The sequence below is a fragment of the Sorghum bicolor genome, chromosome 3 (genome assembly GCF_000003195.3).
Source record: "Sorghum bicolor cultivar BTx623 chromosome 3, Sorghum_bicolor_NCBIv3, whole genome shotgun sequence".
NCBI classification, from domain to species: domain Eukaryota; kingdom Viridiplantae; phylum Streptophyta; class Magnoliopsida; order Poales; family Poaceae; genus Sorghum; species Sorghum bicolor.
This window is the reverse complement of record NC_012872.2, coordinates 14717546-14789379: the sequence shown is the minus strand read 5'-3', so window position 1 is coordinate 14789379 and position 71834 is coordinate 14717546. Positions and strand designations below refer to the sequence as shown.

General features: G+C 42.3%; 4 protein-coding genes and 1 long non-coding RNA gene across 6 annotated transcripts; 4 read left to right on the top strand and 1 right to left on the bottom strand.

Annotated features, from left to right (window-relative positions):
* LOC8078179 (universal stress protein PHOS34) lies at positions 23625–25025 on the bottom strand. The gene is made up of 3 exons (XM_002455472.2): positions 24655–25025; positions 24296–24521; positions 23625–23950 (listed from the first exon to the last, which is right to left on the bottom strand). Exons 1-3 carry the CDS (start codon positions 24842–24844, stop codon positions 23869–23871), a joined length of 498 nt encoding a protein of 165 aa, XP_002455517.1. The 5' UTR covers positions 24845–25025; the 3' UTR covers positions 23625–23868.
* Positions 31804–34965, top strand: LOC8078178. 2 transcript variants are annotated; one of them, XM_021455045.1, is made up of 7 exons: positions 31806–32092; positions 32261–32332; positions 32748–32815; positions 33929–34070; positions 34184–34267; positions 34381–34488; positions 34642–34965. In XM_021455045.1, the coding sequence occupies exons 1-7, from the start codon at positions 31961–31963 to the stop codon at positions 34726–34728; spliced, it is 693 nt and encodes a 230-aa protein (XP_021310720.1). In that variant the 5' UTR covers positions 31806–31960; the 3' UTR covers positions 34729–34965. The 2 variants fall into 2 exon arrangements, with proteins under 2 accessions (XP_021310721.1, XP_021310720.1); XM_021455046.1 differs by lacking the exon at positions 33929–34070 and having other exon boundaries at positions 31804–32092.
* On the top strand, positions 38883–40148 carry LOC110434017 (outer envelope pore protein 16-2, chloroplastic-like). The gene is made up of 5 exons (XM_021457498.1): positions 38883–39176; positions 39264–39364; positions 39444–39477; positions 39578–39645; positions 39774–40148. The coding sequence occupies exons 1-5, from the start codon at positions 39002–39004 to the stop codon at positions 39918–39920; spliced, it is 525 nt and encodes a 174-aa protein (XP_021313173.1). The 5' UTR covers positions 38883–39001; the 3' UTR covers positions 39921–40148.
* On the top strand, positions 43199–45117 carry LOC8078177. The gene is made up of 3 exons (XR_002450863.1): positions 43199–43484; positions 44553–44801; positions 44882–45117. It is a non-coding gene; the product is annotated as an uncharacterized LOC8078177 (long non-coding RNA).
* On the top strand, positions 62146–62457 carry LOC110433636. Its single transcript, XM_021456137.1, has one exon. It carries the CDS (start codon positions 62146–62148, stop codon positions 62455–62457), a length of 312 nt encoding a protein of 103 aa, XP_021311812.1.

The window sequence follows — 71834 nt, the reverse complement described above, 5'->3', positions numbered from 1 at the left end:
TATCGCTCATATCGAGAAACATTCTTTGTAGCCTAAAGGTTAGTAGTAATAGACCGGGTTAGTCAGATGCACTCTTTCTCCTAGTGGTAAAAAAATAAATACGATACTCTAGATAACCTCCCGGGTGAAGTGCTCACCGATATCTGTGCGCTTGCGGATCAATTCCTTATTGCGTTCCCAAATATCAACAATAAGCTCTAGCACTTGACCCTGTTGGACCACTTGTCGCCCTTCGCGTCTTACTCTACAAGAGTTTCTCTTTGTGATCCCCGCAGGATGGGCATCATACCCCTCACAAGTCCTCCTCCAAAGCACCACATAATCTTCTCATGTGCTTTAGCTGAGTCACAAACCACCAAGCCTTCTAGGAGGTGGCAACCTCCAAGAGTAACAAGCACCACCGGCTTACAACACGAACACCTAGTGCCACTCAATGTAATCTTTTAATGCAATCACACTAGAATCGCTCTCTCACTCGATCGGATGAACACTAACAAGCATGAGTGAGTTAGAGGGCTCCCATCCACCACCACATAATCCACCAAGGCCTTAGTGTGCTTAGTAGCTAGCCCAAGGCTGGCCACTCATATTTATAGCCCTAAGAGCTAAACTAGCCATTGTCCTTTCACTGAGCAAAAGACAGGGGCATCGGACGCACCGACGCCAAGGCGTTAGACACTCCCCTCAGCGTCTGACGCTCATAGAGCAACCATGTGTTACTAGCCGTTTGAACTTAACTATTACCTCCAACGGCTAACTCACACGCGTGCCTGATAGGGTCACACCAAATGCTCCAATGAAAACCATTGGACGCTGAGCCTCGTTGTTAGACGCTACTCAGGGAGCTCCTGAACACAATTTCATGCCATCAGACGTGGCCTGCATCCGATTCTCACAAAGCCAAACTTCTCACTCATGAAGTTGTTAATGTCACTTTGCACCGGACGCTTAACAGTCCTCAACTAGTGTCCGATGCAAAACCCTCGGACACACCGACGCATGGCATAGAACTGCGCCACTTAGCCAGCATGTACCAGTGAAAGCCCTAGTTTGGTTTTGGATAATTGATAAAACATATGTGTACTAACCTATGTCATGAGTGAAATACAAAGATAGGTTGGTACACACCAAGTGATTGAGTTAGATGATGGTCATGGTGATGGAGGTGACCAAAGATGATACACAAGTGCTCCAACTTGGAAAAGAAGAAAGAGAAAATTAAAATAGGCTCAAGGCAAAGGTATTTTTAATAGGGCCATTTTGTTTTGTCACTCAAGACACCTAGAGGGTGTGAGCGGATTTAGGATAGATAATTATACTATAATGAGGAGAAATCTTTAATTTGCATTTATAACATGGTGAGTTTCTTGAGAAAGCCATGCAAAAATATTTATGAAAAGCTAACTTAAGTGTCTAATTTATTTTGAAATATTTTGGTAAAGTTAGCTATTTGAAAAGGCTTGCAGAGGTGCTGAAAATTCACAGAAGGTGAGCTACTGTCCAGATGTAAAGGAACTGCAAGCGGCTGTAACAAGCTGAAAAGATTTGGCAAGTAGCAGAAACAAGTTAGAAGCAGTCACTATTGACGGTCCTTAATGCTCATATTTAACCATCAATTAATCATAGAAAAGGATCCAAATGCAACCAACACCTAGACTTAGGGTTTTATCTGACAGAATTCCACAAGTTTTGGTGTTTGTCTATTTCTGCAGGGGGTTATCAGGAAATATGGAAGAAAGGCCCACACGTCGGGTTTACATAGAGATATTAACGTGCCGCGTAATTTTCTATCATCTAGAAGACTCCAGAAGCCACGGGACCGAAGCGGAAGCCGAGAGGCCTCAGGGACAGGGCGCCCGCCCTAGTCCTGAGGGCGCCCGCCCACCTCTTTCCACCAATCAGGGTGAAGTTCGAGGATCATGCTCCACCGACCTAATACTTCAAGGAAAACCACACGATCAATGTCGGTTTGATCCAACGGCCCAGATTCACTTGAAGGGACTATAAAACTAGACCCTCCTGGCCCCTGGAGATCATACCTCTTCTACAGAATCAAAGCTAGGGTTTCAATTCTTCATCCAAGTAGAGAGGATCCCTCTAGTTCTTCTAGTTCTACCTCTAGTTCATCTAGATCTAGTTCTAGTTCATCTAGTTCTAGTTCTAGTTCCTCTAGTTCTAGTTCTAGTTAGTTCTAGTTGTAATCTAGAAAATAGGGAGAGAGAAGAGGAGAGCGGAGGAGGAGCCGGATCTGTCAGATCTTCCTCAATATTGTACTTTTGCAGCAACTGGTTCGTCCTTCATCGTTCTCCAGGTTCTTCAACTCATAATTCCTGAGTTCTTTAATTACTTTTATTTACATTCAAGTTATTTATTGGATTCCCGCTTGCATCAAGTGCTCTAGTCTTTATAACGCTAGAGTAGTAATTAATAGATTAGACGTGGTGTTTAGTCTTGCAATTACCTGGAATTGCACCCAATCCTGCGGATTGTTGTGGTAGCCTTAGGGTAGTGACAGCCCTAACAGTCGACGTATTCCACCACGTTCGGATCGGTGTTTGTAGGACCGTAGTCAGACCTTCCTAGCCCCCTTCTCATCTCTTTCTGTGGTTAGTGCTCTGATGTCCCGATATAGATAATCTTGAAGTAATTCTTGATTCTTAGATCAACTAGAGAACTCTCAGGAAACTTCCTCTCTTCCCACCAAAAAATAATTATATAGTTATCCTTGGGCGATCTTGGATCTTAATTAGTACACTCACGTTCTCTGTGGAAAATCGATACTCTCGAATACTCCCGGGTGAAAGCTACATCGGTATCCGTGCGCTTGCGGATTTTTCTGTTTGCGTTTAAAATACCCAACAAGCTTTCTGGCGCCGTTGCCGGGGAACGGTAGCTGTGCTAGTTTCGAACCAAGTCGTCCGTGTATCCTTTTTCTTTTCTTTTTTTTTACCACACTCACCTTATCATTTTCACCATACCACATGGATTTCACTCTAAGCATTAATGAGCAGGGAATTTATTTCATAGCCACTTCATTTACTCCATGCTCATATGCAACATCTTCCCAATCCATTGGTTTTTCCAACATCACCACATTCGAGATCTCCAACCCCCTCATCCTTTCTATTTATAAAAACTTTAAAAGGGCGGTTGTCAATGCATATGTCTATAATAAATATTGTAGATCTCGTTGAGTTGATCTTGATATAGGTCAGCGTTGGAGGGGAAACTACTTCGCCGACATAAATTGATGGTTTCCCAAGGACAAGCTTAGTGTCCTAAAACAAGCACTGATCAGATCGTAACATGAGCTTTTAATTATTTGCAACATTACCTTGTGTGTTGAGCATATAAGAATAATTGTAAAAATATTCCTTCGGGTATTCTTGTCACTAACCTTTCTAGGATTGGAGCAAGAAGATCGGATGAATGACAAGCACAAGGTATGTCCAACCAACTATCATACAACATTGAATTAAATTCATCCAAACTTGAATTTTGCAAAATTCAAGCTTGGGGGAGTACTTACATAAAAACATCCTTTGCCATGTTGTTATGTTGGTTGTCCCAACCTTTGAGACATGCTCAATTTGTTAAATACTAATCACACTACTTCATCACCACTTGAGTAGATCTCTATAAATGCTCTCATGCTACCTTTATTTGCTATAGTATATGTCTAGGTTTGGAGTAGTTTCATTTATCTCTTAATTAAGCATGGTGCTTAGTTTAGGGCTGATGATCTTACTTCCAAGGGAGTTTAAATTAAAGCATGATGCTTAGGTTAAAATGCCCTCCTAAATCAAATTAGACATGGTGTCTAGGTTGATCTTGGAGCCGATAGTATGCTATAGTAGATATTGGATATTTTGTTGGACTAACCCCTGCAGGAAAACTTTCAATATCAACCTGGGAAGTCCTGAGATAAACTCATATTGGAGACAAAGAGAGAGGCACATGAAGTTTAACAATTTACACAAGGAAGGCATAGCTCACAAGAGATGATCCCTGAAGGGTGCCACAAACACGATGCACAACCGCTAAGAGAGGAAAGCTTCCACAAGGTGATACTGTACCATCACTCTTCAAGTAAGGTAACATCTTAAGGTACTTGACTATCACTTCTATAAGCTTCTCCTTGGTTCTGGCGTTCACATGAATAAAAGAGACAAACATGTATGATCTACAACTCTAGATTAACCAACCCAATCGATTCAACATGCTTAGTCCTTCCACCTTTGTGATTCCACACTCCTAATCATATGAACTAAAATGTTGCACACTCAATCTTTGGAAGATATAAACAAAACATATATATAGATAGATTATCTTTCCATAAGGTTGAGCAATCTAATCTGACAAATGTTAAATGCTACACTCATGATCTTATTATCCATCAACTTTGTCTTGCTCACTATGCTTATGGTTAGAGAAGAACAAATACACTTTTGGTTCTGTTAGGTGTTTTCCACCAACAGGGCCCATGCACTTGATCTCTGCCTTGTCTCTACGAGCAGGTACACTTCGAGCAAAATATGAAGGTGTTTTACAACTCCCAGACTCCACCAAGTGAAGAACCTAGATCTACGAGCACATACATAATGGAGATACTGGACACTCAGTCAAAAGAGGCAATCCAGGACGCCCCGTCATCCCGATCTCCATCGACATGGTGGACTTCCCAGAAGCACTCTGCGACTTTGGCTCCAGGGTACTCTATGAAAAATTCTTTACACATCCTTTCCTAGAAACAACCATGTGTTTGCAGCTTGCAGATCGTACGCTAAGTTTCCCAAAGAGAATATTGAACAACCTCTTCGTCCGAGTTGGTACCTTGTACGCCCCAGCAGACTTCGTGGTGATAGAGACTAGTACTGATGAGAGGGCACCCATCCTAGGGAGGCCATTCCTGAACACCTCGGGAGCTGTCATCCACACTAGTGCTGCCAAGATCAGTGTCTACATCAAGGGAAGGAAGGAGATGTTTACCTTCAAGAATCAGACTACACAAATCTCAGAGCAATCCCGACATGAAACAAGGAAGAGGACCAACAGGAGGAACAGGAACAAGCAAATGTGGACCAAGTCAGCAAAGATGGTCACTGCAGTTCAAGGAGGTCAAGATCGTCAACTCAAGTCACCTTTCTTGATCAAGAAGGACGACCCTGGTGTCCCAAGCATCGAGTGCACAATCAACGGATATTCTTTTCAGAAGGCACTCTACGACACCGGATCTAACGTCAACATAATGGCCGCAGTCACTTATCAGCTCATGCATGGAACCATGTCCCTACAACCAACATACATTCAGCTCCAGATGGCAGATCAGACATTCTGAAAGATTGAAGGTTATTGTCATGGGAGAAGACAAGTACAATCCACCCGTCATCCTTGGAAGACCGTTCCTCAGCACCGTTAAAGCAATCATCTACATTGGAACCGGAGAAGTCCACATGCACTTCCCCTCTGAGAAGGTACGCTGCTATTTTACTGACCCTAACTATATAGTTGAAGACTCTAAGCAGGTCAGGACAAGAAGAAGACGACGCAACCGCAACCAGAGGAGGCAAATCATCAAGGACGGATGAGCAGACTCCGAAGAAGAAGTAGTAAGGTCTGAAGACATACAGCTTGATCAGAATTGTCCTGAGGAGACCTTAGCACCGAGTCAGGTGTGGAGAGAGAAGATAGTTATACATGAAGACCAAGCGCTGCCGGAACCACCGACTACGCTATCCAGCGAATCCCAGGACAACTGAGAAAACGGAGAGTCCCGTTCGGAGGACTTAAAAACACCGAACGCCTTGCCAAGAGGTAAACTTGGTAGTTATCTTTTTCCTTTCAATTATTTTAAAATAGTTTGCTTAGTTAATCAGGTTCATATCATCTTGAAAAGAAAATAAAAATAAGCCCCATGTGAGTATACTTATGGCATAAAACCCATAAGTACATTCACTGTGGTGGCATAAAAATAAAATAAATATATTCCTGTCCTATAAAAATGAAATATAAAAATAAATTTATGATCCTACTAAAGAGAATAACATTTATTGAGGAGGCTCAACATGATAAAGGCTAGGTATTTATGCTAACACTTAACCAGTTCCACAAAGCTTTGTTGTCTATTTGAGCTCCACATAATTCAAGGATCAAAGAAGACTAGCTGACGGAGGACATCCTAATCACTGTCAGGGTGCTGCTGACATTCAAATACACCTCCGCCACCTGCTAGTTACATCAGAAGAAATTACGTAAAAATCCAGCTTGGGGGAGAGCACCCCCATTTATCCAGCTAAGTGTTTCTACTCACGTTTATACTTTACTCAAATAATAAAAAGATGCATAATCATAAAAACCCAAATAAAGATTTTGTGCTTATATATATATATATATATATATATATATATATATATATATATATATATATATATATATCTTTGCTTAGTTTGCTAAATAAATGAATAAATAAATAAAGTTTGCTATGAACCCTCATGATAAGCTCTCACATAGAAATGATGAGTAGTTGCTCTACCATGATTAGTTCTAAAAATTGAAATCTCTCTTAAGTTTAGGCATGACTGTTATTAATTAAGATTTGCTCTAAACCTGAACTTGTGGGGAGAGTACTTGATTTAAAGTCTAAGTCGTTAACGGATACGATATGGGAAGGTTGAGCTTCTGTTTATCTGTTCCTAGAGATGCTAGAATTCTGGAGAATTTAATCTTTGAAAATCTTTAAAATGTTGCATGATGAGTTCCTGTATGATGAGAGTTTAAATTCCTACCACAGCCATATATACATGCTTGTTAGACTATAAACCACACATTTACTTTTTACTGCTTATGAGCATTGAGTGTGGTCAAGCTGTGTAGACCCTTAGGAGCTTGTCATGTGATTAAATCAAGATTCACTTGCACGTTCACTCATACATGCTGCTTCTACTCTGGAAGTACGCATCCACATATATCCAACCATTTCCATCTCCAGAACCACCCAAAAATATTCTACTCCTGATCCGGGAGAGAATAGCCAAAAATATTCCTGTTTTTCCCCTGTGAAATAAATGCTCAAGTTATCTTGTTACTACCACTTGCTATATTATCTCATGAGATGAGTGCTCTAAAAAAAGAGAGAAAAAAAAAGAAGAAAAAAAATACGAGGAAATAAAAAGGGGCAAGTGCCCGGAACCTCGAAAGAAAAGAAAAAGTGAGACGAGAGGTAAAAATGGACAAGTGTCCGACAGTAGAATTAGGGGTACAAGATACCCACCTGAGAGAAGAAAAAGAAAAAAATATATATAGAGCATTTCATTCTCCTCAAAAAGTTTCAAAAGAGCAAGAAAGGTATGTATCCCCTCAAAAGAGCACAAGTAGAATTAGACTGTCACCATTGTTATCACCATCATTACCATACACCATTCATTCGCCACACATGCACATCTTGATTTGACTTATTGACTTGTTTTTCTGGATCCATGGTTTGACTATGCAATAAATGTCTTGTAAGTATGTATTAGCTGTCTCCCACCTATGAGCTCCAGATATCAAAAGCCTTATTAGAGTAGGGTGAGAGAGAAGGCAATGTCACTATGCCTTATACCACAAATACCACATACTTTGAGAGAAGGCATACACCATTACTGCCTTGGTAAGGATCCAGAAATACCACAAAAGAGAGACTAGAGAGAGTCATACAAGGAATCTCTGAGTTTTATTTGAAAATCTACAAAAACTCCAGAGCTATAGTTAATCGAAGAACAAGAGACATGGTGCTTGACTAGACTGTTCTATCTTTTAATTACTCAAGACAGAAGTAACGGTTACAAGTCCCATGGTGAAAGGTAAATGAGTAAGTTTTAAGTCTTAACAGTTTACCCTAACCTAGAGATGAGATCTTGTTTGAACACATATGTATCTTTAAGGCATGAAACCACTGCAGAAACTCTTGAGTTCATCTTTGCTCAGGGACGAGCAAAGGTTAAGCTTGGGGGAGCTTGTTGACGGTCCTTAATGCTCATATTTAACCATCAATTAATCATAGAAAAGGATCCAAATGCAACCAACACCTAGACTTAGGGTTTTATCTGACAGAATTCCACAAGTTTTGGTGTTTGTCTATTTCTGCAGGGGGTTATCAGGAAATATGGAAGAAAGGCCCACACGTCGGGTTTACATAGAGATATTAACGTGCCGCGCAATTTTCTATCATCTAGAAGACTCCAGAAGCCACGGGACCGAAGCGGAAGCCGAGAGGCCTCAGGGACAGGGCGCCCGCCCTAGTCCTGAGGGCGCCCGCCCACCTCTTTTCACCAATCAGGGTGAAGTTCGAGGATCATGCTCCACCGACCTAATACTTCAAGGAAAACCACACGATCAATGTCGGTTTGATCCAACGGCCCAGATTCACTTGAAGGGACTATAAAACCAGACCCTCCTGGCCCCTGGAGATCATACCTCTTCTACAGAATCAAAGCTAGGGTTTCAATTCTTCATCCAAGTAGAGAGGATCCCTCTAGTTCTTCTAGTTCTACCCCTAGTTCATCTAGATCTAGTTCTAGTTCATCTAGTTCTAGTTCTAGTTCCTCTAGTTCTAGTTCTAGTTCTAGTTAGTTCTAGTTGTAATCTAGAAAATAGGGAGAGAGAAGAGGAGAGCGGAGGAGGAGCCGGATCTGTCGGATCTTCCTCAACATTGTACTTTTGCAGCAACTGGTTCGTCCTTCATCGTTCTCTAGGTTCTTCAACTCATAATTTTTGAGTTCTTTAATTACTTTTATTTACATTCAAGTTATTTATTGGATTCCCGCTTGCATCAAGTGCTCTAGTCTTTATAACGCTAGAGTAGTAATTAATAGATTAGACGTGGTGTTTAGTCTTGCAATTACCTGGAATTGCACCCAATCCTGCGGATTGTTGTGGTAGCCTTAGGGTAGTGACAGCCCTAACGGTCGACGTATTCCACCACGTTCGGATCGGTGTTTGTAGGACCGTAGTCAGACCTTCCTAGCCCCCTTCTCATCTCTTTCTGTGGTTAGTGCTCTGATGTCCCGATATAGATAATCTTGAAGTAATTCTTGATTCTTAGATCAACTAGAGAACTCTCAGGAAACTTCCTCTCTTCCCACCAAAAAATAATTATATAGTTATCCTTGGGCGATCTTGGATCTTAATTAGTACACTCACATTCTCTGTGGAAAATCGATACTCTAGAATACTCCCGGGTGAAAGCTACATCGGTATCCGTGCGCTTGCGGATTTTTCTGTTTGCGTTTAAAATACCCAACAGTCACAACCAGTAAAAACTAGTATACAGTTCAACAACAAGCAACTGAATGTATTTTGCAAGAAGCTGGAAGCAGTTGTGACCAGTTGGAACCAGTTAAAACCAGTGCACAACTCAACAGCAAACAAATGAATGTGATTGCGGGAAACTGGAAGCAGTCGCAACCGGTTAAAAACTAGTGTGTAGTCCAACAACAAGCAGGTGAAAGAAAGTTGGAAGCAGTTGCAGCTAGTTATAATTAGTTGGATGTGGAACTGCTGCTTGTGGTATCGGTCTAGCTCGTCGACCAAAAAATAAGGAACTAGAAATTTGTGTTGTTTGGATGAGAAGAGGTGTTGTTGGTATGCATTGCTGAATTAATTAGCTTGTGGGGCCCATATCATAAATTGGCAAGATGCATGCAACCACTCTTGTCTTGTATGAGAAGGTGCTGCATGCACACTTGACCAAAAGAAAAATAGAGAGAGAGGCAAAGTCATGTCATGCATGCATTAAAGCCTCTTGGGGACCACTTGCTATTGACCAATTTAAGAGCATGTAGAGGAGTTTTTAGCTGGCCGTGTGAATGCTCATTGCTTGGTCTTCTACTGCTTGCAGTCTATGTCTGAGTGGAAGGTAGGAAGTTTCATGCATGTGCTGCTGGTACTGTGTCTCAGTTGAAAGGAAGGGCGTGGGAGAGCAGTGCCTCAGTTGTAAGGAAGGGCGTGGGAGAGCAGTGCCTCAGTCTAGTCTGGTCCTATGCCTGTGCTGCTGCCCGTTGTGCCAAACGGTACTGTTATTGCCCGTTGGAGAGTTGGTTGGTCAAGTAATTTTAGGCCAACCGCTTCCCTTCCTTACTTTCTCTGGCTCTGCAACACAGAATAGAATGCTCCACTTCTTTTCAAAGAACAAAGAACTCGAGCTCTTCTATCCCATCTCTCCAAGTGCTAATCCCATGAGAGATTTTTGAGAGGTCTTTGTGATTGATCTAGTGAGCTCGTGAGCATCTCCTCCCTCTCCTCTCCCTCTCATAGCTTGTGGCTCATCTGAGAGAGGATTGAGGGAAACTCTAGGTGTATTTGAAATTGCATACTCTTGTGCCACTAGGTGATTGTTGAAATTATGGATTTTTTTATTACTCTTGGTGATTTCCATCTCCTACACGGTTGTGGATTTGTTGATTGGTGAGGGGATTTGGTGATTGTGTCCACCCCCAATCAAGGTGATATTTGTGTGGGGTTCTTGGGCTTATTCTCCGGCGGAGTGTCAAAAGCCACTCTAGTGGATTGCTCGTGTCATTGAGCTACCTCACTTGTGGGTAGGTTCTTGTGGTGCCCATTTGTTGGGCTAGGTTTGTGAAATACCTATTAGCCATTGAACCACCAAGTGTTGGTCGACACAATGAGGACTAGCGTGCCGGTAAGCACGTGAACCTCAGGAGAAAAATCTTGTGTCAATTGTGATTGGTATTCTCCTGGTGATTATATTGGCAATCATATTATAATTGGTTCATCCTCTACACATCGGTATAATTATCTCTCATCTCTTTACTTTCTTGCAAACTAGTAGTTCCTAGTTTTAGCTAGTTGTAACTAGTTGTTGAGAGTAGTGACATAGCCATTGCTTGTGCCTAGTGATCATAGAAACTACAATTATTGGATAGGTGGCTTGCAACTCTTGTAGAGCTAGACCAAAATTGTTTTACGCCTTTTGTTATATTAATCCACTGCTCTAGTGCTTTGTATATTTTTTAATAGGCTATTCACCCGCCTCTAGCCATATTAGGACCTTTCAAGTGGTATCAGAGCTGTGGTCACCGTTTAATCAAGGCTTAACAACCTTCGGTGTCAAAAGATGGCTCAAATTATGTTCAACCATGTGGGGGGCAAACCAGTGTTCTTTGATGGTACATGTTATGATTATTAGAAGAGAAAAATGAAGATGTATTTGGATTCAATCAATGATCAAGTGTGGGATGTGACTGAGAGTGATTTTGTCATTCTTGATCCCACTAATTTCACCAACCAAGACAAAGCAAACAAGCAATGCAATACTATGGCTCTTAACACTATATATAGTGCAATTAATTCAAAGATGTTTGAGCAAATCAAGGATTGTGATAGAGCAAGTGAAGTGTGGAAGAGATTGGAGAAAACATATGAGGGCACACCGGCGGTCAAGAGTGAAAAATTGTATATTCTCAAAGATAAATTGACAAGCTTCAAGATGAAGGATAATGAGAGCATCCCAGAGATGTTCCATAGATTGCAAGTAATTATGAATGATTTGAAGGCCTTGGGGTGAGAAGATAAGTGATGATGATGTTTCCCATCAGTTCTTGATGTGCTTACCTCTAAGATTTGAGACACTAAGATTAATCATTATAAGAGGAGGTTTGAAAGAACTTACCCCTAACCAAGTACTAGGTGATGTCATGACACAAGAGACATACTATGTGGAAAGGGAAGGGGTTGACCAAGATGAGAAAAAGGATGAAGACAAGAAAAATAAAAGTGTGGCATTCAAGGCTAGTTCATCCAAGAACAAGGGCAAAGCAAAGAAAGAAGAATCAAGTGAAGTTGAGGAAGTTAGTGACATTGATGATGAAGCACTAGCTCTCTTTGTGCGCAAGTTTGACAAATTTATGAAGAAGAAGGGCTATGGTGCAAGAAAAAGAAGAGATCAAAATAAGAGCAAAGAATATGTGAGAAGATGCTACAAATGCAAGAGCAAGGATCACATTGTAGCGAATTGTCCCTACAATAGTGACAATGATGAGCATGAAAAGAAGAAGGAAAAGAAAGTAAAGAGGGAGAAGAAGGAGAAGAAGGAGAAGAAAAGGACATTCTAAAAGAAAAAGAAGGGTGGTGGCTATGTGGTGACTTGGGATAGTGATGCTTCTTCGGATAACAATGATTCTAGTGATGATGACAAGAAATCTAAGAAGAAGGCACTTGCCAGCATCGTCATCAACAACAAGCCTTCTCTCTTCGACACTCCTTCGACATGCCTCATGGCTAAACCCACTAAGGTACAATATGATGAAAGTGATGATGATTGTGAAACTGATTATTGTAGGAGTGATGATGATGATGAAGAGTCAAAGGAAGAACTCATGGACATGTTGGAGAATTCCCACACATGTCTTGAGATGAAGAGAAAGGAGTGTAAAGAATTGTGAAAAGAGCTCAAAGCTCTCAAGCAATCCTTTGATGAGCTCCAAGTGTCTCATGAGAGTCTAATGGAAGCCCATGAGGAGCTTGGCAATGCTCACTCTAAGCTTGAAAAGGCTCACTCCTCTCTCCTCAAGCAAGCTAAGAAAGAAGTTATTGTGACTTGGGACAAGGGCTCTACATGTGATTTAATTAATGAATCTTCCATCGAGCCTATTATTATTGCTTCCACTAACTCTTCTTGCAACACTTCCACTTCTACCTCATCTACTAGTGATGGTTTCACTTGTGATGCCATATTAATAAATGAGAATGAGACCCTCAAGAAGAAGGTCAATGAGCTCACTCGCGCCTTAGGCAATGCCTATGGTGGTGAGGCCTGCTTGCTAAAATGCTTGGGTACCCAAAGATTTTCTCTCAATAAAGAGGGATTAGGCTATACCTCCAAGAAAGGCAAGGTGACCTTTGCCACTCCCAAAGCTAGCTTTGTGAAGGGTAATGGTCAATTTTGCAATAGATGCAAGCAAATTGGGCACATAGAGCAATATTGCAAGAACAAGAACAAACCAAACAATGTATCCTCAATTAAATTTGACTCTTGTTATATGCTTACCAAAAGTGTTAATGGGGTGCAACCTAAGTTCATTGGTGCACCAATTGTGGGCTCAAAGAAGAAAGTTATTTGGGTACCAAAGAACTTAGTCACTAACCTTCATTTGTAGGTGAATTATAAAGTCGGAGGAAGGCATTGGGTTCTTGATAGTGGGTGCACTCAACACATGACCGGAGATTCAAGAATGTTCAATTCAATCAACATAAATGACAAACCAGTAGCAACCCATGCAACACACAACTCACTATTTTGTTGATATGGCAAAAGAATTAATGAAGAGAGAGAGGGTAAAATGAAGAATTGGTTTCTTCTGCACGAAACCGAGTCGACGCTCGCACCAATGCAACAAGAAACTATGAAAATGCCATTGGGGAGACTTGAGTAGTTTCCATCTAGATCCAGTACGTCGCCGCACAAGCAAGCAAATGTCACGCGCTCGCCCTCCGGCTCATCCCGCGCTCGCTCCCGCCTCGGCCTCGCCATTTTCCCCTGTGTTGCTACCGCCGTGTGGCCTTGCTGCCTGCGCGGCGCACCGGGCCAACGGCGAGGGGGCCGGGGCAGCCAGCGGCCGGAGCAACGACTCTGCGTGCCTGCGTGGATGTGCGTGGCCTCTGCTGCCCTTCCTGCTCGAGGTGGTGGCGCTCCTGCTGCTACTCCGCCGCCTCCCCGCTTGATTCGAGCAAGCGCATACTCACTCCAGCAAGCGCATACTCACCTTTGCTAGCTTTCTTTGTGCTTCTGCTTGATGCATGCATCCGTGTCAATTGATTCTCCTCCTCATTGCTTGATGTTCGTTTCCAGAAATAGTTTGGGAGTCTGCAAGTTTTAGTTGCTGCTAAATGCTAAAATTAGTGTTGCTACATATTATCTTTATTTCAGATTGATTTTATTAATTAATTAATATATGGTTCTCGAAATATATATTAGTTGTTATTTGATAGCATATGGTTCTGGAACATGTGTTGGACTGCAGCTATTTTGCTGTTTTTTTTTTTTTGTCATCGTGTGTTTTGAAAACATCGTGTGTTCGGAAAATATGTTGGCTACAGAAATATTTGCCACAGTTGATCTACCTCCTTTTTTTTCTGCATTTATGTTATCCTTTGTATAAACACTAGTATAGAAACTATGGGTTGAAAAGAATGATTTCTATTAACATTAATTACTCTTTTTCTCTTTTGGAAACTACTCCTAGAAATTGTCCATTGGGACTGCCCTAATGGTTGTTCCAGATAGGTAAAATCTTGTTTAGTTCCGAAAATTTTTTGGTTTTCGGGACTATAGCACTTTCGTTTTTATTTGACAAATGTTGTTCAATCATGAAATAACTAGACTTAAAAGATTAATCTCGCGATTTATAGGTAAACTGTGTAATTAGTTTTTATTTTCGTCTATATTTAGTGTTCCATGCATATGCCGCAAGATTTGATGTGACGGAGAATTTTGAAAAGTTTTTTATTTTTGGGTGAACTAAACAAGGCCTAGGTCGAATCATGTAGCTGCTAGACTTTAATGGTTGTTCTGGATAGGTGAAATCCATCTAGGTTGTGAAGTCGGTTCCTGGATGTTAATTTGATTTTGGCATGGTCCTTTCTAGTGCCTGAAGTTGGTTCCTGGATGCTAATTTGCTTTTGAATGGTCCGTTCTAGTGCCGTGCTACCTGCTAGTAGTGGCTTAATCTCGCGGTACTACATGCTGCTAATCACTTCTAGGATGAAAGATATCGACTATCTCCGACAATCATCACCCAAAATACAAGACTCATTTGTCCTTTGGGTAGCGCTACAGGTAAAAGGTTCCGTACCTAAAAGACAACACTCTCTGCAAATAGGTCTCGAGGAGAGAGGATATCCAAATTTGGGTTATGCCTCTCCTAATACCCAAAATGGATCTTCTGTATGGGTACTCTGTTGGAGGCTATAGGTATTGTGTTGGAGACCCATTTTAGATTTGGGTTCCCAAATGAGTCTCCTGTTGGAGACAGCCTAAGCTATTTGTGAAGTCTCTTAGAGTGGTAATGAGAAGTCTTCTAATTTTCTAAACATATTGTAATCACATAGTTTTTTTTTTACATCCTAGACCACTTAAGTTCTCTCTTGACTCTTTGTCTTCAAGGGTTGTCATTACTCTGCCAGAATTTGATTCTACTTGTGATTTGAAAACCTATTTAGTGCCCGTTTGCTGCTGTGGTGTGTATGAATTCTTGCAGCTTGTCTTTTTTCTTGTCTTTATCTTGATAATGTTTTTGTTCATGTTGGTCCAGTTGATCAGTCTAGTATTTTACTATAGTGTTACTTGGACTGGAAAGTGGACACTACTTCAAAGTTGTATTTGATTTTGAAGGACTGGAGACGGCGACCAGATAGAGAGAATAGGAGCCGTAAATTTTTTCTCAAAATATTTTCGGCCACTGTCCTAGATCACTGCCAAACACAAGTAAGAGACCCGAAACTAAATTACTCAAGCCAACAGGTGACAAGAGCACTTAGATAAATTTTTTGCAATGATAGGAAGCTAACTCAACAGACACATCTTAAATCAGAGCCCAAACGACTAAACTACGCAAGAAACAAAAAATCATAGCTAAGAAAAGGGGACTGAAAAATACCAGAAAATCAAACTTGAAGAACTCAGAGAAAACAGGACTGCAGGCAGATAATGTTGCACGCACTGCAATCGACAACTGAGCAAAAATCAAACTTGAAGAACTAGTACCATAGCAGAAACTACCTGCTTGCTGTACAGGAGCGGCTGAGGGTTTTTGGGCTCAAGGACGAGTGCCGCACGACACTGACCTGCTGTCCGACATAACGTACGAGCACCTGTTATCCAAAGTTCAACCAAGAACACCGGGAAGAAAGGAAGGCGATGCACAGCAACGAAGACAGAAAACACAACACAGACGACGGGACTCCAAGGGTGAGCACGCACGGCGTAGAGCGCTCGGCGCTGGTAGCGCTGCTCCTGTACCCCATCCACGAAAGACGAACAGGATAAACACAAGAAATTTACTATTATAGGATCCCAAACGTGTAAATTTTGCTATAATAGTATTCTAAACATCTGCTTCGCTATAGCGACTCTCAAAACATTAACACTTAGCTATTATAACATCATGACCTCGAAATAGACAAATTAAATTCAAATATCTTCAAATTCAAATATTTTTATATAATCACAGAACTATCATTCTGCTATACCGCTTCACCACGGAGTTGCTAGTCACGACCTATCGGTTCCCCAACGCGAGAGACCAACGCCCTCCTTCGCATGCGCCGGCCGGCCGTGGCCAGCCACCAGCACGCCACCGGCCGCGCCCGCCCCTCAGCAGCAGCACCAGCCAGGCTATAGCCGGCCAGGCAGCCCAATTTTTTACAATTTGGCTCTTTTTTTTTAAGAAAGTTCTCTTTTGGACCCCTGGTTGACAAAAACTCAGCTTTGGACCCAGGGGGTCGACGCCGTGAAGCATGGCGTTGAGGTTACACGTCTCGACGGGCACTGTCACTGGCCAGATCGACGTGTGACATGGCATGACATGGCAGGGGATGGCAGGGGCTCGACGCCACAGATCACGGCGTCGACCTTGACGCCACAGATCACGGCGTCGACCTCGACGCCACAGATCATGGCGTCGAGGTCTGAGCCTATACGCCCCGAGCTTCCTCGCGCCCCCGGCCCATCCCCGCCGTCCTCGCGTCCTCTCCTAGGCCTCCGCTGCCGCACCATCCCCGCCGTCCTCGCGCCCCGTCACCGCCGTCGTCGCGTCCCATCCCCGCCGTTCTCGCGCCCCCGACCGTCCCGGCCTTCATCGCGCCCCTGGGACTCCCATCCGCCGCCGGCGTCCTCGTCGTTGGGGGCGGGCTCCGACCTCGCCGCCGCCTTCTACACCTCCATCTGCAGCGGCGCACCTCGCCGGAGGTCGTGGCGGCCGGCGGTCGCGGGCCTGAGGCCCCCTCTGCCCTGCATCCGTCTGCAGCAGCGGCCGAGAACAATGTGAGTTTTTTTTAGAAATTAGTTATTATAGTATACATAATAATTGAGTTAGTAATTTATTTAGAATACTTAGTAAAATGAAATACCTAGTTTAGTTAGAAGCCTATTTTTTTTAGTTAGCAATTAGTAATTTATTTAGTTAGCTAGTTTAGGTACTTTAGTTAGAAGCCAAATTATTGAACCTAATTTAGCAGAATTCACATAGGTTTCTCTGTTACCTAATTTTTTCGAAGTTTAACTATTTAATCTAATTAGGTAATTTAGTTACTAAATTGAGTTATATATTTAGGTGTGGGACCAGTTTCATGACAACCTCTACGAAAATGAGCAACCACATACCAACTATAATTTCTGTGCATACCTAACTTGGTACCTAGGTGTTACACGAACAAGGTTGAAAATTCAGTGGACCCAAGCAGATTATGCGTACCTTGAATCATCTGAGGATGAGGACACTTAATATGACCTTGCAGCACGACAAGGGATACTTATCGAGGCAGCACCTGTCTTGGACCGAGTGGTACATGTCCTTTCCACTTAACTATTGTATGGTTGTTGTATTGAAGAAATTGCACCTATATAAACTAATACATGTCTTATCTTATAGGGCAACGCACTCAAGCAATCTGTACTTAACATCGAACGGTTTCCAAAAAACACTAAACAACTTTCTTGGAGTAAGTACTTGACATCGAACGGTTTCCAAGAACAAGTATTACGGCCCTTATCTATTATATATCTAACAATATGAATTTTAATCTTTGCATAATAGAGGCTAGCACGTAGGCTGCGGCGTGCTGCAGCTCATTGCGGTTGCGGTACTAGTGCAGCGATGAATGTGCATGTGCCACAGGAACAACAATGCAACACACCAGTTGGGCATGGTACATCTTCTTTGGGAGGTATATTTACATTAAATTTGTTGTTTACTTGAACTGAGCAATTTTCATGGTATGATATAATGACTTATGTGCACACATCATTTGAACAATGTTGATAGGATCTGGAGGACAGAGCTCGTCTCGGCCAACCATGGACACTTTTCAAAGCGATGATGATGAGGACGAAGAGGGGGTGGTCGAGGAGCGTGACTATGACGAGCTAGGTCATCTCAGCTTCCTGATGCTCCTTCTACTCAACCTACGCAGGTTGCAAGAAGGCGACGTCGCTCGCCTTCTAGGTACACTCCAGGCACCGATGCTCTTGGCCACAAGGGTAAGGGTAAGACTAGGAGGCAGTGATGATGACTTCTAGGCTAACACCATGATAGCAGCTTAGAATTGATGGCATAACTTTTCTTATTTTGCATGTATCGACACTGTGAACTTTGTGGACTATTTGAACTATATGGGATTGTATGGTCTTTGTGGACTATTTGAACTATCATTTCTGATGACATATGTGCTTGTGTTGTGCTATTTGGATGAATCAATGTTTGTATTATATTATGATGTCTATTTATAACTGTGGATGGTCCTAAAACAGGGAAAACTCTTGCAAATTTTTTCCATGAATTATTCAGTGTGCTACACTAACACATACATCAATGTAGTACACATATTCTGTGGTCCATTCCTATTGCTTTTCAGAAACAGTGAACCAATATAGGCTTTTCATTGAATCATCACATCTGAAACAGTGAACGAATCTAGCCTTTTCAGATGATAATCCAAATAGACTTTTCAGTTTTCAACTAGGCTTTTCAGTAATCGAATCTAGGCTTTTCAGGTGCATTTATTCTGTATTACAACGGCTACCAAGTTTTGGGGTTCCTATATATACGCAGTGGTGAGAGCGTTGCTACTCACTTCAGATTGTTCAGTTGAAGTAAAAATGTCTGGAGGGTCGTCTAGAGGGAAGGGAAAGGGAAAGGGGGCGATGAAGGGTAATCCCTTTCTTTGGGAGGGTCCTCTTGGTCCTAAAGACTTTGAGGAAGCAATTTATGATAGGTTCCCCCTTGAGAGCAAACATGATTTTACTAAAGAGGCACCACTGAGGGCATATGATGACCGAAAAGAAGAGTGGCCAAAATGCATGCATGGTGAGGATTGTTTGGTGCAGATGTACACAGAGGGGATAGATGGTGGGCGTCGTTTCTTCAAATGTCCACGAGCATGGGTAAGTCATATTACTAATTCAACCTTCAATATGTTACTCTCTTGTGCTAAAGCTACATACTTATTGCAGTCATCCTTGTCAAAAGAGAACTGTGGTTTCACCAGGTGGGTCGATCCTAGACCTATTCATCCCCATACAGAGTACATCTACTACCTACAGGACCATATCTTTGATTTAGAAACGGAAGTTAGCAGTGGTTACAAGGACGACGAAGAGGGCGACAACAGCAATGCTACTGGCTCACAAAACGCAATATGCAATGATCCATACTGCACCTGCCCTAATCACAAGAACAAGGGCCCTCCTTCACCACCACTCCCACCACCACCACCAACAATGGGAGGATACTATGGAGAAGGGGCAACACAGTTTGCTATGTGGCCACACTACTAGGTCGAACTGAACTCATTCACAGGCCACATCCATATGTTTGTTGTTTGGTTAAATTACCTAAGGCATGTTAGGGTTAGTCGAAAGAACAATGTACCTTTGTATGGTATATGTTCTCACATGCCATTTCATGTGCTTGTTAATTGCTTGAATTACCTAAGGCATGTTAGGTTTAGTCTCGAACCTCTGCACCGTAGTTTGGTGCATGTTTTGACATACCATTAAATGTGATGTGTGCTATTAGTTATGTAATATACTAGTTCGTTAACTTCTATTTCAACTACTTAACCTCATTTCATTGCCTATGCAATATTCAAATAAAAATATTGACTACTAATAATGAAACCAAATTAAAATTTCTAAAGTGCATTACATGACAACAAATTGCAAAGTCCAACAGTAAATAATATTGTTCATGAACCAAACATAGAACAAGCAGGTAATGTAACTACTGAGTGCAACGAGGCCACTTTCCCTTCCTCTGGGCATCTGGATTCTCATCCATCGCTGCCTTCGCTCGGCGCACATGCTCAAGCTTCTTTTCTCTCTCCTCCCTATCCGCAGCAACACATCTTCTTTCCTCCTCTTCCTTGTGCTCCCTCTATTGAGCCTCCTCTCTGCATCTATTCTCTAATATCTCTGCACGCTCTGCATCCCACTCCTTTAGGCCTTGTAGAAGCCGCTTGTCGGACTTCTTAATCTCAGTGTCGATCCACTGCTCAAAATCACACAATGGTGGAGGGGTCTGCAACAAATATATTTGTTAAAAAAAATTAAATCATGCTTCATAGGACACAAAATACTAAGTGCACAATAGAAAAATTATCTCACAATAAAGTTATTGCGGCGTTGTTGCGGTGTAGGCTCCCAGGCAAATTAAGAACACATCCAATACCTCTGTCGATAGGTTTCCACGTCTTCTGAAATGTCTACCTTACAAGGATCACCACAAAAGCACATAGATACTGGAACACCGCTAGGAAGCGGCTTGGGGGTGTACAGACTTCCGGTCATCCGGCCATAGCTACAGTTCAAATATTTCAATTCTAATAAATCAAAGCAATTAATGATTGAACCTAAAACTAGAGTTTAGCAAATGATAAACAATAATGAATGGAAATTATTGAAACATATCGAAAGGTTACCTTGGTTTGCTACTTTTTCCACGACGTGGCATTCTACAATTGCATAATATAAGTATTAATCATCCATTCAAAAACCTAGTAATGGTTTATCTAAGTGTACAAAATACAAGTAATATAGGTCAAATCAATGTGTCAAAAACTAAGAGGTGAAAGAGTACCTGCCTCTTCAAGATCTATGGATAAAATCAAACTTTTGCAGGTCGAAATATTAAATCCAATGTTGGTGGTCGGATTTTTGAGAGGAAGAACCGAGAGGGGAGAAGAGAATGTGAAATGTGGCCACTGTGAGCGAAGGGCGTCTGGTGGTTTCTAATTCAAGGCTCGACGCCGTGATCTACGGCGTCGACCTCGACGCCGTGATCTATGGCATCGACCTCGACGCCGTGATCTATGGCGTCAACCTCTTTGCCACGTGAGACGCCACGCTGGGTTCGACCAGGGAGCTCGACGCCGTGATCCATGGCGTCGAGACGTGTAACCTCGACGTCGTGAAGCATGGCGTCGACCCCCTGGGTCCACCCGAGATTTTGTCAACCAGGGGTCCAAAAGAGAACTTTCTTCAAAAAAAAAGGGCCAAATTGTGAAAAATACATGCCAGGCAGCAGCGTCGGCCATGCAGCAGCAGCAGCCGCCCTAAGAGCAGTTTTGTGATTAAATAAAAATATTTGAATTTGAAGAGATTTGAGTTCAATTTATCTATTTGAAGGTCATAATATTATAATAGTAAATTGTCAATGTTTCGAGAGTCGTTATAGCAAAGCAGATGTTTGGAATCATGTTATAGCGAAACCCACATGTTTGGGATCCTATAATAGAAAATTTCTCGATAAACGACAGCCGAAACAGAGAACTCCACAAACTCAAGCAGAAAGGGGACGACCACAAAACTAACTAGAACTCAGTGGAAATAAACGGAATCGCTTCTAGACTTCACTCAGACTAAATTGAACCTAGCACGAACTCATCCCTAAGAAATCATCGCTTAGGATTGACCCAAACTCCGGGAAATTTAGATCATAGCCAAGAACCAAAAACTTTCCCCAAAAACGAAAATCACAGCACAAGTAAAGAACGAAAATCACAGACAAAAATGATGAATCCCAAAGGACAAGTGGAGGATTCAGGCCTCCATTCCCATCTCAAAAATCTCAGGTTTTCTACAAAGATTTGTGGACTCTCACATGAAGGAACTAAATGGGGGAAACTGCTGAAGAACAAGATGACGGGAAGAGGAGAGTGGTGGAGAGAGGTGAGGGAGATGGGAGACTCCCCCTCATTATTTATCAGGCATATTACACATTCCCATATTGCCCCTAGATATTTTTTAGAGCGAACCACCTAGCCAAGAGCACTATGGTCCAACTCGAGTTTTCCTGATCCGACGGCCACACCGATAGCCAAGGGCGCCTCCTCACCGGTAGCCTCGCTCCGAAGCGATCTCACCGATGCCGCCACGTGTCGTCCATCCGTATCAGGACCTCCGCCCGAGTTTTGAGGCCCAAACCCGCGAAACCTGTCTCTAATGGTTTTGAGGACAAACCACCAAACCTCCCGCGAGTAGCGTAGCCCGTACCTGTCTGCCGCCATGTACACTTGTGTTTCCCAAGTGTCAGCCACCGCGGCTAGCCACCCGGTCGTCTGGTCCGTCGGTCTAAGCCTCACGTCCGCCCTTCACCGCAACCGGTCCGTTAGCACGGCACGGCCCTACTTGACCTTCACCCGACCGCTGCCACCGTATCCGGACTCCACACCTGCACATCATGAAGCCAAGAGACACCGTTTCAACACATAACCCTGTGCCAGGGGATCCGTAGAACCACCGAACCAACCACACACCAAAGTGTTGGCGTGTAAATAATCGCTCATCACACAACAAGGGTGCTCCACAATAATTATATAAAAATCATGTGTTCGCAGAATTTCATCACCAGTTCTCCTGATGAGGTTGAGATTGTTGCTATGATGAGACATAATACCTTCTGAGAGCACATTACTGCTCTACGAACCTGGGAAATATTCTTCTTATTTCCTCCTGAGTGTTACCTGAGCAACTGCACAACCTTAATTTGTGTTGTGCTTTATTTAGGATGCTTTTTGTATTGAGATGCAACACAACTGTTACTTTTGCCAAATTTCCATCTCCACCGGCAGCTGAAGATGCATATCGGTTTTTGCTCTTCAACTGACCTTTTGCTTTGACCATGTTTGCAGATGGACCCCAAGTTCCTGAGGAACCTGAGGTATTCAAGGAAGGGCAACAAGAAGAGTGGTGAGGCTGAAGCTGAGTAGGAAGGAAAGCATGGTTGTGTTTCCTCTGTTTTAGCTCAGTTCTACCTTTAGGATCTGGAGTTTTGCTAAAGATGGAACTTAAATGGTGTTAATGTATGATGGCAAGGAGCTTTTGCTGCCAAGTGTTATTATGATAATTATGTCTTGAAGTTCATGCTACCTTTTGAATTACGGTTTACCCTCTGTTCTGTGTTCATTTTATTTTTCTTTTGCCCTTGGTAACTAGAATTAGATTTCTGGACTGCCTCTGGGTTGTTAGGCTAGTCAGGTTTCTACAGTTTAACACCCTGCGGTTGCTGCTTAGGTGCTCTGTTAAAAGTTACTAGATGTTGATTGGATAAACTGTCGCCATTATGCGAGGCATCAGTGAATATGTGAACTTTGGCGGTGATGCGCATGAAACACATGTAGCCTTTAGATGCCTGGGACTGTCAAAAGTTGCTTCATGCATTTGTTATGTGGAGCGGGGTTTTACTATAATCGTGGGACTGTCAGAAGTTGCTTCATGCATTTGTTATGTGGAACGGGGTTTTACTATAGTCGTGTTAGCAGAAACAAACAGCTAGGCTAAACCCACATTCAGATTTCAGAGATGCCTAATCGCTCGGCGAGGCAACCAAAGGTTAAGGAAGCTCTCAATCAGCTGAACATGAATGATGCTTTTCTCTGAACAAGAGTTGCAAATGCAAGGATATATACACAACACAGTAATTGGCAAAAAAATCTGTCTGAACATCTTATTCCAGCAGAAAACTAGTGCTTTGGATTAATGTTGTTGAACTACAAAAGACACTGCCATGCAATGAGATGCGAAATATGTACATATATCATATATGATGCCAATCTGACACTCGCCATTGCACATTGGCTAAGCTGCAGCATAAAATTCTACTCCTTGGGCCTCTTGACGATGAGGACCGGGCATTTGCAGTTCTGCGCGCAGTGGTTGCTGACGCTGCCTAAGAACGCCCTGCAGCAATGTTCAATTGAAACGAAGACAAAACGAGTGAGTAGATTGCTGCTGCAGAAGGTAATCGCAGGCCAAGAAACAAAAATATCTGAAGCACTTGTCGACCTCGACAGAGTAGACACCTGATGTTACTCAACTATCAAGGTCTTGTTTAGATGTAGTCGGATTCGCATCAATCTAGAGGTGGATTGGAGTCAAACTTGAACTAAATTTCACCCCAATCGGTGAATCCGACAACATTCAAACAAGGCCCAACTTGTGTACTAATCCTTATCCGATGTGGGGTAGTTTTGAACAAGGAGAAAAAAGCGACTATTAGCATAGCATGTGTCAGTGTGAGCTCACCTCTGGATGAAGCCGTAACCATGGCTGCCCATGACGAGCAGGTCGGCCGCCATCTTGTCGGCGGCGTCGCAGATGACGTCCCGCGGGTCCCCGCTCTCCACCATCGTCTCCACCTTGACGTGCGGGTGGCCAGCGCAGACGCGCTTGGCCTTGTCGACCGCCGCCGCCGAGATGGCGTTGGCGTGCCTCTCGACGCTCGCCAGCACGTCCGAGGTCATCATGTACCCTGCAGGCAGAGGCAGGCAGGCCGCAGATCATCAGCGCCTCTTCCATTTTCTGAGCTTGAACGCGCGGCCCGGCCGGCTCCATGTGATCTGGAGAAATCTACAACTGCAGTCTGCGGTAGTAGTAAGTCACACCTGCGCTGTCCATGGCGGCGTAGACCGGGCGCGGGCGGCGGGCATGGACGAGCACCAGCGTGTCGCCTCCCGCCGGTGAGACGACGTTGGCGAGGCACCAGTTGAGCGCGTGCAGGCTCTCCTCGCCCTCGTCCACGGCCACCATGATGCGGCGCCCGGCGGCGGAGGCGGCGACGGCGGCGGTTTCCATTTCCACGCAGGAGTCCGAGGACGCAGCAAGCACGAGATCGGGCGATGAACGATTGTTGCAGGGGGTGAGAGAAGTGAGAACAATTTTGACTGAGAATTGAGGAGAGCAGAGTCCGCTATAAAAGGTTCGGCGCCTGGCTCAGGCTGTGGCTGCCCCCGTCTCCATGCGACTCTGCCCTGGGTTTGGGCGACCGCGGCCGCCGCTGGGTTTTCTCCTCACTCCTCAGCCGGGGTTTTCTCGTTTCCCGAAATGCCCATGCGATGTTCTTCGGTGGACAAACCGTGGAGCGACCGACCAGGGGTACTGTTGCCATTTTCTGACCTGATTATTACTTTTGTTCAGGCTAACGACACGAGCCCACATGGAATAGTGAGGATGATGATAATACTGCTGTCAGCAGCAGCTGTTTTGGGTATTGAATTTTGACGAAGGCACACGGTTTTGCTGCAGCTCATGCGTTTTGACGCATCAGCCCATGTTGACACCGGTGCCTTCTTGGGCTTTGCCTCGGATCCAGTGAGGCCCGTTGCATGGGGGCATGCTTGGAGCAGCATGCTCTGTGCAGATGTTGGGCCACGCCGGGCCTCATTCTCTTTCCAGTTTCCACTCTTGGGCTCTAACACCTCTCACTCCTAAATTCCTAAATTCCGACATTAGGCTAGTCTCAATGCATGTTTTATGAGAGTATCATGCACATTAAATAGAGTGTCATATAAACAAAATTGCTGACTTGGCAGGATTATCAAATGAAAGGGTTTGATCAGATGAGAGAGAAGTTTCATCTCCATAAAACTCATATGGCTCAGTTACCTAATTTATAGTCTTAGTCTTGGTAACTGTGCCATAAAATTATACATTGGGACTGGTCTTAGAAGTCATCCAAATCACCAAATCTGTATTCCATCGGCATTGATGTAGCAGGTTTTCTCGCCTAATCTCATCGGTTTGCTCCTAATAAACTCTAAATCTTAGTGCTTAGTTTGAATTAGCTGCAGATATCGTTGAAAGCTGGTTTGTGGTTTCTGGGTTGTTGAAAGTAGGGCCTTGTTTAGTTCCGAAATTTTTTTGGTTTTCGAGACTGTAACACTTTCGTTTTTATTTGACAAACATTATCCAATTATAGAGTAACTAGACTTAAAAGATTCATCTCGCGATTTACAGATAAACTGTGTAATTAGTTTTTATTTTCGTCTATATTTAGTGTTTCATGCATGTGCCGTAAGATTCGATGTGACGGGAAATCTTGAAAAGTTTTTGATTTTTGGTTTGTTTAGATCCAAAAACTTTTTGGATTTTGACACTGTAACACTTTCGTTTTTATTTGACAAACATTGTCTAATTATGGAGTAACTAGGCTTAAAAGATTTGTATCGTGATTTACAAGTAAACTGTGCAATTAGTTATCTTTTTTATCTATATTTAATGTTTCATGCAAGTGCCGCAAGATTCGATGTGATGAGGAATCTTGTAAAGTTTTGAGTTTTTGGGTGTATCTAAACAAACAAGGTGTAAAAGGTTATCTGTTAGGTCATCTTTACCTTTAGAAAAGGTACTATTCATAAGCTCTGCTGGCTTATGGAAACATGACCATTGACTAAGCTAGAACTGTTACATGGAAATCCAAGTGAGGCGAGTGCACGCTGTGTTTCCGTGGGCTCAAGGACAACTCTTTCTTTGGAGCAAGTAGTCAACTATTCATTGCGTTGCGTGCCTGTGCCTCTACAGTCTACAGAGAACTCGTCAATTGCTCGACATTCCTCCGGAGTATCTTCTACGGAGTACGGAGTACTATACTAATTACACTATTACAGTGACCACGCTGGCAGTGACTAAATCTTGTAATTATAATTAACAAGGGAAAGTCGTTGTAATTAAGTTAAGCAACTAGAAAAATCGCAACCTTTGATGGTGCTTCAACGGTCGCCGGGACCGGGACACGTGGCACCGCTGTGGAGGGCAGCCGTACGTGAGAGAGTGAGAGTGAGGCTGTGAGCGGACGGGCGGAACGCCACGCACGCGTGTCTCTGGAAAACCCGTGCGTCCACGTCACGCCTCTAACGAACGTTCTATAGCCTGGAGACCCTGGACGGTGGGCCGACGACACGATGACGTGCTTCTACGCGGTGGATTATATTTGGACGGCGGGCTGTGGTGCGCCTCGCTTCGCTCATCATCCAACGTGTCGGCAGTTTAGTGCCATCCACTCCCATAGTAGTAATAATCAATTTATTTATGCCATTCCGAGGATGGGGCTCCCGCAGTTGCTAAGCCACTAAGTTTTATTATTCTTAATATTACTGTATTATTAGGCACAGTATTATATTAATATTGTTTTATGTAGCATGTGATTGATGACACTATTAAAGAAAAATTGAAATCGTGGTACTTCCCGGTTCTTGTGTATTTTACGGTTAAAGATGGGTCACAAGTGAGATTTTAGGAGTATAAATGGTTGAGCGAGATTTTAGGTATATAAATGGTTGAGATCGTGATACCATAGCCAAGATCTTTCGTACGTCACTTTTAAACATTTTAAGGAGACATGATCTGATTGGACTTGAATTAATGGCATGAAATGAAAATTCTCTCTCGCGGTGCTAATATCAGGCTTCCACAATGCTAATATATATCAGGCTTTCACAAGAGCACGATTTATTTAACTGGTACTTAAACCTGCAAGGTCAATTCTTTGTGAAATTATATTATTCAGCTTCATTTACTTAGGCCTTATTTAGATCTAATTTTTTTAAAATTTAAACATTATAGTATTTTCGTTTGTATTGGTAGATGTCCAACGACTCTCTTCAAGCACAAGCTCTAGCCACTCCATTGGCTATCGAGGGGACAACTCTCCAACAACAAAGGTGAAATATTTTTCGGACTATGAGCTACCATAAACACTTTGAAGGATGAAAACCCGGTGAAGAAACTTACACATTGGGGGATTAGACACACAATTGTTGATATCATAAACACCTTAGGTTCCCAGCCAAATAATTTTTGTAAGATTTCGAGACAATTAAACAAGAAGGAACATAGACTAGCCAAATAGGTTGGATAATTTGTTGGTTCTGTTTGGTAGAGCGGTGAAAAAAGCGCTTGTCTAAGAAGCTATACAAATGAAGCAAAAGAGCGATCAAATCAGATCTAGCTTCTGTGTTTTAGTAGAAATGAGTACTGTGGGGATATGGATGGCCACAAAAAAAATAGTAAAAAGAATAGCATTAGGCTTTTAACCTCAGCCTATTTTAGCCAAAAATAGCTTATAAGCTGTAGCCAATAGGGCTATTCCGAATTATTTGTACTTTTAGTTGTCAAAACTAGTCCACATGCTTGGAATTAATTTCTAAGGTGATAGAAACTCTTCTGAATAGTTCTTGAGGAAACTTTTCTACAATCTCTATACTATGTTGTTAAATGAGTGAATGAGATAACCTTACAAAAACCTTAAACAAAATCATTCGGAAATTAAAGGCTCCATAGAAGATAAAAAATTTTCGTAGAGGAGTGATGATAACAAAGGATAATTTAGTCAAACACAATTTGCAATGAAGTGAAAAGTCTTGATGACAATTAAGCATTTCTTCTTTGAATGTCGTTTTGCCTATGCGGTTTGGAGTTGCATACATGTTGCTTGAAGCGTTACTCAAACTTGTAGAAGTTCTCATATGTTTGGGAGTTGACTCTCAGGTTTTTGGGAGGGAAAGCCTTTAGTTTTGTTAGGGGTGACGATTATTTGTTCGTTATTTTGGTTATACAGAAATGATTTGGTGTTCCAAAACAAATATGCTTGTTATCCTTTACAATTTGTATACATTGCCTCCACATATGGTTATCCTCAAAATGGTTACTTTACGGGCTTTTATTGCAGCGGAATGGTAACAATTGACGCAAGCGGGCATAATTTTTTTCCTCCTAGATACATGAGTGGTGATCTAGTCTTATGATTAATAGCCATTAAAGTGTCAGGTTTTTCTTTGTGCTTTTATGCAAAGATCAAAAGTGAATTTTATAATTATTGTATCGACTCAATGTAATGATTGCCAATTAATAATTTTTTTCTTTTATATAAAATCTAATGTACGGGTCACCAACCTTTTATGGTACAGTAGCAACTAATTAAGTTTTTAATATGCATGAAGCAATACTTTTTTTAAAAAAAAATCATGATGATAACATAGAGAATAGCATTAGTCGCCTACGTTAAGGCAAAACGAGGGCACAGTAATAATAGACAACGACAGAATCAGCGGTACACGGCTGATTTCCACACTTGATGCTCATCGGCGCCCGCCGTCAAACTTGCCGTCCTTTTTTGAAAAAAAAAACATTGAAAACAACTTTAGTCGCCAAATGCTAAGCCGAAATGAGGACGGTAATAATAGAGATCAACAGAATCAGCGGTACAGCTGGTTTCATTTGATGATCATCGGTGCCTCGCCGGCCGCAGGTTGCTGGCTACTTAACTAGCTAGGCTCAATCTTTGTTTACAAATTTTTTCCACAGATTGTGCTATTCTTTACTCAAAAAGGTACCATACCTAGCAGGTTCGGCTGCTAATGTAGAGGTCTAAACCAATCACTAGTACTAGACTAGTAGATAGTAGTAGGAGATAATAACCAAGTCAAATGTTAAGAGTTGGATGACACTACTAGTCTACTACTACTACTACTACAAATGTCCGGTTGTGCATGGCCTCCATCTCTCCCTGTCCAGTTGTGCTAGAAATCTACTACATTACATAGCTGGTGGTGGTGCCTGTTGACATGATTCTCCTCCACATCGGTATGACGATAGTGCCACTAAATTAACCTGTGCGTGGCCGACCAGATTAGTTGGTAGCCAGCTCGATCGATCTGCCCTTGGAACATACATGCTCCTTGGTCCTAAATAAACTACAAAAAACACATCCTATCCTCGCCTCTTGCCAGTGGGTCCTACTACCACAAGCACAAGGTTTCAAATGGACTACTGTCGGCTCCTATTACTATGCTCAACAGTCGGCTAGGAACATTATATTTTCGATCGATCAGTTTCATTCTTCACGAGTATAGTACTAGCTTATCTAGCTGCCGGAATATTCAGCTATAGCTACATGGCCCCTTTTAAGACAGTGAAATGGAGCTAAATTAGAGAGAGAGAGAGAGAGAGAGAGAGAGAGAGAGAGAGAGAGAGAGAGAGAGAGAGAGAGAGAGAGAGAGAGCTGAAGGGGTAAGGAAACCTTTGCAACGGTAGGATTGTGAGATTGTCGATCGAATAATGTAACAGACAAGTAGAGATGAGCAAAAACGAGAGTCGCTTCACTGTTTTGGCATCTAGTGTTGGCCATGTAGGATCTTCTCTTCTCTTCTCTAAAAGTGACCGAGCAGCCACTCGATTGGCCACCAAGAACCATCATATCCTGCTTCGGCTCGGCTGTTTGCTGACTGTTCCTAGACAAAAGTTTCACTAGGTTGCACAGCCAAAATCGATCGACTACTCTTTTGCGTGCCTAATCATTTTGGTATTTTTCTCCCCCTCTTCGATATGCCACCTCCGAAATTCGTCGCTTTAGTTTCGCTAACGACCCTAATTAAGTTTATAAACAAACACAATATTATATACACTAGATTCTTTGTAACTTATATTTTGATAATGTGATTAACGTTGAGATCTCCTTTGACGTTTCATCAAAACTACTACATTTATTTGTTCGGTCTTCGTCTGTGCTAGTAGATTTCTAACCTTCCACCTCACCCACTATCGACTATCTTCCATACATCACAACTGACACGATGTAATGGGTTGTCCCTTTATAATATTTTTATGCCATTTCATTGGCGGTGTCTCTTTTTCTTTAACGTTCCGCCAACTAATCTTTGACGCTAACTTTTTTATAAATTATAAATTTCTAACAACAACATAATTTGCTGGACAGGATTCATCTTTTTTCAATTTGAGGATTTATTTTGTTGAAGACAAAAGAGAAGAGGGCCCATCTCGTTACGGTTGAAGAGAAGGTTAAATATGAAATAGAACGAAAAACATAGTAGTTTCACCTAAAAAAAAAGGAAAAACATAGTAGTTTGTGAAAAGTCATGAAAAAGTCTGATGACACTAGACTTAGAAAAAACTGGACTCTGGAGTAAGACCTTTCATGAGACATTGGCGAAAAGATAGAAGATTCTCTTCCGTATAGTTGAGAAAAGGCCGCGAACCCTTGCTAATTATGACTTGCCACTAATAAGGACTCAGCTACAGCTGAGTATCATGTTACAACCGTTAGTGGACTATGTATTTTGTTGAAAATAGGTCAAGGAATGATCCATTTTTTAGAATAAAGAGTCGAACTCCCGAAATGTAAGTTGTGCTTCTTGTATTTCTACCACTATACTACATATATGTTCTCCCGGACTTGGCACATTATTGTCAAAATCTCAAATTTTTATTTTTGATTTTGCGTCGCTGCGATCAGAATTAGAGGGTTGATTCTTGGATCTAGTAAGTAGAATTTACGCTTTGTACAAATTTTCCGACAATTCGACGGTCCTGAGATAGTATACAAACACCTGTGATGTGACTATAACCTTAGATCTTGGATGCCTAATTTCTTATTAAGAAATATACGCTCCAAAGCGTCCGTTTTAAAATCGGAGTAGAGTAGCACACTACCGTTCTTCTCAGGGAACGAAAGTCTGACACATGAGAAAGTAGCACTTGAGTACTACTGCCTATATATACACGTACGTATGGCAGTGTGGCAACAAATTTATTCATTCATACTACAACACACGTATGTCACTCAGAAGCAGGCGCATGCATCGAGCCCCCCAGATCGCTCGCAGCATATCGGTGGTCCGCACCGGAGGAATGCTATGCCTGCCTGCCGCGGAGGGCCGGGACTAACTAGGAGCGGTCGTGGGCGTTCCTGCTGCCGGTGGGCCCCGCCCCGCCCCGCCTTCCCTTGAGATTATTTAAGGCCATTTCCGTTGCGCTCAGGGAGAAGGAGAGGGAGCCAGCTAGGGAGGGAGCAAAAGGCAAAGCAGCCAACAACCTGAGAGGAACACACACACACACAGCTAGAGAGCGCGTCCGGTTGCGATTGCGAATCGAGAGAGAGCGAGGAGGAAGAAGAAGATGGAGCAGGAGGAGGAGGCGTGCTCGTCTTACGGCTCCTCTTCGCTGCGGCAGTGCAGGATTTGCCATGACGAGGAGGACGAGCGGCGCTCCGCCATGGAGTCGCCCTGCGCCTGCTCCGGCTCCCTCAAGGTATGTATGTGCTTTCTGCTATGCGCATCCACCGATCGATGGGCTCTCGTATGCTCTTCTCCACACCTTTTCTGCTCTGCTCTGCTCTGTTCTGTGATGTCTATCGGATTCATTCATTCACTTTCGCCTGATGGTCACAAGTCATGTGTGTTCGTGTCGCGCCTGCAGTATGCTCACAGGGGATGCGTGCAGAGATGGTGCGACGAGAAGGGCAGCACCATCTGCGAGATTTGCCTTCAGGTTTGTCCAATTGATCGCCCAATAATCCTTCCCGATTCATTTGCCTTGTTCACCCACCGTTCCTCACTGTTTTATCCGTGGAGGGAAGCTTCCCCTGTTCTCAACTTTTGTTGGACGAAAAATTCAGTCCGAGTGAAGTTTAAGCAATTTATATGATCGATTTGCCTCCGCCTTTCTCCTGAGCAAAATTTTGCATGGATGGTATGAGCAATGCTTTCGTAGAGACTGTCTTCTGAGGCAATTCTCCCTTGTTGATCACACATCACAGCATGCAAGTGCTTTCTTTTTTACCAAAGTATTGTACCTTTCTCAGAGTCCAAGTAATCAAAGCTATAGGAAGGTCCCTCTGATGGTAGGCACTACCTGTGCAGTTTCGCCTTTTGTTTAACAGCCGTGTGTTTTTTTTAACTGACAGAACTTTGAGCCGGGCTACACCGTTCCTCCCAAGAAAACCCAACCTGCTGATGTCGCGGTCACCATCAGGTCTGCATCTCTCTCTCCTCTCTCGTAACTGGGCAATGGTATTGATACGCGCATTAAGGCTATCGAACAAGGTGAATGTTGTGTTTAATTGTAGGTCAGTTCTAGTTGTTCCATAATAAGAATAAAAAAAAAGAAAAACTGTCATCAGAAGTCAGAACCTCACCAACAAGTGTGTGTCTGCCAATGTCCCTTGCCGAACATCCATTTCGGCCATTTGATTCTTTCTTTCTTTTTGTTTGTTTGGCATCCTCCTCATGTCATCTGAACCGAGCGGTCAAGTATGAGGGGCTGGCTGCCTCGCTAAGTTGCTGACCAACCTAACCTATCTTTATCTTTCATTGATTGATTAAATGGAATCTGCCAGCGAGACAGGCACTTAGATGACCAACCACCCGCTCTTGATAGCTCATCGCATTCGCATTGGATCGTATACTACCACCAGCCAAATTCCAAGATGTCTGTCTGTCTGTCCATGGCAATGGCATGTATCACAGGCGTCCAGCCGTCCAGGCCCCTCGTTCTCATCCACTGACAGACACAGCATGCATTCTCACTCAGCGCTGATCTGATCAGCATCTCCAAACCGAGCAAGCAAGAGAACAAGCATTCTGATCAAACAGTGGCTCTGGTCAGGCACATTCCATTCTGGCAGCTGTCGCAGCATGTTCTTTCAGGATTCCTGATTCATGAGGCGGGGGGCTGTGTTGCTACCACTGCCAGGTGGGTCCGGCCCCAGCTGTTCCCGTTAGTTAGCCTAAAGCCAAGCCAACCACCGGTTGGGTCCCAATCATTGTTTCGCCGTCGTGAGATGGCAGATAAGATGATATGAATATGATGCGGATGATGCCCTTGCACTGTTGCTGCACATCTGCTGGAGTAGACCAATGCAACGCAAACCGTGGCCTGCACTCCACCCTGCTGTCCTGCACCGTTGCCACAGGCGTCAAACCCGTCCGTTCATCAGTAGTTGCTGCAGCACGACCAATCATGCGTTTGCAATTGGGTTCACAAAAAGAAGAAAAATTTGTGGAATCTGTCGAGCTCGGCAGTTCAGCAACCATTGCCAACCACCACGCGCGTTGCTGATCTGTGCTTGCGTGGTGGTATGTGCAGAGACAGCGTGGAGGTGCCCAGGCTGCAGTACGAGCCCGAGGAGGATGACGCGGCGTTGATTGGAGCCAGCGATCCCGAGTACGCCGAGTGCGCCCGCGCCGCCGGCAGGAGCGCGTCCTGGTGCCGCTCCGTGGCCGTCACGGTACGTGCTTGACTGACAGAAAACAAAAAAACCAATCACATTTCCAGTTTCAGACTTCAGAGAACCCCCTGCAATGCATCGCTTCGTGTCTGAACTTGACACTGTCCCTGCAGTTCACGATCGTCCTGCTGCTGAGGCACCTGGTCACCGTGGTGACGGTCGGAGCGGCCAACCAGTTCGCCTTCAGCCTCCTCACAGTGAGTAGAGTAGTCCTACTCCACCTCAATGAATCAATGGATGCTTCTTTGAGGTTTCTGTGTGCGATCGACTGTGAAATGACATTTGTTTCTTTCTTGGCTTGAAATGGAAGGTATACTTGCTGCGGGCCAGTGGGATCTTGCTTCCGTTCTACGTTGTCATGAGGCTCATCTCCGTGATCCAGCAGGGACAGAAGCAGTACCGCCTGCAGCTGCTCCAGGTTAGTCAGTCCATCGATTGCCACTTCTGAAGTCGTTGGGGGCTGTTCTGCTGGAGGGAAGCAGCAGCTGGCGGAACCAGTGTTGGGTTGCTGAATGTTTTTTTGCTTTTTTTGTCACTGACGACCTGTAATTCTGTATGCTGGGTGCTGCAGGAGCAGAGGAGACACGCGCTGAGATTGGCCCGGCTGCACGGTCAGGAACAACGGCAGCAGCAACAGCATGTCATCCTGGTACGCTGAGGAAGAACGCAAATGCAAGACAGGGAAGGAGGGATTCATCTAGTGTTCATATACACAATCATTCATCATGTACAAGGTTGTAGAATTAATGTACCTCGAGCTTATATACTAGTACCTCATCGTGACATCTCTGCAAACCTGAAAATTTCATGCTAAAAAGATCAACATATATAAATTTGTACTAAAAAAGAAAAAAGGAAAGAAAGCTGGCACAATGTTGGATTTACCGATCGCCTCCATCCCCCCCTTTATCATGAAAAATGCACTGAACGTTGTACTGCCACCGTAGGATGTATAAATAGGAGCACGACAGTGATCCTGTACAGATCCACCCACTTTATTCCCTTTTCACTTCAGAGTTCACAATATGATGGAGCCCATGTCTTTATATATGGCACTTTAAGCAGGCGCCAGGAAAGTGGTGCATACTTGTGCAAGACTACGTACATAGTAGCACAAGCGTATGCCTGGAGAAATGGTTGACGCAAAAACCCATTTGTGTATATAATAACTCTGTTACAACCATAATATGCATTCGGCCTCTTGAACAATTTGAGCTATTTTATGTCCTAAATTTTAAAAAATAGTTATTTTGGTAATTGAATCCTGTATTACTGAAATTTTATATTACACAAATGCATGTGCTTTATTTGTAAATACAAATGTAGACTCATTTTATATGTTGCATGTTATTTTACTACTCAATAAATGTGTAATTATAAATCATACTAATATTTTATTTAGATCCAAAAAATATGAAATTATCCATGCCATCATGGCCGGGGCTCGAGCTCACCCGTGTTGTCGTGGCCAGGGGGCAGAGCTCGCCCCGCGCCGTCTAGGCTGGGTGCCTGAGCTCGCCAACGAAGAAGGGACAATGTCGATCTAGGTCCAAATGATTTATTCTATTCATAGGAACCATATGAACGACACATCCACATGTAATATTTCTTATACGGGATGAATCCAACCCGTTAGTCCTAGAACCAAACACTCTAGAAAATGAGTGTGACCCATCCCAACCCACTTGAACCCTTCAACCAAACACTGAATAATAAATGTGTAATCATAATAACTCACTATTTGAGCAAACTATCTCCATAACATATTTCTAGGTCCAACAACCAAAACTTTAGATCATTCCAAATTGTGGGTTTCGCCTTCCCATTTGCATAATTTGATGGATATTGTATCTTAATTTACAATATATAATATACTGAATTATTGGTAGTCTCTAAATTATCTAGTTATGTAGTTTTGGTCATCACAAATTGAAATTCATTAGGGCTTACGTGGTACATGAATAATACTTCGACGAGTAATTTCTATAGGAATATACTATTTCAATTAGAAATATAGATATGAAAATATTTTAAAGACGCTGAATATGCTTGACGAATCATAGCGCTGAAAGACTTAACGCGGCATCAGCATCGCAACACATACAGCGTGAAAACAGTAACGTGCATTAGATTATTAATTATTAGACCGATGAGCATTCAAGGCGCAAAACTGTTGTGAACACATTTTCGACGTACATTTACTGTGAGCATTTGATCTAAAACACGCGTACGCTACCAAGGCCTTGTTTAGTTTCTTCCCGAAATTTGTTCACGATAGCATTTTCGTTTGTTTGTGGTAATTATTGTCCAATCATATAGACTAACTAGGCTCAAAAAAATCGTCTCGTAAATTTCGACCAAACTGTGCAATTAGTTTTTATTTTCGTCTATATTTAATACTCCATGCATGCGTCTAAAGATTCGATGTGACGAATAATCTGAAAAATTTTGCAATTTTTTTTTGAAACTAAACAAGGCGCACGCTAGCTTGGTCATTCAGTCGGTCGGGGATACACAGCTTTATGTACCGCTGAAATTGAAAGGCGAAGGACCAACACCCCAACAAGCAGATTACAGATGCAATGCAAAGATCAGAGGACCACCACTAACGAGTATGGGGCGAGGATATGGACCTATAGATCTCAGACCACGCAGACGCAGGGCATGCAGAATCCCGGTCATCTGCGATTGATTCTCGATTCTTCCGGTCGACACGGCAGGAGTAGAGACAAAACATTTGTTCAATGATGTAGAAATTTTCGTCCATTTGTCATGAAAAACCTGTGAAGAGGGTTATCAATATCAACACTGCCAATCTTTGCTGGTGACGACCAGTGGGTGCATCCCACGTGGGCTTTTGTTGCACTGTATTTCCATTTTTTTTTCATTTTGTTCTATTTTAAATAAATTCACTTGTTCTTCCCGTAAAATATGGCTCTTACTCTTTTTTTCTTTTTTTTTCTCAATAGGATCACAAATTTACAATATGTTCTATGTTCTATGATGTACTCCCTCCATTTCAAATTATAAATCATCGTCATGTTGACTCTCCAAGAAAGTTGAGATGACTTATAATTTGAGATGAAGGGAGTATTTTTATTGTTTTGATAGTAGTCATGAGATATTTCACGACGTATTTTGGATGATGTATTTCTCTATAGGACTAGAATTGTTCTATGGTGTATATTTTTATTGTTTTAGTAGTACTCACGGGATGTTCTCGCGTATTCATCACTTGATGAAGGGAGTATTTTTATTGTTTTGATAGTAGTCATGAGATATTTCACGATGAATTTTGGATGATGCATTTCTCTATAGGACTAGAATTGTTCTATGATGTATATTTTTATTGTTTCAGTAGTACTCATGAGATGTTCTCGCGTATTCATCACTTGTATTGTTAATGAGATGTTCCATGTGTACATCTTATCATTTTCCTTATATCAACGAATCACAAGTCATGAGGTGTTCTATGATATACTTTCTATTATTTAGATTATATTCATTAGATGATCTATGGTAGATTTTGATTGTTCTCATATTATTTAGGATTTTTTCATCATGGATCATTTATATTTTGTTTTTTATATTTAGTTGTTTTTATTTTTGTCCTTTTGATATGTGTTTCATAGCATTTTTTCTTTGTATCATTGCAGAATATTCACTTGTACTATTTATTTCTTCTATAATATAATAAAAATATTGTTATAATACTTATGAGGTGCATTCTGAATTATTTATTCATGGGATGTTTTTATGATGTATTATGTATTTGTTACATAGAATTTTTTTTATATGTTTGATGAAGTATTCTATTTTTTCCTCAAAATATTCCATACATTGTGTATTTTCATTTTTTATATAGTATTCATGAGATGTTTCATGATATATTTTCCATTTTATTTGAAAGGATGTCCATAAGATACCATGTGTCTTATGTTGTTTGCATAGTATTCAATGGATGTTTTGTGGTATATTTCAATTGTTCCTATAGTACCATTCATGAGATGTTCTTTTTTTACTACTGCATAGAACCATTTTTTTAAAAGACGTAACATTATATTGTGAACCTAGAACATTGTCCTTGCTTAACATTTTTATTATGAACCTATTTTAAAAGACGTAACATTATATTGTGAACCTATTACATTTTTTTAATGTTATATTCAAAACACTTCATCATGAACCTAGAACATTGTCACATGCTAAAATTACTATAGGAACATTTTATCATGAGCTTAGAACACATTGTCACATGCTAAACTTGCTATAGAAACATTTTATCATGCTCCTCTCGCAGCTCATGTCCTCCACTCCACCACCTTTGCAGATGCAGGAGTGATGATTATCCCGAAGAAGGTCTCCTCCCTTCCCTTCTCTGCCGGTGCTGATCTAGTGATCTCTGTGAAATTTTGTTTGTATATAGGGATGTAAAGGTATAGTTACTGCAAATTTGTGACTTTTATGATTTTCATGAAATGGGCCATGCGTAATTGAACTGGGCCCGAGCAAACCCTTGGCCATCTTTACACAGGCAGGCCGCCCACCCGCTTTTCGGTGCCCCTGCTTCGGCCCATGGAGGATGGAGCAGGCCTATCAACACAGGCGGCCTCCAGGACGAAGCCCATGCTGATGCCCACTCGTAACGCGACAGCCGAGGGAGTCAGTGCCGAACGCCCTGGAAACCGCCCGCCGTGTGCCGGTGTCCACGCGCGCCCCGGCGATGCCGCCACGACCGCGGACACGTGCCGGTCCTCGCACACGCGTCCCCCCCACCGCCGCCTCGCCGCATTAAAGCCCCGGCGCCCGCGCCGCGGACCCCCCGGCCCTTCATTATTCCAGTTCTTTCCCATCGTCGACGGCGCGCCGTGACTAGTGAGCAGTGCGTGCCCCCGGCAAAGCAAGGAGGAGAGAGGTGGACGACGAAGAAGATGAGCAGGCTGGACACGAAGACGCTCAAGGACGAGCTGACGAGCATGGACAGACGGTGCCTCCTGGACCTCGGCCACCCGCTCCTCAACCGCGTCGCCGACAGCTTCATCCGCGCCGCCGGTGTCGGGGCGGCCAGGGCCGTCTCCAGGGAGGCCTACTTCGTCACCGTCGAAGGTACCATGCATTCCGGTGTTGCGCGAGTGAGAAGGCAGCGAGCGGTACGGTTGATGCTCACCGTCCATGATTACGATCGATCTGCAGGGCTTTCAGGAGACTCGTCCGGGCTGGACCCCGACGGCGGCAAGAGGAGCCATTTCTCCAGCATCAGAGGTGATGACGGCCAGAGGTCGCTCGACGCAGTGGTATGTTCCAAACGACCAAACACAGCTCAAAGCCGCGATTTCTATCACCCTCTGCAACTTGATGCTAAACTTGCTGCAGGTAAAAACGGCTGGCAAGGAGGCCTTCCAGTGGGGTGAGTGTTCAGCTTCAGCTCAAGGAAACTCGAAACGGATATTGTGATTACAGTCTCTATAGATCTATCAATATGAGGTGTGTTTTTCCTCCACATGCAGGGTTGGCAGCCGGAGTCTATTCCGGGCTCACGTACGGCCTGAGGGAGGCCAGGGGATGCCACGACTGGGTCAGTGCCATTTCCTAATCATACATACATACTGCTCTGTCTTGGCTTGTGATTTGTGAACTCTGAACAGCTTCGACAGAACAAAGTAAAGCACATGCTGATCTCTGTCTGTTTACGTCCTTATGCAGAAGAACAGCGCAATTGCAGGTGCAATCGCTGGGGCGGCGGTGGCGCTCACGGGTGACGCCGGCAGCCACTCCGACAAGCTCGTCCATTTCGCCATCACCGGCGCTGCGCTCTCCAGTGCCGCGAGCTTGCTCTCCGGCATATTCTGATTGAGCCCATGGCACCGGACCCGTGTTCGCTGCCTGGTTTAGGCTCTTAATCCAGGGTTTTAGCATGAAAGGTTGAATTCAGGCTATCAATGAAATGTATTTCTAGGTCCCTGTCAGCAGCTTCCTGCCACTCCTGCACTTTGGACTTCCACTGTAATCCTTGCTTCGTGTATGAATTTCTTCAAATTATCTTCTCTGTTCGAGTTTCCCAAGACACATTTCAAATTATGTTCTCTGAGTTCCTTGTGGTTGGACGTGTGGAAATAACAAAAGGTTCGATTTTTCCTTCTAGATACAATACGAACAATCTTGAAGTAGGAGCACGCAGTAAGAAATTTCACACAGTGAAAAGTAGAGCAATATATTGGCCAAGAAACCTTCAAATAAAGAACATTACATCAACACCCAAAAACCCAAGCCTAAATCCCAAAATAGAACAAACCTAAAAGCTAATGCAAAGAATAAGGTGCAATTTGAAATGTATGCATGCTGAAATCGTATAAACACGTGAAGCATGAGTCGTTCCTTACATTTCCATCAAAGAAATTAGTTTGTGGAACACTGCTCAAGAGTATTTTATTTTATTTTATTTTAGAAAAAGGGAATTTTTTTTATCCGCGGGTTGAAGAATAGGTTCGAATCTTACAAATTTTTGCGTGTCCGCCTGCTCAGAATTTCTGTGACTGCCTGTATATGTGGACGCGCAGGGCAGGGCGGAGCAGATTGAAGGCAGCCAGGATTAGTAAGGACCGACCTATGAACCACGGAATAGTTCTCTGTTCGTGGCTTACATATAGAAGTTATAGATATTTATAGATATGGTTGTGGCTTACATATGGAAGTTACAGATATTTATAGATATGGTTGTTACACATATGTTACATGCATCCATTTATAATATTCTAATTGCAATAACTATAATTTTATAATCTCTCTTGACTATATTTTAGCCCGATCTCTCTCTTAACTATATCTGGTTTATATTTTGTGACTGCACAACTTTTTTGCTTTACACATGCATACACGTTGCATGTGGATGCACATCATCTAACAGCCTCCCTCAATCATAACCGCACTAGGCTCCAGGAGTTAAACTGATAGTGGTTTTGTAAATCTATCTACTACTAATAGTGGTTTTGTAAATCTATCTGCTACTGATACTTGATCATCTGAGGGAACAAAAACTATTTCTAGTAACTTTTGAGATTCTCGTTCTATGATAAAATGATAGTCAACTTTTATATGCTTATTAGTTCTAACATGAAATACTGGATTGGCTGTTAAATATTTTGCACCAAGATTGTCACATAATAACTTAGCAGCCGTTGGACTAATTATATGTAATTCTTTGAGAAGAGTCTGTATCCATATTACCTCTGCTGTAGCGTTAGCTAGAGCCTTGTATTCTGACTCAGTACTAGAGCGTGACACAGTACCTTATTTTCTTGTATTCCATGATATAAGATTTGAGCCTAGAAATACTGCAAATCCGCCGGTAGATCTCCCGTCATCCGTGTTCCTGTCCAATCTATATCTAAGAAGGCACTGACCAATGTGGATGTTGATTTATGTATCTTCAAACCCAACTTAGTACATTGTTTTAGATACCTTAAGATCTGTTTGACTGCTACTAAATGAACAGTTGTAGGAGCATATAGAATCTGACAGACTTTATTCATTGAGTATGTAATATCAGGCCTAGTAAAAGTCAATTATTGCAAAGCATCTACTATACTTCTATAATGAGTAGCATCATTCACTACGGGAGAATGGAAATTTCCCGAGTGTCAAAGGCTTCCCCGAGTGCCAAAAATCGAGCACTCGGGGAAGCCAGTCTTTCCTGAGTGTTGCTCTCGGGGAAGAGAGATTTCCCCGAGAGCCGTAACCAACCTGACACTCGGGAAAGAATAACACTCGGAAAAATTCATCTTCCCCGAGCGCAACACTCGGGGAAGAGCCGCTCTCGGAGAAGAAAAGTGTTCCGTAACGTCCCAAACAAACGGCGCCGTTGGGGCTTAAAATAAAAAAATTCTTCCCCAAGTGCTAAAAAAAACACTCGGGGAAGGCGCTCTTTCCCGAGTGCTAAATCCTGACACTCGGGGAAAAAACTGGCTTCCCCGAGTGCTGCGGTCCTGGCACTCGGGGAAGAGGCCCTTCCCCGAGAGCCAAGAAAGGCACTCGGGGAAGTTTTTTTGTTTTTTTTGTTTTTTTGCCCCAGTTTTTTTCTGATGCCTTCCCACATTATTTCAAACTTCTTGTTCAAATTTGAGGATATTTAAACTTCTTTAAGTATATTTCATTTGTTTTTTACGTTTCATTGATTTTTTTGTAATCTTCAAATTTGAACTGCAGATGTATTAAATAATGAAATTTCTTTATTTAAAAAATGATATTCACGATATTTGGTGTATTTGATGACCATATCCACAAGCTCAATGAAATATGAAAGATCTACCTGCCGTAACATTAGAAACAACTTGCGGAAAAAATGTTTTTAAATTATATAAAATCCGTAAAAAGTCCAAAAATTAAGAAACTTGTCTAGACGTCATTTTATCACATGTAGAGGCTGAGAAAAAAAATTGAGAAGGTTTGGAACAAGTTACGATGTTGGATGACTGAAACCTAGACATTTTTACATGTGATCACTTATGATCGCACACGGAGATGTCTAGGTTTTAAGTATCCGATGTTACAACTTGTTCGAAACATTCTCAATTTTTTATCATAGCCTATACATGCGATAACAAGACGTCCACACAAGTTTCTTTATTTTTGGACTTTTTACGGATTTTATATAATTTTAAAACACTTTTTCCGCAAGTTGTATCTTATGTTACGACAATAAGATGTTTCGTATTTCATTTGAGCTTCTGGATACGGTCTTAACATACACCAAATATCATGAATATGATTATTTGAATAAAGAAATTTCATTATTTAATGAACCTACAGTTCAAATTTGAAGTTTACAAAAAAATCAATGAAATGAAAAAAACTAATGAAATATATAAAAAAAGTTTAATATTCCTAAATTTGAATAAGAAGTTTAAAATAATTTAGGAAGGCCTCATAAAAAAATGGGACAAAAAAAAACAAAAACAAAAAATATCTTCCCGAGTGTTTTTCGTAACTCTCGGGGAAGAGACTCTTCTCCGAGTGCAAAGCTCATAACACTCGGAAAAGTTTATCAAAACAAAAAAACGCAGCCCAAATAATCAATCCGGTCCAAAAATCCAGCTCTATGTCTAACCCTATCCCCATCCTCTCCACGCGTCGCTGCCCGACCCCGACCCCGTGCGCCGCCTCCGACCCTGACCCCGCGCGCCCCAGCCCGTCACGCAGCCGCGCCGCCCCGACCCCGCGCCGCCCAGCCCCGCACGCAGCCGCGCCGCCCCAACCCGGCGCGCCGCCTGCCCAGCCGCGCCCAGCGCCGCCTGCCGAAATTTCGTGGTGAAGCACCTCGCCAAGGTCTTCGTGGACGGCCTCCTCGAGGTCGTGGACCTCACGCTCGTCCCCTACGGCAACGCTCGGATCCACGCCGGCGGAGTGATCTCGTGCCAGGTAGTGCACCGCCCGATCCGCTCCCTCCTCGCGTTTCCTTGTGCAACTTCGTCCGGAATTGTGGTCCTTGACCTCGCATCCTGGGCTGCTTGCTGGAGTAGAGTACTACTCCTATTTATGATAGCTCCTAACAGGGTTTATGGTAGACTGGTAGTGCTTAACTGGGGTTGTGCAGCTTGCTTTCCAGTTTTGCAAGCAAAGCTTATTACGGGAGAGAAAAATTAAGACACCAAATATACTGGAAATATTTTATCTGAAGACTGAACACCACCTGGAGTTTGCTTCCTGAGGACATAAGAACTATTGCAGTACACATTGTTCTCAAAACAGGTGATAGCTTTAGCTCCAGTGGACAAATCAGCATTACATTCCATCACAAGCAGACTCGAGTGCTGATATGGCACGGATGACAATTTAAGATTGCTTTAGGAATTTGCAGAAGGGATGCTAATGCTTTCTCTGTTTCCTGGAATACCAATTCTAAAATTGCCAGTTTTCTCTTAGATTTAACTGCAATTCTTCAATGAAATGGGAAAAAAACATGAACTGTGATGATTCTTTTGTTTGCTGTTGGTTATGCGGATCAAACTGTTATGATGTCGCAGAATAAAATATTGGTCCTTAACTTTATTTGGTAACAAAGTAAGAAAAATTTTGGAGACTAGATTTGACAGGATATTTGGAGGCTGATCAAACATCTAGCTTTGTTTTGTTTTTCTTTGTAGCCTGAATTGCATCTCGTCCATATCTTTGTAAAGTTAATTTTTCACGTTCACTACTTTTCTGTGCTGCAGTCCTTGGCTTTCTGTTTGTAAAACACATTCAGAAAAAAAGAAAATCTGAATATTACTGTTTTTACTTACTACAGAAGGCTAGTTCTCAGTGTCTATCTGTCAAAAAGGTGATCAGTTTTTACCAGCCCGTGGACGGCATCTTGTCTCACTGTTTTGCATTATTCTCATGTAATCTAATCTGCTCCCCTACTGTCCTAAAATCTGCCCAATCCAGCATTGTGCCTAACATTTCCCTTGTGAAAACTGCAATCTGATTTGGAATTTTTGCATCAAGATGAAATGGTAGGGTCCTCTGAGGACGAACCATGCTCAGGAGACAGACGCCACTGACCTGGGTCAGGAGCACAGCTCACGGTTGGCTGACCGTGAGCTCAAGGAGATGCTGCTGAAGAAGTACAGTGGCTGTCTGAGCCGGCTGCGGTCCGAGTTCCTGAAGAAGAGGAAGAAAGGGAAGCTACCGAAGGATGCTCGGTCGGCGCTGATGGACTGGTGGAACACGCATTACTGCTGGCCGTACCCTACGGTAACATCCTGACAACACACACCTTTGATCTTGTCCTTACTCAAAATGTCAAATCCGTGATCAGCATTGCTCAAATCCAGGATCGCACGGCGTGCTATGCACACCTAGACCGTCGCTGGGATCGCAAGCTGGGGCGTCCCAACCCTCGCCGGAATCGCACACTGGACAGTCGTCGTGAGCTGCCTTGGGAGTTGTTTTTATGTATTAAACTTGTGAAGTTGGAATAATATGCACTCTTGAACGTGTGGTTTGTAATATATTTTGAATTTCGTATAAATTTGGTCATTTGTGATATATATAAATGTGGTTTGTGATATATTGCTGTTGATTTTTGAATTGTGATATATATATATATATATATATATATGCTTTATTGATTAAATGAAAAAGCAAAAAAAAAAAAGAATTTTCAAAGTGGCTTCCCCGAGTGCACAAGCTTTGGCTCTCGGGGAAGAAGGTGCCTTCCCCGAGTGCCTGGGAAGTGGCTCTCGGGGAAGAGGCTGTCTTCCCCTAGTGTTTGGGCTGCAGCTCTCGGGGAAGAGGGTCTCTTCCTCGAGTGCCTGAGCTATGGCTCTCGGGGAAGAGGGTGTCTTCCACTCGGGGAAGAATTTTTTAAAACAAGTAAACGGCGCCGGCTACCAACAACGGCGTCAACTCTTCCCCTAGTGCTAGGACGGCTCTCGGGAAAGCCTTTCCCGAGTGCACGATATTTGGCTCTCGGGGAAGATGTCTTTCCCGTGAAGAGGTACTTCGGACACTCTTCCCCGAGTGTTGCACTCGGGGAAGGCTTCCCCGAGTGCAACTGGGCCTTCCCCGAGAGCAGTTGACACTCGGGGAAGCCACTGCTTCCCGTAGTGATTAGTACCCAACAGAGATCCCTCATATAAGGATAATTTTTCGCTCGTGCTCAAAGGTGTTGCAACAGGCTTACAATTAGACATACCAACCCTTTTTAGTAAATCCGACACATATTTATCTTGTGTCAGCACATCACGTACCTTTGTCACTTCTATGCCAAGAAAGTAATGGATATCTCCAAGATCCTTTAGTGCAAATTCTTCTTGAAGGTCCCCTTTGTTGTAGAAGAAAAGAGAAGTATCTACATTATATGCTTGAAAACCAAGTGAAATTAACTTAGCACTTAGTCGGGAATATCAAGCTCTTGGTGCCTAGCCTTATCTAATTTGCAGACATATCTTGGTTTGTTGGGGTCTTCGAAACCTGGATCCAGAGGTTGCTGCATGTACACTTCTTCTTGTAAAAATCCATGAAGAAATGCAATCTGCACGTCAAGTTGTCGAAGGCTCCATCCTTGAGACACACAACAGACAAAATGACATGTATAGTGGCAAATTTAACAACTGGACTGAAGGTGTCTTCATAGTCTATTCCACACCTTTACTTGAAACCTTTTGCTACCAGACGAGCTTTATACCTGTCTAGACTCCCGTTAGCTTTTCTTTTGATTTTGTAGACCCATTTGCATCCAATGACATTTAACCCCTTTTGTGGTAGTACTAAATGCCATGTCTTATTTTTCATAAGAGCAGTATATTCTACATCCATCGCTTCTTTCCATTTTTCATTTCCTAGAGCTTCATCAACAAAGCAAGGTTCACCAGTAGAGGTTAGAAAACCATATCTAACAGTACCATCAATATATACCTTTTCCTTACAAATGCCATTTTGAGACGAGTCCTTGGTCCAACTTGAAGTGGTGTCACCATGGATCTAGATGCATGCTCTTCTTGAGATCCAACGCTTGCAACAATTTCCTCGGATCCATGCATTGTACCATCTTCTGGTGCTGTAATTTCCTAGGATCCTATTTCTGGCGTGGTATGCATGTGTGCATGCGTTGTACCACCTTCAAGCACAGTATGGTTGTGCGAATCCTCTCCAGGACCTGCGTCTGTAGTTGGGACCTAGTTTTCAGTATTGCTTCCACAATTTTCTTCTGCATTCTGTATTGAATTTTCTTCATGTAAAATAACATCATTAGTAGGATCATTTTGAGGAATATTAGTTAATTGATCTACTACTAATGTAGCCCCAAGATTTAGCAAAGTTGGATGAAGGAGAGTTATTTCAGAACACAAACGTGCTCCGACATTAGAATGCAATTCTGAAAAAGGAAAACATTTTCATCAAACACAACGTCCCTAGAAATGTATACATGGCCAGAGGAGATATCAAGGCACTTGAATACTTTGTGAAGATTACTATACCCAAGGAAAGCACATCGCTTAGATCAAAATTCAAATTTGTGAGAATTATAGGGACATAGGTTTGGCCAGCATGCACATCCGAATACCCAGAGGATGGAATAATCAAGATCTTGCTAGAAAAGACGTTTCATGGGTGTAAGATTGTGTATAGTGGGACTAGGAATGTGATTAATTAAATATGTGGCAATAATAAATGCCCCATCCCAAAATTTGAGAGGCATGGATGCATGCGATAACAAGGATAGACCAACTTCTACAATGTGGCGGTGTTTTCTTTTGGCAGCTCCATTTTGTTGATGAGCATGTGGACAAGAAACATGATGTATAATCCCAATCTTATTAAAGAAGGAATTAAGTTTTTGATACTCCCCTCCCTAGTCGGTTTGCATAGCATGGATTTTTTTTATTGAACAACCTTTCAACAAGCATTTGGAATTCTTGGAACTTGCGAAAAACTTTAGATTTATATTTCAATAGATATATGCAAGTAAATTTACTATAGTCATCAATAAAGCTCACATAGTATTTATTTCTACCAACAGATTCTAGTGCAGGACCCAAACATCTGAGAAAATGAGTTCTAAAGGAAAAGTAGACACACTTGATGATCTAGAATAAGGCAATTGATGGCTCTTTGCTTATTGAAAAGCATCAGAAATCGACTCACTACTAGATGATTGATCTGAAATAGGGAGATTATTTTTGCTAATAACTTGCTTCACGATGACTAATGAGGGATGACCTAAGCGATTATGCCACCTTGAAAGCGGAGCTCTGGATACGCCACAAGCTTGTTTTATTGAAAGCATAGGAAGGGGGTACAACCCTTTGTGACACCTCCCTTCAAGGATGGTACTCTTCGTTGCCTCATCCTTAATAAAAAAGAGATCAAGATGAAATTCTAAATAAGCATCATTATCAACAGCTAGCTTGTGAATAGAAATAAGATTCTTTTTGGCTTGCCTCTCCCTTTGCATCGTGTTGTTTTAGTTGTTGCGACCACGTGCTGATGCACTACCGTGCCCACGACCACGATGATCGTTTTGGCCATTGTGTCCTCTTTGGTTGTGGCCTCCTCTTGTGAGCCCACCACGTCCCCGACCGGCGACATTCACCGATCTAGACTCGGGGCTGCCTCCATGGGTCAAGTCCATGTGAAAGGTCCTAATATGGCTAGAGGGGGGGGTGAATAGCCTATTTAAAAATTCTACAAACTTACTAGAGCAAGAGGTTAGTAAATAACAAAGCGAAGCTTTTTGCTCTAGCTTTAAAGGGGTGTTTGCAAGCCACGTATCCAACAATTCTAGTCGTTAAGATCACTAGGCACACAAGAGCTATGTCACTACTTACACTAGAGAGCTACCTAAAGTTTCTATACAAGTAAGTAAGCTACTCTAGTTTGCGGAAATGTAAGAGAGAAGGTTTGATCTTTATACCACCGCGTAGAGGGGATGAACCAATCAATAAAATGAAGCCCAATCACCGGGAGAAATCCAAAGAACAAACACAATGGAGACAAGCAATTTTTCTCCCGAGGTTCACGTGCTTGCCGGCACGCTACGTCCCCGTTGTGTCGACCAACACTTGGTGGTTCGGTGGCTAAGAGGTGTAGCACGAACCTCGTCCTCACTAGGACACCACAAGAACCTACCCACAAGTGAGGTAGCTCAATGACACGAGCAATCCACTAGAGTTACCTTTCGGCTCTCCGCCGGGGAAGGTACAAGACCCCTCACAATCACCGGGAGATGGCCACGAACAATCACCAACTCGTGCCAATCCTCCTCCGCTGCTCCAAGCCGTCTAGGTGGCGGCAACCACCAAGAGTAACAAGAAAACCGTAGCTAGAACAATCCCCAAGTGCCACTAGATGCAATCACTCAAGCAAATGCACTTGGAATCACTCCCAATCTCACAAAGATGTTTAATCTATGGAGATGAGTGGGAGGTGTTTGCTTAGGCTCACAAGGATGTCAAGTATGCTAGAATGCCAAGAGAGTGAGCCCCAAGCCGGCCAAACACGTATTTATAGCCCCTCAAACAAATAGAGCCGTTGGCTCTTTCACTGGGCGAAACACGGGGTCACCGGACGCTCTTAAAGGGGCACCGGACGCTCAACACCAGCGTCCGGTGCTCCAACGTCAGCCGCGTGTCAGAGTCTAACGGTAACCTGCAGAGCACCGGACGCTGAGCAGGTTGGCACCGGACGCGTTCGGTGCACACCGGACTCATGCGCAGAGAGCTCCGCAAACTCGCAGGGTCACCGGACGCAAGCCACCGGACGCACCCTCAGCGTCCGGTGCTCACCGGACCCATGCGCAGAGAGGGTCGCAAAACGCCCGCACACCGGACGCTAACCACCGGACGCTCAAGCCAGCGTCCGGTGCCTATCGTCCGGTGCCTTACCCTAGCTGGGCCAGGCACTGTTTGCACCGGACGCTCAGACGCAGCGTCCGGTGCTCCAGAAGCCAGCGTTCGGTGAGTGTTTTCTCAGCGAGAAACACTCCCGTGACTTCTCCAAATTTCCCACCGGCGCAATAGAAAATATGCACTTCATTTTCTCGAAAAGCGCCGAAACCCATCCTCTCTCTACCCTTCAAACTCCACCTCCTTCTCAAAGTGTGCCAACACCACAATGTGTAAACCAACAAGTGTGCACGTGTGTTAGCATTTTCACAAACAATTTCTTTGAGGGAGTTAAGTTAGCTCACTAGGTTCTAAATGCATGCACATGAACAATGACACCTAGTGGCACTTGATAACCGCTTAGCCAGAGAATTCCCCTCTTTATAGTACGGCTATCTATCCTAAATGTGATCACACCCTCTATGGTGTCTTGATCACCAAAACCAAAACCCTAAGCAATACCTTTGCCTTGATCTCCATAGGGTTTTGTTTTTCTCTTTCTTCTTTTCCAAGTTGAGCACTTGATCATCTTGTGGTCATCACCATCATCACCATGATCATCACTTGCTCCATCACTTGGCATGTACCAACCTCATTAAGTCTACACGCACTTAGTATAGAGGTTAGTACTAGGGTTTCATCAATTATCCAAAAACAAACTAGGGCTTTCACCATGTGAGTCTCAAAGTTAAGAAGTTGTGAGTACAACTCCCCAACTGTGATGGACTCTACCCTAGCAGTTAGGGTTGTGACTAGAGAAGTGTAGTTGAAAGCCCTAGTTTGGTTTTGGATAATTGATGAAACCTTAGTACTAACCTCTATACTAAGTGTGTGTAGACTTAATAAGGTTGGTACATGCCAAGTGATGGAGCAAGTGAAGATCATGGTGATGATGGTAATGACCACAAGATGATCAAGTGCTCAACTTGGAAAAGAAGAAAGAGAAAAACAAAACCCTATGGAGATCAAGGCAAAGGTATTGCTTAGGTTTTTGGTTTTAGTGATCAAGACACCATAGAGGGTGTGATCACATTCAGGAGAGATAGCCGTACTATAAAGAGGGGAATTCTTTGGCTAAGCGGTTATCAAGTGCCACTAGGTGTTATTGTTCATGTGCATGCTTTTAGAACCTAGTGAGCTAACTTAACTCCTTCGAAAAAAATGATTGTGAAAATGCTAACACTCTTGCACTTGTTGGTACACACTTGAAGGTGTTGGTACACTTTAACAAGGAGGTGAAAAGTTTCTTGTTTGTCGGTAGAAAGTTTCTTGTATACCGGTGGAAAGTTTCTTGTTTACCAGTAGAAAGTTTCTTGTATATCGGTGGAAAGTTTCTTGTTTACTAGTGGAAAGTTTTTTGTTTGCCACTGGAAATTTTCTTGTGTGCTAGTAGAAAGTTTTTGACTAAAAACTCACACCGGACGCTCTGTCGTGAGGCACCGGACGCTGCCTCAGAGCGTCCGGTGTGCTCTCGGTTGCTGGCATAGGTGAGTTTTGTGCACCGGACGATCAGCATCGAACGCTGGCCGAACGTTGTTCGTGCGTCCGGTGTCCCTGAGCTTTTACGGTGTTCTCTGAGTAAGCATCCGGTGCTGACCTGGCGTGTCCGGTGGTCGCGTCCCGTGCTCCTGCGTTTTTGCAAACCTCTCTGCGTACGTTACCGGTGTTCACCGGACGCGTCCGGTATCTACTTGACCGCGTTCGGTGGTTTTAATTTGACCGTTTGAGTTCAATGCGCGAAGATTCAAGTAGGGGACACATGGCTGTTTCTAGAGCACTGGACGCTTTGTTTCAGCGTCTGGTGCCTCACCTGCAGCGAGTTCGGTGGTCCTGTTTTTTGCCTAGTAAAAGAGCCAACGTCTCTATTTGTTTGAGGGGCTTATAAATAGTTGTTGGTCGGCTTGGGGCTCACTCTCTTGGCATTATAGCATGCTTGACATCCTTGTGAGCCTAAGCAAACACCTCCCACTCATCTCCTTCATAGATTAAACATCTTTGTGAGATTGGGAGTGATTCCAAGTGCATTTGCTTGAGTGATTGCATCTAGTGGCACTTGGGGATTGATTTGGCTGCGGTTTTCATGTTACTCTTGGTGGTTGCCGCCACCTAGACGGCGTGGAGTAGCGGAGGAGCATTGGCATGGGTTGGTGATTGTTCGTGGCCATCTCCCGGTGATTGTGAGGGGTTTTGTGCCTGCCTCGGCGGAGAGCCAAAGGCAACCATTAGTGGATTGCGCGTGTCATTGAGTTACCTCACTTGTGGTAGGTCCTTGCAGTGCTCGTGGTGAGCTTGGGTGTGGAATCCCAATTAACCGCCGGACCACGAAGTGTTGGTTGACACAACGGGGACGTAGCGTGCCGGCAAGCACGTGAACCTCGGGAGAAAAATCTTGTGTCTCTTTGTCTCCCTTGGTTATTTGGTGATTGATTGGATTCTTGGTTATCTTGGATATTCTCTTGTGATTGGATCAATCTCCTCTACACGGTGGTATAACATCTCTAACTCAACTTTGCATTACCTTCTTTTACATTCTTGCAAACTAGAGTAGCTTACTTGTATAGAAACTTTAGGTAGCTCTCTAGTGTAAGTAGAGACTTAGCTCTTGTGTGCTTAGTGATTATAGCAAGTAGAATTTTTGGTTAGGTGGCTTGCAAACACCCCATTAGGGCTAGAGCAAAAGCTTCGCTTTGTTATATACTAACCTCTTGCTCTAGTGAGTTTGTAGAATTTTTAAATAGGCTATGCACCCCCCTCTAGCCATATTAGGACCTTTTCAAGTGGTATCAGAGCCGTGGTTGTTGACGGTCCTTAAGTACTAAAATTAATAATCAAATAAACATAGAAAAGGATCAATGTAAAACAAACATCTAGAATTAGGGTTTTATGTGACAGAATTCCACGAGCTTTGGTATTTATCTATTTCTGTAGGGGGTTATCAGAGAATATGGAGAGAAGGCCCACATGTCATGTTTACAACGAGATAATTACGGGCCGCGTAATTTTCCTCAATCTAGAAGACTCCAGAAGCCACGGGAAGGAAGCGGAGACCGAACGGGCTCGGGGGCAAGGCGCCCACCCTGGCCAGGAGTTGGATCGGGACTCTCTCTCGGGACAATGCTCCACCGACCTAAAGAATCAATCTAAACCATACAATCAATGTCGGTTTGATCTGACGGCCCAAATTTACTTGAAAGGACTATAAAACCAAGGCCTCTCCCCCCTGGAGGAGAGAGGAGAAGAGAAGAAATCATTATTCAGAGGTAGCCATCAAAGTTAGGGTTTAGAGCTTCTCTCCCACAGAGAATTAGAATTAGCTACTCCCTAATCCTTCAAGTTTAGAGGTTTGATTAGATAGCAATTAGAGAAGTAGAGCACTACGCTCTGGATTCGGATCTTCGGTAATAAAGATTGGTATTATTCATATCTTTCTCTAATTCTTTGTTCTAATTGCACTATGTCTCTAATTATTATGTTCTTAGTTTGCTCTAGTTCTATATTTGATATAGTTATGATTGATAATGAGTTTATGTATAAGTTTGCAAAGCGCTTAGCTCTTGACGCGAGGGAGTTAGGTGATAGATCACATATGAGCGTGGTGCTTAGATGTTATTTATCTGCAAATGTATCCTATTGGCCGGGTTGTGTGGTAGTTCGCGATAGTGACTGCTTCGTTGATTCTTATATAGTCCACCCTCCGTTGATAGGACAGGCAGAACCGGTATTGTGGAGTAAGTCTTGCGATGCTCTGATTTACTTTATCAATGTTCCGTATACATGAATGAAGAGTCTCTTATGCTATACATGATCTTGTAGATAACTAGAGTAGATTATGACTTAGTAGTTAGTAGATAACTTAGAATCCATTCTCTAGCTAATCCGACATCACCAACATATATGAGGAGTAGTCTATTTTCTAATCGCTATGTTATTTATCCCTTGAACTTATAATTCATTATCATTATCTTTATGGTTTACCCCCTGCTAAAGTAAGTGAATGTGTGACGAGTTTCTCATTAGTAATCATGTCTTGCAAGTTTATCTCTAGTCTATGCCTTGATAGATTTTGTCCTTAATTTAATTTCATCTCTTTTGTTCTCTTAAGCAAAATTATAAATAACGATACCTGGAATACTTATCCTGGTGAAATGCTACAATGAGGTGTTTTATCTGTGCGCTTGCGGATAGAATAGATTATTTTCTAGGGAGCCTTTACATTTATAAATACCTTTGTACACTCTGGCACCATGCTGGGGATGACAACCTAGTATCTAAGTGGTGTTAGCTAGTGTCAACAAGCATTTCTGGCACCGTTGCCGGGGAACAAAAGGGTAATACATAGGAATGGTAAGGAAAGTCACGAAATCAGTCAAGGTTGTTCATATAAAATATTAGACTAGACTATAGAGAAATAATTGGATAAAACAGCTACTAAGTGAGAAATCATAACAAGGCACCTCTGCTTTGGCAGGTTCACCCTGTTGTTTTTCTATGTTTATATTTTTATACGGGGTATATCAGGATTGACTTTGGGTACATTCAACTCTTCATCATCAGAACCAAAGCAATCAAGAGAAGAAGAAGCTAGCTACCAATTGCAAGAATTCTCTGCTCCAAGTCTGGAGAACATTCCAACTGGTCCAAGATTTGCAGTAGAAGAAGGAATACCCGAGTTTGAGCTCAAGTCAAGCCTCATCAATTTGGTACAAGCTACACAATTCAGTGGAGAGGCACATGAAGATGCTAGTGCACATTTGCAGAATTTCTTAGAGATTGGAAGCACAATCCACATCAACGGAGTCGACAAAGACGTCATACTGCTTCGCCTTTTTCCATTCTCACTAGAAGGAAAAGTGAGGAAGTGGTTCTACACTCATCAAGATAACATCAACAACTGGACAAACTTGTTAGATGCCTTTCTATCAAAGTTTTTCCCTATAGGCAAAACAACTGCCTTAAGAGGAAATATTGTCAGTTTCCAACAGCAGAAGACAGAAGCCATATCAGAAGCATGGGAGCGTTTTTAAGGATACATATCAGATTGTCCTCACCATGGAATGGCCAGATGGTTACTTATGCAGACCTTTTACCATGGATTAACCCAGAAGGCTCGTGAGTGCCTAGATGCATCTGCTAAAAGATCATTCTTGGAGCTTACAATTGGAAAAGCAGAGATACTTTTGGATAAGATAGCAGAAAACCAAAGCTGGTTCCAAGATAAAGCTCAACAATTTCATCAAACTGAAGAAATACCAGAAGAAGTAAATGCATTATCAACTAAGATGGAAAGTTTGCTCCATTGGATTGACCAGAGGGCCAAGTTCAAAGAAGATCAAAGGGCCATTGAGATAGCGTACAAATATCAACCAACTTCGAGTCAACCCAATAGCAAAGGTATGAATTCAGGTAATACTTTCAAGCAACTTTCATCAAAAGAGATAATTGCTCAACAAACCAAAATTAATGATGAAGTTAAACAAAGGCTAGATGCAAATGAATCATCTCTAAAAGATATACACAATAAAATGGATTTTCTACTAACTGCCTTTGATGAGCAAAACACTCTTAATAAAAGGGTAGAGCTTAAATTAATAAAGCTAGCTGCTGCACTGCCTGTTGCTACTAACATTGAGCAGGTAAAGAATATAACTACTAGAGGAGGCAAAGCCACCAGAGATCCCCCATACCCAAAAGAGAAACAAAGAACATCAGCACCAGTGCAACCAGCAGTGATAGGAGAAGAAAGCCCAGCTGAAGCAGAAGATCTGCTACAACCACCAAGAACTGGAGAAATGAGGAAAATTTTTTACGACACCAACTATTTGCCATTTCCCAGAAGAAACAGAGGACTGCAGTCGGATGAGCAGTTTGGTAAGTTTGTAGAGGTCATTCAGAAATTATATGTCAACATACCTCTGTTTGTAGAGGTCATTCAGAAATTATATGTCAACATACCTCTGCTAGATGCCATACAGGTACCTACATATGCAAAGTACATCAGAGATATTCTTAACAAGAAGAGACCACTGCCCACCACTGAGGTTATCAAGCTGACAGAAGAATGTAGTGCGGCCATCCTCAACAAACCACCAAGGAAGAAGAAGGATCCAGGATGCCCCACTATTGATTGCTCGATCGGAAACCAACACTTCAACAATGCACTCTGTGATCTCGGAGCAAGTGTCAGTGTGATGCCCGCATCAGTCTACAAAAAGCTTGAGCATGCAACCCTAGAACCAACATCAATGTGTCTACAACTAGCGGATCAATCGGTTCGACACCCGTTGGGCATCGCCGAAAACATTCCTGTCAAGATCAGAGATTTCCTGGTGCCAGTAGACTTTGTAGTACAGGACATGAGTCCTGACTCAAAAGTGTCCATTATCCTTGGAAGGCCATTTCTGAGCACTGCCAATGCCCACATTGATGTCGGGAAAGGAGAAATCAAGTTCAACATAAATGGACAAGAAGAACACTTCACATTCAAACCCAGACCAGAGAGAGACTCTACAGTGAATCAAGTTCATGAAGAACCACTGGAGACACCATCTCCAGAGGAAGGTAACTCAGAAGATTAAAAGATTTGGAGGTCCAGCTTGGGGGACCTAAAAATCCCAAACCCTCACCGGGAGGTAAATCGGTATTTATCCGCATTATTAATTTTCTCATATTTAAATTCTTGCATAATTAATTCTTGCATTAATCATAGCATCATTATTATAATAATAAAAAGCCCCATATAAATAATATTTGTGGTGTGTAACAACCCATATTTATTAATTATTGTGAAGGCACAAAAATATTTTTCATTATCATTTCAACTAAGTTTCAATTCTCATAGATTGTCCTGCATTATATATTAATTTTCTAGAAGCATGACCCACACTTCTTGGGTCCCACATGTCATACACCACACCTTACATACATCCCATCACATTATTTCATCCACCAACATATCTCCACTAACCAGCACTTTTCCACCGACCAACCACCACCATTGAATTATTCTTTGGCTTAAAGATTAAGCAAGGGAGATAGTGGAGAAAGGGCAGCCAGGATGGGCACCAAAGGTGGGCGCCCGCCCTGCCCCCTCTTTCTCCTATAAATAGCCACCATCTACCTCCATCTTCTTCACACAAACACTCCAAAAAACCACACAAATTTCAGTTTCCAGAGAAGGAGCTCTTGTAGTGAAGTGAGAAGAGAGTAGAGAGAAAGAGAAGAGTGGGAAAGAAGTTGGTAGTTTTTGTGAGAGAGTGAGTTTCACCTAGTAAGTAGTGATCCTGCAGTCCAAGCGGAAGTAAAAGTTCTTTAGGGGGAGGTTCTGCCAAAATAGAAACTTGTCTTGAACGACTAACCCCTAGACTACTAACATTCCGGACAGCTGACCACTAACATTTTCTCTCACATTTTCCACTAGTTGTGTTTTTGCCAAGTTTTGTTTACAGGATGTTTAAGAAGGTGAAGAATGCAGGGAAGGCTCTCAAGAACATTGGTACAAGGAGTTCATCCCGACACTCCTCACACCCGTCAGAGATGAGCGTCGACCCAATGCCTACACAAGCTCCGTCATCTTCATCCGGTCAGCAAGTCAAGGTCCTTCTCAAGATAGGAGACCTTGGACTAAAGACCCGAAGGGAGAAAGAAGTATATCAGCAATTGAAGAGCAAAGATTTCATTCACACCTCTACTCTTGATCCAATCTTACTACAAGAAATAGGTATGGACACTGAATTCGACTTAATTTTCCAGATGCTTGGTTGGACAAATTTTTGGAATATAACTGAGCTAGGTTCTCGTCTTCTCACCCTCGAATTTCTTTGCACTTTACAATACTATGAGGGGGGAATTGTTTTTCGGATGTTCAAACAGGAAATTATGTTGTCTTGGAGAGAGCTGAGTGACCATCTTGGTTTCTCTTCAAGATGCATCCTAAACATTGACTCCGACCTACCTAATTTTGAGAGACACTAGTTTTGGAGAGAAATATCTAGAGATAATTTTTATAGTCAAGCCCGAACCAGTGACATGGAACACCCCACTCTTAGGATGTTCTACAAATGGCTTGGGTACAATCTTTTCTATCGTGATGATATTAGGAAAGTAAGAGTAGGAGATTTGCAACTTTTATATGCTGCTATTAATAAAGTACCCACTTCACCTGTTACACTTTTAGTTTCTCATTGGCTTAGTATACCTAGTCTTCAGGGACCAGTAGGATGTACTTCACTTATCACTCGTCTAGCCTCTAACCTTCATTTACTAGAAAACTCGTCATTGGACTTCATAAATGAGTTAAGAATTTATCATGGCTATGACACATTTAGACAAGCTCGGATGTTAAAGAAAGAGGAGAATATAATGTATATGCTATATGATGATAAAGGCAAGATTCAGTTACCTAACCCGAATCTTGGCCTCTACGTTGTTCAAAATTTTTTGATTGAGATTGCAGCAACACCAGTGAACCAGAGAGCTCCACAGCGAGTGGCATCTAAAATGATAACCACCCATCAAGAACGCACTTGGTATGGAGCTGATCCCGGACCAGAAGAAGCAGCACACCTGCATTATAGCGACTACAACCCCCGAGTCCTTCGAGACCCATGGGTTCGACATGCGCAACCACAAGAGCCAACACAGGAGACATGGCCGGAGAGCCAAGATCACCAGTGGACAAACCCGCCTTTCCATACGGGCAGGTACTCCACTGATCCATATGGAGCTTCAGGATCCAGACCTCCGCCCCAATTTGATGCAGGACGATACTCCGATGCCTCCTACGCTTTCATGAATGACTACTATCAAGAGGCCGGTGCTTTCTTCACCCGTACCGACAACACTCTCCTCGACATCCAGAACACGCAAGCAGAACATGGACGACTCCTAGAAGAGCAACAAAAATGGAACCAGGACCATGCCGCTGCAGTACAAGAGCTGAGACAAGATACAACAACAATGAACGACAACATTACAACCATGATGCGGTTCTGGAACATCGGGTAAGACTGACAGCAACATCCAGCTTGGGGGAGTTCCTCCCCAATTTATCAAGTAAGTTTTTATTTGCTCTTCTTATTTATTCTTTTCTGTTTTAGTATTTTATCTTAAAGAGAAAAATTTAGAAAACCCAATAAATATTTTCTTGCTTTAATTTACTGCATTCTATAAACATGAAAACAAAATAAAAAGAGTGTGTAGATAAGTGTGCTTTCTGCTAAGTGTAATCTCTAGAAAAATAAAAGACCAAAAAGATGCATGATGGAAATGATGATTAGTTGCTCTGTTTGCTTACTTTCAAGTACCTAGCTTTTACATTAGAGTTCTTCCAGGAATTATTAAAACTGAAATTACTATCTTTGAGAAGGATAAAACTAAAGTCTAGGTAAGAGAAAAGCATGATATAAAGTTTGAGCTGCTGTTTATCTTGTTCCTACTACACTAAGTTCTGGAGATTTATTTTGGAAACTTACAAATCACATGATGAGTTTCTAGCATTACAAACTACCTACCACAGCCATACTTGCTATAATATCTTTTACTTATATTCACATTGAGTTTGATCGAGCTGTGTAGACCCTTAGGAGCTTTTCATGTGGTTAAATTAAGATATTCACTTGCACACGTCTACTACACCATCCATCACCATTTATTAAAATTGCTAAAAATATTATCACTCACTGTCCCAAATATTGTTATTCTCTCTCTCTAAAAAGATTCAATGCAGAAGAGGCATGGGTTATGCAAAAATATATGAGGAAATAAAAGGGGCAAGTGCCCGGAACCTCGAAAAAGAAAGAAAAAGAGTGAGACGAGAGGTAAAAATGGACAAGTGTCCGGAGTAGAATTAGGGGTACAAAGATGCCCACTTGAGCGGAAAAAATGGACAAGTGTCCGACAGTAGAATTAGGGGTGTCTACTACCCATCTGAAAAAAAAGAGAAAAAGATAGCCCATGTTCTCCCAAAGCAAAGATCAAAGAAGAGGAGAGATAGTAATATAAGGAGCAATGAGAAGTAAGCTTTATTACCACTTACACATTTTTACCATTTACTCCACCACACATGCATATCTTGATTTAATTATATGCTGAGTTCCTTTGGATCCATGGCTCGATTAGACAACACATGTATGAGTTGTTTTTCACTCCTATGAGCTCCACTTAAATATTCCATTAGCTATAGGTAAGTGACATTTTGGTAAGGATCCACAAATACCACATATAGAGAGACTTGAGAGAATCATTGCTGGGAACTCTGAGTTTTATTTTGAAAACTTATGAAAAACTCTGGAACAAAGGTGAAGTATAGACAGGAGGAATAGTGCTTGACTTAATTATTTTGTCTTTCGATTACTTAAAACTTAAGTGCAGGTACTAAGCTTCATAACACTTCACTCTAATTTGGAAGAATTTTCATAAAAGCATGTGTGCCTGTCAGGAAAGAAAACATCGAAGCAACTCCTGATCCATCTGAGTTTAGCTGTTTGCTCAGGGACGAGCAAAGGGTAAGCTTGGGGGAGTTTGTTGACGGTCCTTAAGTACTAAAATTAATAATCAAATAAACATAGAAAAGGATCAATATAAAACAAACATCTAGAATTAGGGTTTTATCTGACAGAATTCCACGAGCTTTGGTGTTTATCTATTTCTGCAGGGGGTTATCAGAGAATATGGAGAGAAGGCCCACATGTCATGTTTACAACGAGATAATTACGTGCCGCGCAATTTTCCTCAATCTAGAAGAATCCAGAAGCCACGGGAAGGAAGCGGAGACCGAATGGGCTCGGGGGCAGGGCGCCCGCCCTGGCCAGGAGTTGGATCGGGACTCTCTCTCGGAACAATGCTCCACCGACCTAAAGGATCAATCTAAACCATACAATCAATGTCGGTTTGATCTGACGGCCCAAATTCACTTGAAAGGACTATAAAACCAAGGCCTCTCCCCCCTGGAGGAGAGAGGAGAAGAGAAGAAATCATTATTGAGAGGTAGCCATCAAAGTTAGGGTTTAGAGCTTCTCTCCCACAGAGAATTAGAATTAGCTACTCCCTAATCCTTCAAGTTTAGAGGTTTGATTAGATAGCAATTAGAGAAGTAGAGCACTACGCTCTGGATTCGAATCTTCGGTAATAAAGATTGGTATTATTCATATCTTTCTCTAATTCTTTGTTCTAATTGCACTATGTCTCTAATTATTATGTTCTTAGTTTGCTCTAGTTCTATATTTGATATAGTTATGATTTATAATGAGTTTATGTATAAGTTTACAAAGCGCTTAGCTCTTGACGCGAGGGAGTTAGGTGATAGATCACATATGAGCATGGTGCTTAGATGTTATTTATCTGCAAATGTATCCTATTGGCCGGGTTGTGTGGTAGTTCGCGATAGTGACAGCTTCGTTGATTCTTATATAGTCCACCCTCCGTTGATAGGACAGGCAGAACCGGTATTGTGGAGTAAGTCTTGCGATGCTCTGATTTACTTTATCAATGTTCCTTATACATGAATGAAGAGTCTCTTATGCTATACATGATCTTGTAGATAACTAGAGTAGATTATGACTTAGTAGTTAGTAGATAAATTAGAATCCATTCTCTAGCTAATCCGACATCACCAACATATATGAGGAGTAGTCTATTTTCTAATCGCTATGTTATTTATCCCTTGAACTTATAATTCATTATCATTATCTTTATGGTTTACCCCCTGCTAAAGTAAGTGACTGTGTGACGAGTTTCTCATTAGTAATCATGTCTTGCAAGTTTATCTCTAGTCTATGCCTTGATAGATTTTGTCCTTTATTTAATTTCATCTCTTTTGTTCTCTTATGCAAAATTATAAATAACGATACCTGGAATACTTATCCTGGTGAAATGCTACAATGAGGTGTTTTATCTGTGCGCTTGCGGATAGAATAGATTATTTTCTAGGGAGCCTTTACATTTATAAATACCTTTGTACACTCTAGCACCATGCTGGGGATGACAACCTAGTATCTAAGTGGTGTTAGCTAGTGTCAACAGTGGTCACCATTTATTGAAGGCTTAACAACCTCGGTGTGCAAATTATGGCTCATATTGTCTTCAACCATGTTGGGGGCAAACCACCATTGTTTGATGTCACCAAATCATTTGATCAATGGAAGAGAAAGATGAAAATGCACCTTGGTACCATTCATACCAAAGTGTGGAATGTGACCGAGAATGACTCTTGATCCCGACAATCTCACCGACAAGGATGAAATTAACCAACAATGCAATAATGCCCCTCTCAATGCCATATATCATGGGATTGATTCAAAAGTGTTTGAGCAAATCAAAGATCTTGAGAAAGCAAGTGAAGTGTCGCAAAGATTGATTATGAGGGCAACCAAAATGTCAAGAGTGCCAAGTTGTACATGCTCAAGGACAAGCTATTCAACTTCAGGATGGAAAAGGATGAGTTCATTCTAGAAATGTTCTATAGACTCCAAGTGATTGTCAATGATCTCAAGAACCTTGGAGAGAAAGTGAAGGACGAGGACTTCTCACATAAGTTCCTCATGTGCTTGCCAAAGAGATTCTCTACTTTGAGAAGAATGATCTTTAGAGAAGGATTGAGCAAGGCAACTCCAAATGAAGTGCTTAGTGACATAATGACCGATGCTCAATACAATGATGATCTTAGTGAAGGAGAAGAGGAAAAGAGGTAAAAGAAAGACAAAAAAGTGAAGAGTATGACATTCAAGGCTTCATCCTCATCCAAGGGCAAGAGCAAGAAAGAAGAGTCAAGTGAGGAAGAAATGGATAGTGATGATGAGGCTATGTCACTTCTAGTTCGCAAGATGGGCAAGTTCATGAAGAAGAAGGGCTATGGTGCAAGAAAGAAAAGAGACTTCACCAAAGGCAATGGTAATGGAAGGCTTTGCTTCAAATGCAAGAGCCCCGATCATGTGGTGGCCAATTGTCCACATCTTGATGATGATGATGATGACAACAAGAAGAAGAAGGACAAGAATGAGAGAAAGGAAAAGAATCCAAGAAGATGAGCTTCAAGAAGAACAAGAAGGGTGGTGGCTATATTGTCACGTGGGATAGTGATGCTGCTGATGATGAAGATAGTGATGATGAGAATGAGTTGGAGGCCATGAAGAAGGCTTTCGGTGGCATCGCCATTTCCAACAAGCCATCTCTCTTTGATGATGCTACATCAACATGCCTCATGGCTAAGTCCACCAAGGTAACATATAATGATGATGCATGTGATGATGATGATTCTTGTAGTGATGATGATGAGGACCCTTCCAAGGAGGAGCTCATGGACATGTGTGAGCAACTAAATGAAGGCTTCCAAAAGAAGAGAAAGGAGTGTGAGGGCTTACTCAAGAATGTCCAAGATCTTGAGAAGTCCCTTAGGGAGCTCCAAGCATCTCATGAGTGTCTAAAGGAAGACCATGAGGTACTTGAGAACGCTCACACCAAGCTTGCAAAAGCTCACTCTATTCTTCTTGATCAAGCAAAGGTAGAAGACGTGAAGGAGACAAGAAGCATTGGACTAACTTGTGATATTGTGGATGAATCTTTTTATAAACCCATTGTTATATCACAAGCTAACTCTTGTAGCTCTTCATCCATCACAACCGACTCAAGCTCAAGTATGAGTGATGGTTTCACTTGTGATGCATCACTTATGGTTGAGAATGAGACCCTCAAGAGGGAGGTGGATGAGCTCACTCACGCTCTAGGCAAGGCCTATGGCGGTGAGGCCTGCTTGCTGAAGTGCTTGGGTAGCCAACGCTTTTCTCTCAACAAAGAGGGATTGGGCTATACCCCAAAGAAGGGCAAGGCGGCCTTTGCAACTCCAAAGTCTAACTTTGTGAGAAGCGATGGTCGGTTTTGCAAGAAATGCAAGCAAGTTGGGCATTTAGAGCATAATTGTAATAAAATGAACAAGAACAAGAAACTTGCTAATGTACCATCCGTTCTTTTTGATTCTTGTTATTTGCTTACCAAGGGTGAGAAGGGTGTAAAAGCTAAGTTTATTGGTACACCAATTGTGGGCTCAAAGAAGAAAGCCATTTGGGTACCAAAGAGCTTAATGTCTAACCTCCAAGGACCCAAGCAAGTATGGGTACCTAAAAGGCATTGATTTGTTTTGTAGGTAAATTACAAAGCCGGAGGAAGGCATTGGATTCTTGATAGTGGGTGCACTCAACACATGACCGGTGAATTAAAAATGTTCCAAGAAATCAAGCCAAATGATAGTGATGTGAGGAGTATCACATTTGGTGATAATAGTAGAGGTGATGTGATTGGTCTTGGCAAGATTCCAATTTCAAATGATATGTCCATTTCCAATGTGATGCTAGTAGAGAGCTTGAACTTCAACTTGCTATCAATTGCTCAATTGTGTGATCTTGGCTACAAGTGTATATTTGGTATTGATGATGTTGAGGTTGTTAGTGTTGATGGATCAAATGTTGCTTTCAAGGGGTTTAGATATGGCAATCTCTATCTTGTTGATTTCAACACAAGTGAAGCTCAATTGTCAACATGCTTGCTCTCCAAATCAAGCATGGTTGGCTATGGCATAGAAGGCTTGGTCATGTTGGAACGAAGCAACTCAACAAGTTAGTGAAGCATGATCTAGTTAGAGGCTTGAAGGATGTCACATTTGAGAAGGATAAGCTTTGTAGTGCATGTCAAGCCGGAAAGCAAGTTGGAAATACTCATCCAAAGAAGAGCATCATGAGTACTTGTAAGCCATTTGAGTTGTTGCATATGGATTTATTTGGGCCAACAACATACACTAGCATTGGAGGCAACAAATATGGATTTGTAATTGTGTATGATTTCACTAGATACACTTAGGTGGCATTTCTTAGTGATGCATATGACATCTTCAAGTTATTCATCAAAAGAATGCAAAATGAGTATGAAACCACCATCAAGAAAGTAAGAAGTGACAATGGAAGTGAATTCAAAAACACAAGAGTTGATGAGCTATGTGATGAGTTTGGAATCAAGCATCAATTCTCAGCCAAGTATACACCACAATCCAATGGGCTAGTTGAAAGGAAAAATAGAACTTTGATTGATATGGCAAGATCAATGCTAAGTGAGTACAATGTGAGTCACTCATTTTGGGCTGAAGCAATCAACACGACATGCTTCTATAGCAATAGACTCTATTATCATCCGTTTCTAGAGAAGACACCTTATGAGATATTGAATGGAAGAAAGCCCAACATTGCATACTTTCGGGTTTTTGGTTGCAAATGCTATATATTGAAGAAAGGCACTAGATTGAGCAAATTTAAAAAGAAATGTGACGAAGGCTTCTTGCTTGGTTACTCCACTTCAAGCAAAGCATATAGAGTATGGAATTTGGGAAGTGGTCAACTTGAGGAAGTGCATGATGTTGAATTTGATGAAACTCAAGGCTCTCAAGATGAAGAAGAGAACTTGGATGATGTGAAAGGCACACAATTGGCCGATGCAATGAAGAGAATGGAAATTGGTGATATTAGGCCAAGAGAAGTAATTGATGTTGAATATGACAAAGATCAAGTGCTTCCAACCTCTAATGTGCAAGCTAGTGGTTCTCAAGATCAAAATAAAGCTAGTTCATCATCTCAAGTGCTAGATCAACAAGCTAGTACATCATCTCATGATCAACCAACTGCAAGCAATCAAGTGCAAATACTCCAACCAACAAATATTTGTAACACCCAAAAATTTTACTCCTTTTTGAAATCGGTGAAATAATTTAATTTTGTATTTTGGTGCTCATGAAAATATAGGAAAATTAATATTTTCACTAAATTAAAACTTATCATAGGATGTAGAAACATGTGTATATTCATGCTGGTGCATATGATTTTGATATGAGTGGTTTGACTAAGGTTCAAAAGTATTTCAAAGTGATTTTTAAATAGATTTGAAAATGGGTTTTGGAATAAAAGAAAGGAAAAGGAAATAATAAAGACACCCCTCCTCTCTGTTTTGGTGCCCCAGCCCATCTCTCTCTCGGGCCCAAGTTCCCCCTTCTTCGCCCAGCCCAGCAAGCCGCGCCCTTCCTTTCCCCCTCCCTCGCTTTGGCTCAGTTGGGCTTACAGGCCGGCCCAAGCTGCGTCCCTCCTTTTTCTCTAGTAGTCGCTGCCAAGTGGACCCCACCCGTCAGCCACCTCTCTTTCTTCTTCCTTGAGTCGTTGCCGACCAAGATTCTTCCAGGGGGCATCCGATCCCGAAAATCTTGGGATTTCTTGCATTTCCTGCTAATCGGACCCCTATAAGGTCTGCGAAACCTCCTCGGCATAACTCTTTCAATTGACCGCGTGCTCGTGAAGCCCTAGTGACCTCTGTCACCGATTCTTGGATCTCACCGGCGAATGAACTCGCTCGCCGCCGCCGTGGTTTCCGTGTTCGTTGCCGTTCCACCATATTCGAGCGCTTACCGAGCACCGCAACTTGGTTACGAAGCTGTCACACTACTCCTTTCGCTCTCTTTATCCCCTGTTCTTCTCTAACCGACGATGAACATGTGTAGAGCCCCGACGTCCGCTAGATCACGTGGACGACCACCTCTGAGCCTTCCCCGGGCCTCCAAAACCCCCTTGGTAAGCTCGCGTTGACCCCCCTCTGTCTCCCCATGCTATCGGTTTAGCGAATAGTGGTCCATAGCGCGTTTTTCTATGAACTCTGGCGAGCTCGTGACGTCGGCCATGGCGCTCCACCGTGGGAGATCGCCGCCGGCCGCCCCCTAGCACCTTGGATCGCCCTCCACCGTCAGATCTCAGGCCTACGGCTGAGATTAGAAGATACCCCTTCGCGGTAACTTTTGCTAAAGAGTCCCCAGAGATATTTATTAATTAACCTGCAGTCCAAAGCACATTGACGAAAGACGTTTTCTTTTTTTGAAAATGTAATCTGTCTCGGGTTACTTAAAAATACGCTTTCACAAAATTATAGTTTTGCCACTAACTTTCTTTTGGCCATAAAATATTCATTTTAATTCTATTTTGATCCATTCAAATTGCGTTAGACTCATCTTTGAAATATCTACATGTTAGTAACACTGTTTTCTCAATTTGAAACTTTTTAATTTTTGTGATTCTATTTAATTAATTACTTTTCTATATAAAATCTTAGAAAATTCATAACTTCTACGTTTTAACTCTGATTTTCATGATCTTTACGTCTATGAGATCGTAGCGATGCGTAGAATCGTTTTATAATCTTTTCATATTGTTTTCTGATTGGTGTACTGTTCTAATAATAGCCTTGTTTGCTTCATGTATGTTTGGTCCCGATTGCTTATGTGTTGGTGAATCGACGATCGAGTTTAGACGGTGAGCGGTACTATAGTGATCAAGATCAATACCTTGGCAACCATCAGGATCAGTGAGAGCGGCGGGAAACCTTTCAGCAAGGCAAGTATAGTATTTGGATTTTAATTCTGTGACCATGATCTTGTGACTTGATTAATGTTTAAGCAACAAATGATAAAAATGACTTTTTAGCCACTTGATGATTTATCTGTAAGTGATACCCGGGATAATAGTGCAACCATGAGGGCTATAATGGCTCTGGCTTTAGCTCAGTATGAAGACCTTTTCTAGATTGTTAGCGGTTACCGAAAGGGCGCTAGAGGGGCTGAACCAACACGGGTATAGTGCGAGCCTCTGTCCCTATGTGTATAGGCTGCATGTCATTGTGCCATTCGGAAGGGGGTATCTATATCTGCTCGCCAAGGAAACCTTGCGGCCCTAACACGTTAGATGAACTTTTGAAAGGCTTCATAGTTATCCCTGCCGACCTTCCTTAGAAGTGGGTTAAGAGGCTAATCACCTCGGGCGAAAGGGTAAATCATGACTCATGGGTAAAGATGTACAACCTCTGCATAGTGTTAAAACTGGTATACTAGCTGAGCTCACGGTCAGGAGCGGCCTTGGGGATTCTTGCATTAAGGGTGATGATTCTTGTTGTGTTAAATTACTCATTATTTATTGTTTAATGCTCTACATTATTTATGTCACATTGATCATGAGATTGTGGGATCTATACAATCTAGTTGCTATACTTGTGGAGTTCGACATGGACTCACTCTTGTTATTTCCCCCAAACCTCAGGAGAAGTTTAGGATTATGATCAACCAATCAGTTGGATCCTGTAGAGTGAAGTTAATACCCGAAATTTGGAGTTGTCTATCCGCTGTTTGCTAATAAAGGTTATCTCTTTTATACTAAGTACGTTATATATTTATGCATTGTCTTTTGATATTACCCCTTAATTGTAGCTATATGTGAGATTTGGCTTCTAAGACTCACATATAGTGCATATCTGATTTTGTTCTTAAAATCGGGTATTACAAAGTGGTATCAAAGCAATGCTGACTGTAGGATGCAAGCCTAGTTAGAAATTGGTCTTCTTAAGGTTTTGAAATTGTTATAAAATCCTTGTTCTATAAACCTTGATATTTTCTCTACACTATATCCTTTCCATTGCTATTCATCTTTACCTTGATGCTTATTTTCAAAGTACTTGTTCCTATCTTCCCTCCTTGATTTGGTATACTTTTAGAATCTTCTCTTACCTCTTCTGGTGTCATGAAAACAGGAGTTTTAGGATCTTTACCCTTACTATGAAGAGAACGATAGTATCACAAGTTGACTTGTTTGACGTGTGAAACTTTAATGCTTGGTTGGTTTGTCATTATGCTTATGCTTGATTTGGATCTTTGTAATGAGTGTAATGATCTTGTGAGTTTTTTCACAATTTCATTAGTTTATAGGTCTAAGGCATAAGGGTTAATGAAATACGTAGTTGGGTTTGGCTATCTGTTGTTTCTATCCCTTGCTGTTTTCTGGAGCAGCCTACAATAATTCTGGTGTATCTCAAGTTCTGATCGTGCAAAAGTTATCAAAGTTTTCTGGGAACAACTAGACTTCAAGATATTTCTCTAACCACAAGAATCACCCTCATAGCTATTATGGTTTGGAAGTTACAAAAATCACAAGATGATACAGATGTGCTATCAAGAATCTGGATCAGTTCTGGTTGCCTACTGTTTTAGACAAATGAAACTATAGAATTTGGAAAGGTGTTCTATATAAAAGTTGTAGACAATTTGCTAAGCTTTCCAACGGTATAAGCTGGAACTGATTTGGATAAGTAGAACCTGAGATATGACATTTAAACTTGGATGTTTCTGTTCTGTTTCAAAACCTGGACAGATCTGGTATTTCCTATTTTCAGACAACATAACTTCCGAATCTGGGAAAAAGGTGTATACGAAAGTTGTAAAGGATTTCCTAAGCTTTTAAAAAATGTAAGGATCATCTCTGGATGAGTTAAGTAGCTCGAGATATAACTTCTGGAATTTACTGCACCTTTGCTGAGACATTGTCAGGATGGATTTTATGATTGGTTGTTTTACCTAAGCTTAAAGACAGAATCTAAGGAGGTCTTCTACAGTAAAGTTATGGTGAATTTCATAAGCTTTCTAACGGTGTAAGCTAATGCTCTATTGGATTAACAGCGTAATAGTTATGTCTATTTTACTACGTTGGTGTTTTCATATCATGAGAAAATTTCAGGATACTTATTTGTTCTCTGGCACATAAGTTCTTTGGGATGTTAGAAGTTCTCAATGTTAGTTAACCTGTCTGGAAAATATATAATCTACCTTTTTTGTGTCCCCTAGTTGACTTTTCTTAAGGGGGGTAGCCCAATTAAAGAAGCTACATTGAGAAGAATTGGCTAGTGTTGGATCATATGTGAGGATCACAAGTGCTTGGTAAATTGGTTTTGATTCAAGATATCATCCCATTTAGAGAATATTAATGGAGATTTAAGTCATGGCTGATACTCATGGATTGAGAGTTATGTTTATGAGGATCAGATGACACCAAAGTTTACGAAGTTATAATTGGGATGCAAGAGTGAAACAACTTAACCGTGATAAAGGTACCGATAATTGGAACTTAGTGATGAAACTGACCTTGGATCAAGAGACTCGGTACAACAAATTTAAAAAGACTATGATGTGTAGTGTCCAAAAAGGATAGGAGAATTAGTCCCTAGTGTCCCCCAATCAACCTCGTCTTAAGGGGGGTAGTACCTTGATATCACGGGATGATTGTCACACCCATATTTTAAGAGCAAAATAGGATGCATAAAAGACTCATATGTGCCCTAGAAATAGTTGCACACATAAGTAGACAAATCTCAAATGTACCATTGCAGTGTTTATTACATAGCAGAACATAATAAATCACATAGTCTTATACATAAATGATAGCAAGAAGTAAACAACGCTCTCGACGGAAGCTCCACACAGGGACAACATTGACTGGTTGACTTCAAACCTAATACTCATAGCGATAGTCCTCATTCCAATCATCATCATTAGCATAACCTGGGGTGTTGGGAAATTGCAAGAGTGAGCACATATCGTACTCAACAAGTATAACCAGGGGTTCATGAGGCTCAAATAGCTAACACTGGTTTGACTGCATTTAGCTTTTAATAGTGGATAGCATGTTCGTAAATAGATAGCAAAATGTCAAGGTAGCATTAATAATCCATTAATCACATGGTCAAATGTAAGCATAATTAATTCATAGCATAAACGATAATCCAATGAACATAACAACTTAACAAGCTCATCATCGTTGTGGTAAGAACCCCCAAGGCTGCTCTTAATCGTGAGCACGGCTAGTATACCAGTTTTTAACACTCTATAGAGGTTGTACATCTTTACCCATGAGTCATGATTTAGCCTTTCACCCGAGGTAGCTAATCTCTTAACCCCCTTCCTAGGGAGGTCGACAGGGATCACTATGAAGCCTTTCAAAAGTTCATCTAACATGTTAGGGCCGTAAGGTTTCCCGGGCGCGCAGATATAGAGCCCCCCTTTCAATGGCACAATGACTCGCAGCCTATACACATTAAGACAGAGGCCACACTATACCCAAAATGGTTAGGCCCCTCTAGCGACCTTTCGGGTAACCGCTAACAAGCTAGAAAAGGTCTTCATACTGAGCTAAAGCCAGAGCCATTATAGCCCTCATGGTTGCACTGTTGTCCCGGTGATCACTTACAGACAAGATCTCATATAGTTATTTGACATCTTTTAACGTTCATTGCATAGCTATTAATCATCTTACAAGATCATGGATTATATCAAGCACTAGCACATCTACACCAAATGCATATCAAGTAGGTAGCAAGGAATCCAGATAACAATCATCTATGATTTTGCTAAGGTCGACAAGGTGAAAGCATGCATATGGTATACATGTGTATTTATAAGTGAATAGGTAAAAAGGATGATTCTAAGTTATACTTGCCTTGATCAAAGCTCTCCTGAGCCTGCTGCTGGTCTTCAAAAGATTGACCTTGATCACCAACGTATCGCTCACCGTCTATAACCGATCATCAATCAACAACACGCAATCCAATGTAGACAATCATACATGAAGCATATTATTAGAACAATACACCAAACAGTGGTAAAACAAAGATAAAAGTTTATCAAAATATTCTATGCAGCGCTACGATCACACAAACGTAAAGTTCACGAAAATCGGAATTAAAACGTAGAAGATATGAATTTTCCAAGATTTCCTATAGATAAATAATTAATTAAATGCTACTGCGAAAATAAAAAGTTTCAAAACAGAGAATTAATACTTCTAACATGTAGAGCTAGTAAAAATGAATCTAATGAAATTTGAATGGACAAAAACAGAGTTAAAACGAGTAGTTTAGAAGCAAAACAAATTAAATGGCAATTCTGTAATTTGTGGAAAGCGCATTTGAACTCAGCCGCATAGAATACGCTTTCAAAACTGGGAAAGCGCAAACCGCCAATGCGCCTTAGACCGCGGGTTAGTTCTCAAAAATCTCAGGGGCTCTTTAACAAAAGTTACCCCGAAGGGGTAACTTCTAATCCTGAGCGTCGATCGTGATTTGGACGGCTGGGAGGACTTGGGGAAGAATCCGGCCGGCCGGCGGCGAGCCCCCCACGGTGGACGTCATGGCCGGCGCCCAAGCTTCGCCGGAGCTCCTCGATCTCGCGTTTTCGAGAGTCCCCGGATGAAAGAAAACCGCTAGGGGAGAGAGAAGCTTACTCCGAAGTCGCGCAGGGGGTTTTCTCGGGCTGGAAAGGGACGGGGAGAGCCCACAACGAGTGGTGTCTTGACTCGCGGCTCGGCGAGATCCAAACCACGCAGAAACGACGGCTAGGGCTTAGAAATAACGCTCGGGTAGGCAAAAAGGGGTGCGGGGGAAGGTTCCTGGGGCTTTATAGGACTCGATTTGCCCCCTTGGCAAGGAAATCCCAGGGTTCGGGATTCTCTGGGGCCATGCTCGTGACCGACTCGGTCTCTGCGAGGGAGACGGGGAAGCACGCTGACGAGCG

Excerpts from the sequence above, each read along its gene's own strand:
- LOC8078179 (XM_002455472.2), bottom strand. The coding sequence starts at position 24,844 with ATGGAAACCGCCGCCGTCGCCGCCTCCGCCGCCGGGCGCCGCATCATG. Across the intron at positions 24,522-24,654 it reads CGCCGCCATGGACAGCGCAG|GGTACATGATGACCTCGGAC; the intron begins GTGTGACTTACT and ends CTCTGCCTGCAG. Across the intron at positions 23,951-24,295 it reads GGTTACGGCTTCATCCAGAG|GGCGTTCTTAGGCAGCGTCA; the intron begins GTGAGCTCACAC and ends ACATTGCTGCAG.
- LOC8078178 (XM_021455045.1), top strand. The coding sequence starts at position 31,961 with ATGGAGCAGGAGGAGGAGGCGTGCTCGTCTTACGGCTCCTCTTCGCTG. Across the intron at positions 32,093-32,260 it reads CCTGCTCCGGCTCCCTCAAG|TATGCTCACAGGGGATGCGT; the intron begins GTATGTATGTGC and ends TCGCGCCTGCAG. Across the intron at positions 32,816-33,928 it reads GATGTCGCGGTCACCATCAG|AGACAGCGTGGAGGTGCCCA; the intron begins GTCTGCATCTCT and ends TGGTATGTGCAG.
- LOC110434017 (XM_021457498.1), top strand. The coding sequence starts at position 39,002 with ATGAGCAGGCTGGACACGAAGACGCTCAAGGACGAGCTGACGAGCATG. Across the intron at positions 39,365-39,443 it reads AGAGGTCGCTCGACGCAGTG|GTAAAAACGGCTGGCAAGGA; the intron begins GTATGTTCCAAA and ends AACTTGCTGCAG. Across the intron at positions 39,478-39,577 it reads CAAGGAGGCCTTCCAGTGGG|GGTTGGCAGCCGGAGTCTAT; the intron begins GTGAGTGTTCAG and ends CTCCACATGCAG.
- LOC110433636 (XM_021456137.1), top strand. The coding sequence starts at position 62,146 with ATGACATTCAAGGCTTCATCCTCATCCAAGGGCAAGAGCAAGAAAGAA.